Below are 72,089 nucleotides of genomic sequence, written 5' to 3' on the forward strand. Positions count from 1 at the left end.
TTCGTCAAGCTTCAGAGAGAGGACCACTTAAGGGGACGCATCACATAGAGCTTTCTGATTAGTCTGCTTAAGTGACGGGCTTGGGTTTTACCGGCCACGTAGGAGGCCAGATAGGCATTATTCACAAAAATGGTGTTCCTCAATGAGTAATATTTCGGCAACGCTAACTTACAGTCGTTTCTCTAAAAGACACGTAAGTGAGCTACAATGAATACGAAGGTAATAAATAAATGTTGCCCGCTTAATCTAACGAAGCTAAGACGGCCAGATTCCTCCTGAAACTCAAATAAGGAAGCGTAATAAAATTGACAAACTAAAGGAGCTTTCAACAGCCGGCACTTTATTATTATAGCTTCTATTTTTTAACAGATTTATGAAACGTGAAAACGAATTAGTTATTCAGTTCTTTTTTTTTTTTTTTTGACACACCTGCTGGACGCAATCTGTAGGCCAGTGAAAACATGCGTTTGTAGTAAGTGAAATTCACGTTTGGTCTCTTTTTTTTTTTAGTTTGATTGCTATAGGTTTCGTTACCCATCCACTTGCTTCTCAACTTCTGGACTTTTATCTTTTATAAGAGTGTAATATTGTCACGTGGTAGTGACGGCGAAGAAAGAAGCAGTACGGTGGAATACAAAACTAGCCTTTTATTGGGCGAACCTGTGCCCACAAAACAGGCTACACTTATAGCACAACGAAAGCGGCAAACACAGTCGGCGATCGTCGAAAATCAGCTCAGCGGGTCAAGCGCGTCGGCTTTTATAGAGCAGTCGTCGAATGTTCCAGACTAATCGTTTGGACCCGCGTGCTTTCCACAAAGTTCTACACCATTCGCGCTACGCGATGAAATCAGATAACACAAGGTTCGGCGACAACAGACAGCCGGGTAGAAGCATCGATAACTTTCCAGAAACGTCGGATGCATGCAGGCGCGTCCCGCGCTGTGCGATTGCATTTGTTAAGCGGCGAAACGTGGTCGCCCGATAAAGATAAGTACACGTATCAATACCCCCCTCTTAAAAAGCATCGACCCGATGCTGCAAACAAACGAAGGTAATAAACAAAAGCACTCGTAGCAAAGAAAAGAACAAAATGACGAAGTTCGTCAGCGTCCGTAAAAGGGTTTAAGGCGCACCACGTGGACCACTTCAGATCGTGCGCGGCGCCGCTGTGAATGCGAAATGCCGTCTGGCACGACCTCATAGTCCAGAGCGCCAATACGTCGGATGACCTTGTAGGGTCCGAAATAGCGTCGGAGTAGTTTCTCACTGAGTCCTCGTCGGCGTATCGGGGTCCATACCCAAACACGGTCGCCGGGCTGGTACTCGACGAAGCGTCGTCGGAGATTGTAGTGTCGGCTGTCGGTCCTCTGCTGGTTCTTGATTCGCAGGCGGGCGAGCTGTCGGGCTTCTTCGGCGCGCTGGAGATAGGCAGCGACGTCAAGATTCTCTTCGTCCGTTACGTGCGGCAGCATGGCGTCGAGCGTCGTCGTCGGGTCCCTGCCGTAAACCAACTTGAACGGCGTGATCTGTGTTGTTTCTTGCACCGCCGTGTTGTAAGCGAATGTTACGTACGGCAGGACGGCATCCCAGGTCTTGTGTTCGACGTCGACGTACATCGCTAGCATGTCGGCGAGGGTCTTATTCAGCCGCTCCGTAAGACCATTCGTCTGCGGGTGGTAAGCCGTTGTCCTCCTGTGCCTTGTCTGACTGTATTTCAGAATGGCTTGAGTGAGCTCCGCTGTAAAGGCCGTTCCTCGGTCGGTGATGAGGACTTCTGGAGCGCCATGTCGCAGCAGGATGTTTTCGACAAAGAATTTCGCCACTTCGGCTGCGCTACCTTTCGGCAGTGCTTTTGTTTCAGCGAAGCGGGTGAGGTAGTCCGTCGCCACGACGATCCACTTATTTCCGGTTACTGACGTCGGAAAGGGTCCCAGCAAGTCCATCCCGATCTGCTGGAATGGTCGGCAAGGAGGCTCGATTGGCTGTAGTAATCCGGCTGGCCTTGTCGGCGGTGTCTTGCGTCGCTGACAGTCTCGGCATGTTCTGACATAACGGGTGACGTCGGCGGTCAGGCGCGGCCAATAATACTTTTCTTGTATCCTCGATAGTGTCCGGGAAAATCCGAGGTGTCCAGCGGTCGGATCGTCATGTAGGGCATGCAATACTTCTGGACGAAGTCCTGACGGGACAACAAGAAGGTAATTGGCGCGGACTGGCGAGAAGTTCTTCTTCACGAGTAGACTGTCTTGAAGCGTGAAGGAAGATAATCCGCGCTTAAATGCCCTGGGGACAACGTCCGTGTGCCCTTCCAAATAATCGACGAGGCCTTTAAGTTCCGGGTCCGCTCGTTGTTGTTCAGCGAAGTCTTCCGCGCTTATTATTCCAAGGAAGGCGTCGTCATCCTCGTCATCTTGCGGCGGCGGGTCAATGGGGGCGCGTGATAGGCAATCGGCGTCTGAGTGTTTTCGTCCCGACTTGTATGTTACACTGATGTCGTATTCTTGTAGTCTGAGGCTCCACCGTGCCAGCCGTCCTGAGGGATCCTTTAAATTCGCTAGCCAACACAAGGCGTGATGGTCGCTGACGACTTTGAATGGCCTGCCATATAGGTAAGGGCGAAATTTCGCTGTAGCCCAAACGATGGCGAGGCATTCCTTTTCGGTTGTAGAATAATTGCCTTCCGCTTTTGACAGCGACCGGCTAGCGTAAGATATCACGTGTTCATGTCCATCTTTTCTCTGGACCAGGACGGCGCCGAGGCCTAGGCTACTGGCGTCAGTGTGGATTTCGGTATCGGCGTGCTCGTCGAAGTGCGCAAGTACGGGCGGCGACTGCATGCGTCGTTTGAGTTCTTGAAATGCCTCGGCCTGCGGCGTTTCCCACTTGAACTCAACATCACATTTAGTTAGACGTGTCAACGGCTCGGCGATGCGTGAAAAGTCCTTGACAAAGCGCCTGTAGTAGGCACACATGCCAAGGAATCTACGCACTGCCTTCTTGTCGGTGGGCTGCGGGAACTTTGCGATGGCAGCTGTTTTCTGGGGGTCGGGGCGTACTCCGGATTTACTGATGACGTGGCCTAGGAACAAAAGCTCGTCGTAAGCGAAGCGGCATTTTTCTGGCTTCAGAGTGAGCCCTGATGACTTGATGGCCTCTAGTACTGTGGCAAGCCGCCTAAGGTGATCGTCGAAATTTCCGGCGAATACAACGACGTCATCCAAGTATACGAGACAGGTCTGCCACTTCAATCCTGCTAAAACCGTGTCCATCACGCGCTGGAACGTTGCAGGCGCCGAGCACAGTCCGAATGGCATAACCTTGAACTCGTAGAGGCCGTCTGGGGTGATGAAGGCGGTCTTTTCGCGATCTCTTTCGTCGACTTCTATTTGCCAATAGCCAGACTTTAGGTCCATGGACGAGAAGTATTTAGCGTTGCAGAGCCGATCCAATGCGTCGTCTATCCGTGGGAGGGGGTATACGTCCTTCTTCGTGATCTTGTTCAGGCGACGATAATCGACGCAGAAACGTAGGGTTCCGTCCTTTTTCTTTACCAGAACAACAGGGGATGCCCACGGGCTTTTCGACGGCTGGATGATGTTGTCGCGCAGCATTTCGTCGACTTGTTCTCTTATAGCTTCACGTTCTCGCGCCGAAACTCGGTAAGGGCTCTGACGGAGTGGGCGAGCGCATTCCTCGGTGATTATGCGATGCTTGGCGACTGGTGTTTGTCGAAGCCTCGATGACGTCGAAAAGCAGCTTTTGTATCGTCGGAGCAGACTTCTGAGCTGCTGTTGCTTAATCATAGGGAGATTTGGATTAATGTCGTAGTCTGGTTCGGGAACCATGGTCGTCGGGGTAGATGCGGCGGAATCCGAGAGGACAAACGCATTACTTGTTTCCAGAATTTCCTCGATGTACGCGATCGTCGTGCCCTTGTTGATGTGCTTGAACTCCTGGCTGAAGTTTGTCAGCAACACTTCAGTTTTCCCTCCATGCAGTCGAGCGATCCCTCTTGCGACGCAAATTTCATGGTCTAGCAGTAGACGTTGGTCGCCTTCGATGACGCCTTCTACGTCAGCGGGTGTTTCGGTGCTGACCGAAATAACGATGCTGCAGCGAGGCGGGACGCTCACTTGATCTTCGAGCACACTCAAGGCGTGGTGACTACGAGGGTTCTCCGGCGGCATTCCTTTATCTTCCGACAGCGTTACTGACTTCGACTTCAGGTTGATGATTGCGCCGTGTTGGTCCAGGAAGTCCATACCGAGAATGACGTCTCGCGAACACTGTTGGAGGATAACGAAGGTGGCAGGGTAAGTCCGGTCATGAATGGTTATTCTTGCCGTGCAGATCCCAGTCGGCGTGATGAGGTGTCCTCCAGCGGTGCGAATCTGAGGGCCTTCCCAAGCGGTCTTAACTTTCTTCAACTGGGCGGCGATGTGTCCACTCATTACGGAGTAATCGGCCCCTGTGTCGACTAAGGCAGTGACTGCGTGGCCGTCGAGAAGCACGTCGAGGTCGGTGGTTCTTTGTCTGGCGTTGCAGTTGGGTCTTGGCGTCGGATCACGGCTGCGTCGTGTTGAACTGAAGCGGGAACGTCGCGTCGTCAAGTCGTCTTTCGTCGGTGTAGTCTTGGCTTCCCGACTTCTTCGGGACGGCGGCGTGTCGTCTTTAGGTCGTCGAGATGGTTTCTTCGTCGTCTTCGTCGGCGGCGGAGGATCTTCGTCAGTTCGACGAACAGCAACCGCACCTCCATCGGTTGCTGCTTTTAGTTTTCCGGGTATGGGCTCGCAGAGCGGCCCCGGGCTGGGCCAGTGTATGGGCGGCGCTGTGGCGACAGGTAGCGGCCTGGTGACGGCGAACGGGACGGTCGTCGAGAGTTCCACTGAGTGGCGGCTAGGTAATCGGCAATGTCACGTGGGCGCTCCCCAAGCTGTGGACGCGGCGCGTTGACGGCGAACCCTCTCAGTCCCATGTCGCGGTATGGGCATCGGCGGTACACATGGCCGGCTTCTCCGCAGTGATAGCAGAGCGGGCGGTGGTCGGGGGCTCGCCAAATGTCCGTCTTCCTCGCATAGGTGCGCTGGGCGACGGGTGGACGCGCTGGCGGCGGCGGCGGTGGACGACGGAATTGCGGTGTTGCAGGATCTTGGCGCGGTCGCGCAGGGGGGCCTTGACGGCGGGCGACGGCGGCGGCGTAGGTCATTGCTTCCGGCTGCGGTGGTTCTGGTTGCACCTCAGGAACTCCAAGGGATCGGTGCACCTCTTCCTTCACGATGTCGGCGATAGAGGCCACTTGAGGCTGCGACGAAGGCAAGACCTTGCGCAGTTCTTCGCGCACAATGGCCCTGATGGTCTCGCGCAGATCGTCCGTGGCCAGTGATTGAATTCCTGCGTAGTGGGTAGAGCTTGTGCGGCGGTTGAATTGCCGGTTCCGCATTTCGAGTGTCTTCTCAATGCCGGTGGCTTCGCGAAGGAACTCTGCTACGGTCGTCGGTGGGCTTCGTACCATTGCGCCGAAAAGTTCTTCCTTCACACCACGCATGAGTAGGCGTACTTTCTTTTCCTCGGCCATATCCGGGTCGGCGTGGCGGAACAGACGGCTCATTTCTTCCGTAAAGATGGCAACGTTCTCATTTGGTAGCTGCACTCGGGCGTCCAGCATAGCTTCGGCCCTTTCCTTGCGCACGACACTTGTAAAGGTGCGCAGGAAGCCGCTACGGAACAGGTCCCACGTTGTCAAGGTCGACTCCCTGTTCTCAAACCAAGTTCTGGCGGCGTCTTCTAAGGCGAAGTAGACATGCCGCAGCTTGTCGTCGGAGTCCCAGTTGTTGAATGTCGCGATCCGTTCGTAGGTTTCCAGCCATGATTCCGGGTCTTCGAATGTTGAACCGCGGAACGTTGGAGGCTCCCTGGGCTGCTGCAGCACGATGGGGGACGCTGGGGCTGCCATTGGGGTTTCCGTGGCCACAATCTTCTTGGTCTTCTCAGGTAGAAGTCCGTGCTCCGGGGGCAGCTGTTGAATACGGCGGCTTGCTCGATGTTCCGGGACGGCGCTGGTGTTGTCTTTGCGGTCCGGGCTTGTATTACGGCTTGTCGGGGGCGTCCGGTACATGGACGTAAAGCACCTCCACCAGATGTCACGTGGTAGTGACGGCGAAGAAAGAAGCAGTACGGTGGAATACAAAACTAGCCTTTTATTGGGCGAACCTGTGCCCACAAAACAGGCTACACTTATAGCACAACGAAAGCGGCAAACACAGTCGGCGATCGTCGAAAATCAGCTCAGCGGGTCAAGCGCGTCGGCTTTTATAGAGCAGTCGTCGAATGTTCCAGACTAATCGTTTGGACCCGCGTGCTTTCCACAAAGTTCTACACCATTCGCGCTACGCGATGAAATCAGATAACACAAGGTTCGGCGACAACAGACAGCCGGGTAGAAGCATCGATAACTTTCCAGAAACGTCGGATGCATGCAGGCGCGTCCCGCGCTGTGCGATTGCATTTGTTAAGCGGCGAAACGTGGTCGCCCGATAAAGATAAGTACACGTATCAATATTCAAAAATCTATTTGCTGACTTCACTTCCATTCTGTACTAAGTTAAGCTGTTTAATTTCTTGTGTAGGTGGGACTCCCGTTCCATGTGATTACGTGTGCAGGAGCGTTCCTCTAGAACCATTCGCAGATATTCCCGCACTTTATCTTTGGCTGTCTACTACGTTTATATCGAAGTCTACCTTTCTTCGAGAAAGTACACATCTATCTTAGCTTCCTCGTTTAAGCCACTTGCATCTTTCGAGCACCGGACTTCCTGTTTCCGCTAATGACTAACTCTGAAGTTTTCCTCGGACTGTCAACTTCACATCACTTATTTTGCACACTGGAAAAAAGGCGATGGTATTTCAGGATGAAAATATTGACACTGTTTCCTCGACAGAACTCTCCTGGAGATCATAAATCATGGTGCTCAGCTGGAAAGTGCCCAACGTCAAAACTTGATGGCCACGAAAGCTTGCCTCACAAGACTTGCCTGCAGTGAAAACCTGTTTTGCAAGAGCTGTCTTTACAGCCGGCATGCACTTTCAGCTAGCAAAGCAGTGCTCTTTTATTTTGCGTAATTTACTTTCTTGCGGGCAGTTTAGGCAGTCTGGTTCGTTGCCCTTTTTTGAAATGCACTACACTAGCAGCTCTACTTACATGTCCACAGGCGGCATCATTTATTTTCCAGATATATTGCCTCAAATGTTTTGAACAGCCTGCACCGCGACTATAAATGTCAATTTTGCTGTTTGTATACAAATTCTAATTCAGGCACTGAAAAACATTGTCCCAGAAATAGCTTTCTCGAGAAAATGTCGTTTGCAAACTCGTCTCCTGAAACATGAACACCTCTTGCAGCGTCGATGGCTTCTTCGGCGGTCTTCTAGTGAAAGGCTTTAACTTGTGCTATCTGTCACCGTTCGGGAGCAAACTTCCCTCTAAATCAAATAGCGCGAAACATCGTTTTGCTATAGTTTTGCGCTCTTCCGCTGACCGGGGTAGTTGGAGAAGTATGGGAGAGGCCTTTGCCCTGCAGTGGGCATAACCAGGCTGATGATGATGATGATGATGATGATGATGATGATGATGATGATGATGATGCACTCTTCGGGCATTTGCCAAAGGCACATAATGTATTTCTGGATGCATGCCTGTTGTACTGGGTTGGGCTGGGACCATTTTGAAAGGTCATGTGTTTTACAGCGAAGCTGGCAGCCTCTAGTTGGTCGGCATTTTTTTTTGTGTCGTAGTCCGTGGGAAGAAAGGTGGATCAGTCCCGGAGGAAGTGCAACACTGGCCCGACCTATAGCAGATGTGAAGCAAGCGTCAGGCACACAGCAAAATGAAGCGAGAAGTGCAGGCATTCTTCCGAACCACGCATACAACATACCGAACAGCACTCGCTTCAGTAAATAACAAGCGAAAAAAAAGCAGCCGAACCCCATTATTGATTACAAGGCCCTCCTGATAACAACGCGAAGCAGGTAACGCTCCCCGCACACGTTTCCCGATAAAGATTACTGCTGTGCAAGCTGCCGCGGCGACGGCAGCTTGCGACGTGGGGAGTGACGTCACTAGCCTTTCGTATATAGGAGAACGAGTCTAGTAACTGATTTCATTGTTCTTTCATCACGGTTATCGGTAGGTAACGCATAGTTAGGACTCCCGAGGAGCAGCATGCATACGAAGAACGGCAAAGGGAAAAAGAACCGGCAATACGACTAGCGGCGGGGCGCTTCCAAAAGTGCATTACTTCCATTACTACCATTACTCTGAATTGCCATTACTACTATTACTCTAAAGAAATAAAGCATCGCATATGCCCCTCAGCAGTTGTAGCGGTGGTTTCTAGCAGGTTCGCTGGACATCCACTTTAGCAGGGCCGGGATGGCGAGTCAATGTTTTTTTTCTTTCCCTGTACTGGAGGGCAGCCATTGTTCTCCTTCACCTCCAACCTACCGCTTCCCGGAACAAAGCTTTGCAGACTCTTTTCCGATGGGTGAACAAGAACACCCTATCGAGCGTGGTCCGAGCACGGACTAATTTCCTTATATGCGGTTTTCGTGCCTTACTAGATACGTGCAAGGGTATCTAGTATCTAGTGCAAGGGCATCTAGGCCTCCCATTCTCGTAATATTCATGAAGCCATTATTGAACATTATGTTGGCAAGTGTTGTGCGTAAAGGTTTCAGTAACGCACAACGCGTTACTTGTGCGAACGTAAGCTTTGACTCCGGCATCAGAGCGTTGGTTACCAAAAATAAAGTAAACGTTGAGCAAGAGACGTTATATGTATTACCGTCAACAACATCATTTCTTGGAAAGTAAATCAAATGAAGGATCCAGTGTTTTGTAAACACACAGAACAAAACGGCGCAATTACGAGCAGAAAGCCTCATTTATTCGCAGAATGGCATTAGCTTGCAATATGAAATCATAGAAAAAAGGTCCAGAGAGCCATATATAAGGACTGTGTGCATTTTCTGTAGCGGCTAAGAAAATCATTGGAATGTTATTGATGGTTAGTTTAGCTGATTAGTACTCGCAGCTTTTGTTTTGTGTCAGCAGATGTCTTACTTTAAGAAAATGGTTGTGTCAGTACCGGCTTCACAGTTAGTCCGTAATTGATTGATTGATTAGCTCAGTGAGTTACACATTAGGCATAACTCGCGAGGTAACACAGAAAATATGAGAAATGTCATGGTGGGTGGCTCGTAACTATATTTTGACCTCAGGCACTGACACTCAGACTCTTGCAATTCGGGGCATACCCTAGCCCCGTCCTCTTACACCGGATCTATCCTGAAATTCAGACGTCAAACACTTGCATCCTTAGCTCAGACATCGCCAAGTTAGATCACGTGTTCTGGCAACGCCTCGCGGTACCGGGCGACGAAGGTGTGTGGGAGGCTGCTCTACGCAGTCCCGATTTTGAAGCCCAACTATGGGAAGTCCAACGGGCCCACGACGTGGCGGAGGAGCTAGGTCGCTCTGTCCCGACGTGGGAGCAGCCCCCTACGTGCTACTGCACGTTCCGATGGACTTCGATAAAGTTTTGCCATCCATCCGACGCGGGTTTCTTTAACGTGCGTCAAGAACACAGGTACACGACAGTTCTTGCACTCATGTCAGAACACAATGCACCCGCCGCACCCTGATATCGAACCTCCGACCTTCTATTAGGCAGCACAGCACTAGGCCATTCAGCTATCGCTATTAAATCTAACGAATAACAGCACAAGCCCTGTACTGCATTTTTATTACGAGACTTCCAGGGTTTAGAGCGCTCGTGCTTTTCTACGTGCTACTGCTGGCTTTGAGTGAGACACAAACGAGCCTAGAGAAGAATGTTTAAAAAAATTTGCAAAAACGACATGACACGTCTCTTATGAAGTTGAACACGTCTTTTTGTAGTATGATGCTCTACCACGAATTACCGTGTACAGGCGGTAGACTTTAGACCATTTTAGCGGCCACTGATGTACACCCATTACCAAAAAGTACACGGACCAGGAATTGCGCGATGAAACACATTTTCTCCTCTGTCTGTGAACGGAACTGAAAATTAAAAACTGTTGTCCCAACTGTGCATTAGGAATTTTCTATTGCAGTCGTTAGTTTCCGCTTATACGTGTTAATTACGAAGACTACCTGTTTTTTAGGGCAGCCCTGTGGTCAGTAAACTTTTGCTCGCGAGGGTGTACACTGTCAAAAACGTTTACACTGTTACACCTTTATCGCACAACAAAACTAATCATTTTTCTTTCTCGCGTTTCTTTCTGCACTTGCTACATTCCTGTCAAGAATGCTATGCCACGCTGATAACGGACATGCCTTTCGTGACCAGGAAGTACCTGGTGCGCAGCGATAAAGTGAAGGTACGCAAGATTGACCACCATTATTCTTGTAAAACAGAGATACGCCCCAAAAGGTCTAAACTGTTTTAAGAGTAGCTTTCCCCTCTTCATGTTCTCGTTCCCTGTTCTCGGAAAATAAATGCGCTGGACGTCTTGCAAATATTAGTTTATTTCAAATATTCACACCCTAAATATAGAAGATTCGTTTCACCACCACGAGACAGCACCATCTTCAAAAAAATTCCTTGGAAATGCTGGAATACTGAGGGATCGCGCCGCTCTTTATAAAGCTCATAATAGTTAGAGATATTTCCTAAGCAAATCGACAGCAGACGTAATTTATACCAACTCACGGAACATGTTAACCTTAAGCATAGAGATTTAAGGTAGTTGGGCGGATAGGGCTAGTTGATGAACCATTGTCCTGGTTGTACATTACGAAGGTTAAACGAGGGCGTAGACAAGGTACATCAGTACAGGTACAACTTTACACATCAGTAGTTGATGCTAGATAGAAAGAAACGTATGCGGAATGCAGAGAAGTCGCCCAAACAAAAATATATACGGTTTGCTACCCTGCACTCATGGAAAATGAAAACGTGCTTAAAAGGAAGGGAGGAAGGGACAGAAAAGAATTAGTAAATACTAGTCTAGGCGTTCACCGAGTCTTCAAGTTCGCAAAAACCAGAAGAGCAATGCTTTAGCAGTCTTCTGATAGAGTCTAGAGCCACGTCAATGTTGAAGGACTATCCCTCGCGACATCGGGATATCATCGAACTGGTTGAGCACAGCAAAAAGTTATCGTCTGTATGCACAAGTTACAATACTGTGGACGTTGGCACAAAATAGGCCTGATGTTTTCTTCTTCAGCGCAGTGGTCACAAGCTGTGTCGTCGGCGATTCCTATGCGCCACGCTTAAGACAATTGTTGAACGCTACGCCGTATCAGTCTCCATAAAATGGCTGTGCCTCTTCGATGCAGTCCTGAAGCTACCCGAAGGACTAAGTTAGGACGCAAAGAATTTAGCTGCGTGTTGCGGAACTTGTGCCCGTTCTAATCCGATAGCGTGCATGAATGGATGATAATTGCTTATCGAAGAACGATGAAAATGAATCATGAATAAAATATAAAATTCCAAGCACTCACTTAAAATCCCAGCATGCGTATTTGTCGATGAGGCAAATTACTTCGCGTATGCACATGTCAGTTTGTTATATACTAATAAATTATGCAGTCAAAGACGCTTTTCCTCGCAGGGATACTTTGGAAGAATTTGTGTACAGGCTGTGATAAACGGAATCCCTCTAATATTACCCCTCCCCCACAATTTTTTTTTCTTCTGAAAATAAGAATGTTTTTGGGAGTAATAACCTGAAGCCACAAAGTGTAATTCTTCCTCCAGTCATACGGGCAGCGTTTTCCACACGCTTTGCGCATTTGGGACCGACAACTTACAAAAAGTGACTGTTTATCCTGATCTTTGATAATTTATTGCCTACTTGTCCTTTATTTGTGATCTTGTTTCTATGTTGGAATAGAACCTGCAGGTAATCAAGAAATGTGAGGGTTAAAATGAACGCTCACGGCACGTTTTTGTTAAAGTCCTTTAGAGCATCTCTTGACGACGGCATATTGCCTTGAACAACGAAAAGACGTCCTATGACCACACTTAGAAGTGCAAGGCCATTAGATGACTCCTAATGGAATTTTTTCCGGGAAAATTTTCGGAGCTAGCTCTCGCGACAAAAACTTGAATTCTTGAGCTCCAGGCTTCGGCATCGACTTGAATGCTTTTGCATTCACTAAATATTTGTTCGACAACCTCCCACGAGCCATAAGATCACCACACATTCTTCCCAAATATCAATTTCAATTCATTTGCCCACTGTCCTGGTTTTATTGTTCCCTACCATGCTTGTTTGCCGTTTTGCTAGGTTACTGTAGCCAATTAGTATTCAAAAAGAAACGTGAAAGATGGATCCGTACGCTTTAGCGTTTCTCGTTCAATAGACGCCATCTTCCTCTCCACTTGTAAGTGACCTGCCGCTTTTAAAGGTCTTTGACGTTCATTGTGGAAAACAATAGGAAATCACTTTTCTCACTAAAACACTTGTGTAGCGAAATCTGTAATGTTGCAATGGCTTGTGAGACGTTCGTGATGCGCGATATAATTCGGAAATTTAATATCAATAGATGAAAATATCAAAACCTAGGTGATACCTTACTTTCTGACTTCGGAAGCAACATGCGCTCCGAGAATCCGTAAGCTGTCTGTTCAAAAATACCCAAAAGCTTATTGTTTCGCAATCAGACAACTCCATTGAAGGCTTGCTTCACAAGTAAACGCAAGCAAAGGGAGTCACCGCAAAAAAAAAGTGATTTTCCTTTAAAGGACATCTGCGCGGGTCCTACGTTTGGAAGTCATAAAACATCGCTTCGCCACGAGCAGGATTTCAACCTGTTTATTGTGGCTTAAAGTGGAACCCCTGCCAGTGCGTTGTGCCGATTGAATTGAACCAGGCAGTTCTTACCGCGACTGGTTCCTCTTCAGCCACAGCAAATCCTTTAGATGCGTTGAATCCCCTCGAAGCTTCCTCGTCGCGACTCTTATCTTCTTTCGAACACTGCTGCCCTCGTTGCTGCAAGATTTGCAAGACTTGCTTTCATTGAATATTATTTATGCACCTGATGTATTTGTTATTTTGCCCTACCCTATTGCGCACAAGATATTTCACTCCTAAAGCTGATGCCTGCGCTTTCTCGTAAGTAGCGTTTGATGTAAGCTTTTCTACTCAGTATTGACGCTAAAGCTGGGGAAATGTATTTTTCCTAGGTCTTCACAAACGTAAACATGTTTGAGAGCACAATCCACACTCTTACTTACCGTGTCTAATGCTATATACCTAGCCTTCCTTGGACAAATTCTAAAATATATCATCATAAACTGTAGGAGCGGAATTGTATACATTCAGAAATATTTTTTTTCGGGGACGCGACATGGCAAAAACAATTTTGGCAGCTTATTACTTCAGTATAGTCTTGAAAGCGGTGGCTCACTGCTTGTTGGAACTTGTAAACTACGTACAGTTTGTCCGGCCCTATAAAGAATTTCTTTTTTAGAACAAGTTTTCATTACTAAGCACAAGTGTCGCCAAATCTAATTATTAGAAAGCAACGCCAGGAGTTGCACAGTTGACTGTTTTACCTATACGAAAATTTTATAAATTGCCTGAGGCAAATAGCAAAATTCTAAACCTAGAACTAAATTGCTTGATGAGGCGGCCATTACTTCTAAGAGAAATCAAATTGCCTAGTTGAATGAATACTCTAACTGTACTAATTATCCGTATACCTAATTCCTTCACGGCACATAGTTAAATAATTACTTTAATTGTAGCTGGTGAGTTTGGAAAGCAAACTGAGTTGGAACTAATTCTGAGGATGACAGCTGCTTCGAGACACGCGTCGTCAAAGTTCCGCTAAAAATGTACTGTTGATACACTTACTCTATTTAAGACAACGCTTCTTTGTGCATTGAAGGACAAAAGTAACTAAAACGTCAAAGCATTTCGTCGGAGACTCGGAGACATCTCGAAAGTGATGTACTCCTGAGATTTCGTTCCATGTGGAAAGCATTGTGTTAACTACCACAGGTGTGTCAACTGCCAATACTTATTGATCAGGTGCTGCTAAAAATATGTATGCCAAAAACAAGTATGTCCTGTGCAAAACAAGTGCTGTTTCAAAGATAAAATCAACGCCAAGAGCAGGAATCTCGACATCTCATATTCTTTTAGCGTGCATAGAGAATGCACCGAATGAATATACGTAGTGTGCGCACAATATACTTGTCGCTCTGACGCATACGCTGTACGTGGCGGGATAGACCGTATTTGTTTTATATCCGCATCGTCAGAGAATCCCTTATGAAACCAGGTACAGGGAAATATTAACGAGATTACTTTTGCTAGCAATATTTTCTTTTATTCATTTTGATCGCTCAGACTTCCCACTTGACCTCTCGGTGTATTACCTTTTTTTTTTCAGCGCCACTTAAACGTCACTTAACACATGATCTTGACGACCATGACCTCCATGTTATCATGCGTGCATATCGGTCAACTTGAAAATTAATTTTAAATCTATATTTGATTAATTGCAAGGTTAATTCGCCTGCTGGCAGAATGTACAGATGATGGCACTGAGGAAACATTGCCACGCGTATGCTTAATTAAGTCGTAGGGTTTGCACCCCCAAATTAACAGCGCAGAGGATTATGAGAGACGCTGTATAGGAGAGCTCTGAAAACCTGCCGCTGCTTAACGTGCACCTACGCTTCGCGAGCGCTTTGCACTTAGCTTCACCGAAATGCAGCCGCAGCGGCCGGTAATCGAACACGCGACCACGTGCTCAGCCTCTTAGTGGCACAGCCACTGAGCGAAACCGTAGCAGGTTGTTTTACAAATAAATTCAATGAGATATTGAACACGGCTTGGATCAATAGTGAGACGAGTTCGTGCTTGCTTTTTTCAGCCCAAATACATTTGAATTTGAAACGCAAGGGTATTAATGTCTGGGAAGTCGACGTTTTCCATCTAGAGACATCGCAATCGCGTCTCCCTTGAGAGATGTCGGAAGTTTCTCGCAAGTACTGCTAAATGTTTTTTTTCTTCTTTTGGTGAATCACGCATTTACCCCAAAGCAGCGGCGCCTGATGTGGACAGCTCGTCGAACTCACTAAGAATAACAGATGTGCGCCGCGATAACGCTCAATTCACGAACAAGAGAAGAAGGAACAACGGAAAAGTTAAGTCGTTTATAACGCAAACGCACGCGATCTAAGGCCACTTTCACAACAAACCATTCCACGCTTTATTGTTTATGCTGTCTATACTCCAGTTTCTAGCCAAGAGATGGGAAACGCACCGTGCAAGCTTCGGACTCTCACGCATAATGCTCAATTAGCTTGATAAACACTCTTTCCGCAGCCAGGTCGGTCAAAAAGTAGGAGGATGCAGCTGTCTGCTTTATCTCCAGCCGTCCATCTGTCGCGTTGGAGCCCTAACGCGGCAAAGGTACTAGCTAGAAGCTAAGCGTAGAGCCAGCACTTTAAGCCATTAGACGTGATGATCGAGATTACCCCGGTACCCCGGACTGTAAGCCCGTCCGATTTTGAGCAATGTTGGAAGTGAACCTGCCATTTATATATATATATATATTACTGCAGCTATAGTTCAACTTGGTGGCTCTGTTGGATTGAGGGCTGTTGATGTCATGCACGAAACCAGCTGGCTTGTAATAGAAGCGTATAAAGTTATTAGAAACGTTCCTTCAGTTAGTTGGGTTTACGGTTCTCTTTGTTATAGAAAATGTCCTGTGCCGACAGTCAAGCTAGTACTGTCGCATATGCTTTCTTTTAAAACGTCACACAATAAGGAAATATAGCGACTTGCTCTCCTCTTTGTCTGATGCAGGCGAAATCCACTACTGCTGCAAGACTTATTTATTCAATGAAATACACGTGCTTATGTACAGTGGCGGCGTAGGTTATCGTGACGGTTGATGATGAGTGATGCACTGGCGGTGATGCGCCATCAGAAACGAGATCGGGCTTAGTACCCGCACGTGTTATCACGCTCTCTCCCTCAATCCGGCATTTGTGCTGAGTGAAGGCGCCAGTCATTATACCAATTCATCATCTGCAGTAAATAGCAAAATAAAAATAAAGAGAAAACACTCCTGCCATTTTGAAGCTATTCCTCTTGCTTTTAATTGACTTATGAAGACAGCAGCACGCTCTGAAAGCCGACGCCGCCATTTTCTAAAGGACCAAATTATTGTGGCTCAAACAAAGTCATGTTCGCACGGTACAATACAGCACTTCTGTGGCCTCAAAGATAAATGACTGACCAATCTGGGAATTCTTGTGGGTTACAAAACGTAACACAAATTGCCAAACGCCTGTGTTGTGCGATAGTACTGTTGATAGCATAAATTGGATTATCATTGTCACAAGGGAAGTGCTTCGTGTAGAGGGTTCATGAAATGTTTTTGATCGCAATAAAGAACCGCCTAGCTTTAGAGGATATCTCTAACGGAATTATTTTTCTAACAAGCTTTTCGAGTCAGTGAGCTACGAGTAAATAAGCGTGCCCCTGCTCTCAAGCCAGCGCGATTTCTCCCCATACTTCTGTTTTCCCTATGGCGGTAGCTATGCCCCGCCTTTTTTGTGAACGCTGGCAGTGATGCGGAGTTTAGTCTAATTCGGCTTCGCTTGAACCAAGTGCGTCCCCACCTATTCTTCGAACACGAATTTCCTTGTCACTGCCGTGATGGTGGTCTCAAAATAGATTTTGCTATTTTGCTATATTGACCTGTAGTGCCATATTAAGGCAGTACAGCCCTGATAGCATTTATGTAACCACTGCCGAAGAGCCTCTCTCTGTCGCATGGTCTACTCTGGCCACTGTACTGTGCTGTTACCTTATTCCTGTCGGACTCCTGGTTTTCCTCGGTGTAGCCGGCGAAGATCTCACAAGGCCCAACTTTAGGGGGAAAAAGTCCTTTTTCTATTCCTTCCACTACAGGTGCGCTAACATATGTCTACGTACAACAGCAATATCAGATGACAAATTCTGAGGATGAAGTACTACATTTATGGGAAGAAATGCCTGCATTTATTGTATATGCACACCTTCACAGTTACAAAAACTACTGTGTTTCCATATGCTATAGAAATACGCCTGTGCAGGAGGGCAATGTTAGGTATTCCTGATGACGTGACGTGACACGGAAATGAGACCATTTGTTTAGTCAGAGTGACATTAGCAACACATTCTACCGTAGAATGTTCAAAGGTAGCACAATGTGCGAGAAACAGCATCGCCACGATCTCTAGCGAGACGTTTGTGTAAAATCAACAGTAAATTACTCGCTTTACCCAGAGCACCAAAATTTGTCACTTAGTGATTAAAAGAACCTACTCAGCGTTTCGGCGCATTCGTGCAGAACTTGTGCGGTACACGAGCGTTACCACACTGTCACATGTCACGTGTCATTCATCACACGACTACACGTGTAATTCCAAATGTGTTGTTGGTATGTTGCGGACACACATCCATGAGCCGAACAAATATTGACAGGTAATATGCTGTGACACCTTTCACTACGCAGACCGCAAGCTCGCTGGCGCTGCTGTGGCGCTAATAACGCCTTGCCCTGAAAAGCTAGTTTGCAGAGACGTGGACTGTATGCCGTGCGAGCAGTGCAGTAGCTGTGGTGGGGTATGTGCTTTCCTTTTCTTTGCGTAACGGCAAACGAGCGTAACGTAACGCAACGTAACGCAACGCGTAACGAGCCGTATGTAAAAATGCTGAAAGATATCTATAGCGGCTCGACAGCCACCGTAGTCCTCCATAAAGAAAGCAACAAAATCCCAATAAAGAAAGGCGTCAGGCAGGGAGATACGATATCTCCAATGCTATTCGCAGTGTGTTTACAGGAGGTATTCAGAGAGACCTGGATTGGGAAGAATTGGAGATAAGAGTTAATAGAGAATCCCTTAGTAACTTGCAATTCGCTGATGATATTACCTTGCTTAGTAACTCAGGGGACCAACTGCAATGCATGCTCACTGACCAGGAGAGGTAAAGCAGAAAGGTGGGTCTAAAAATTAATCTGCAGAAAACTAAAGTAATGCTGAACAGTCTCCGAAGAGAACAGCAGTTTACAATAGGTAGCGAGGCACTTGAAGTGGTAAGGGAATACATCTACTTAGGACAGGTAGTGACTGCGGATCCGGATCATGAGACTGAAATGGAGGAGGAGGAGGAGGAGGAGGAGGAGGAGGAGGAGGGAAGAGAAAAGTAGAAGGCAGGGAGGTTAACCAGAATAACGTCCGGTTGGCTATCCTACACCGGGGGAATGGGAAAGGGGAAAACAAAGATCACAGGGAGAGAGAGGAGGGAAGGAAAGAAGGAAATTGCGGCGAGTTCGCTGACGCGTGTGGTCTTACAGAAAATGCATTAAAAGTCACAGATGGTCGCACAAACCCGTCGTCCTTAAGAAACACAAAAGCGCCTACACCGCTTTATGGGCAGAAGGGCGATGGGGGCGGTGTTCCAGCAGCACTTGCACAGAAAGCGGCCGATTGTCCAGTTTTGGAAAAGCTTTCGCAAGTTCTTGTCTCTCGAAATAATCGGAAGAATAAGACTGGGCTGGGGTGTGTTTAGCAAGCTTTGTCAGATCATGAACAGCAGGTTGCCATTATCCCTCAAAAGAAAAGTGTATAACTGCCGTGTCTTACCAGTACTCACCTACGGGGTAGAAATCTGGAGGCTTACGAAAAGGGTTCTACTTAAATGGAGTACGACGCAACGAGCTATGGAAAGAAGAATCAAGGTTGCAACGTTAAGGGATAAGAAGACAGCAGATTGGGTGAGGGAACAAACTCGAGTTAATGACATCTTAGTTGAAATCAAGAAAAAGAAACGGCCATGGGCAGGGCATGTAATGAGGAGGGAAGATAACCGATGGTCATTAAGGGTTACAGACTGGATTCCAAGGGGTAGCAGGGGGCGGCAGCAAGTAAGGTGGGCGGATGAGATTAAGAAGTTTGCAGGGACAACATGGCCACAATTAGCACATGACCGGGATAGTTGGAGGAGTATGGGAGTGGCCTTTGCCCTGCAGTGGGCGTATCCAGGCTGATGATGATGAATTATCAAGCTAAGGATGAAATTGCATGACAGCTCACACATTAAGCAGAACTGAGTAGCGATGCCAACCGACCAATATAGACGCCGCCGCCATTATTGGTCAAATGAGAAAGACGGGGATACCATATACCCAGTTTCGAGTTTTAGTGGCTGTCGCCACGGTAACACTACGTCGCCCAACGTCGCCGCCAGGGCGTACAACAGCGCTGACGTACAACTCTCGGAAGTGGATGCGTAAAGCCTTGAGCAACAGTAAATAAAGCTCCCGCGTTTCACTGTTCGTTCCGGATAGATGTACAGGACCCGCCATGTATACTGGGACACCACGTGGCGTCTGTGAGTCAATTTCTGAAAAAAAAAGAAAAAAAAACATTGAGCGACGGTATTCAAGCACTATTTCTGGTGCGCGATGCAGCAGTTATTTGTGGTGAAGCATTGAAGGCAACAATGAGATTAGGTTTTCCCATCCATACTTATTATATATGCAGAGTATTCCAAAATTTACCGAGTATCCCCTATATCATAAGCCAACAGACAAAGACACCAAGAAAAACACAGGGGAAATTACTTGTACTTTTATTCCACTTTTATTTTTGCTGTATATCAGTTACATTAAGTTTTGGCGTCACCTCCTTGTTTAGACTGTTTGGTGATGAAGTTAATAAAGATGAATCTGATATACAAGCACTACAGCACGATTAGGATTTGATCGCCTCATGGTGTGCCGAGTGCAAAATGCCACTCAGTGTCAAAAATAATGTGCACGTCAAACTTATGAGGAAGCCATCACATGATAATTATTACACTATAAAGAATGTTTCTGTTGATAACGCGCGGTAGCATATATAATGTGCGGACATCTTTTTCACGTTGATTGGTTATTTATTTATTTTATTTATTTTATTTTTTTATTTATTTTATTTTTTTTATTTATTTTATACATACTGCGGGCCAACATCTTGGTTTAAGTAGGTGAGACGAAAGTGAGATGGGAGATAAGCCACATTCGATACGTAATAATCGGAATTATGGGGCGTTTCAGGACTAAACTACCTGATTAATAAGAAAGTTGAAATAACCATTATATCGCACCCATGCCCGCAATGTCTTCAATAATGGGGGCGTTTCTGGGATCCACCCAACGCAGAGCTCACAAAACAACTTTAGAAAGTGCAGTACAGGCACTTCGGTTTCTTCTTGGTAATCCTAATATGACGCTTAGTTTGACAGATAGCCAAAACGCACTAAATTAGGGAACCGCCATGGAAATCCTAATTTTTTTATGCTGTATAATGCTCTAAAACAGGGATCAATAGAGAGTTCTATTTGTAAACCACCCCCTTATGTCTCTCAAACACGGGATCACGAGTTGAAAATAAGCGAGATTGCTTTTAAGGCTGATGCCTTTCGCTATATCTTTCTTTTGTACAGTTTATTGATGTACAGTAATTGGTTAATTGGTGTAGTGACGTAACAATTTTTGTTCAACTGTGAGGCGTTTCTTTCGGTGAACCTGTATAGGTTTCCTTTGTAGCGATTTCTACGAACGAGTGTGTGATTTTCCCGGTATAAATTGGAGCATTCTGTTGCCCAATATTGCTAAAATATCTCTAACGATGATTTTCCATGCCTTGAAAAATTTATCTAGCGTATTTTTTTTTCTTAAACCACAGACTCCGGCATTTTTGCCTGCAATAGCGAAGCAGGTACCAAAAAGGTAAAAATAAAAATAAAAAAATCATTGACAACGCATACAACATCTCCTGAGAGCTGATTTCGATGTTTCATACCAAGAACAAGTGGCTTTCGTATTTCGAAAGTGACGCCTGCTTTCGGCGTTGTGCGAATGGTCCTTGCTGGGGATCACTGGCAATACAGACGTAATTTTCGTTTAGTGCGACATAAGTAGGTCCGCGCAGAATAAAATAATTGCATCACGGTTTGTCCAAATATTTCCTCTTAATTAGCACCAAGAAACTCCTCCGACATGACGTCACAAAAATGGCACGTCCTCACATCGGAGCTGAGCCTTCTGCTCGACGTACAGCTCAATTCTCTCTTCATATTGCGCACGCACCAAAGGGAAATTCTGTCGCTATGCAACTTGTGTTGCGAAATTTCCATCACACGGTAACGTTTTCTTGCATCTATATACGAGGAACAAGATCAAGCAAGAACGGGCCGCCGAAAGAAAGTTGTTGTTTGATTCGTTCCACAGGGCGGTTAATTACGAGGCTGTCTTTCTTACGCTAAGCTTCAAATAATAAAGTGAGTTAAACTGAACGCTGTATTCAACATCCCTCAACCTTTCCGTATGCTCTTAAGCAGCGCACTCACAATCTCGGACCTTACGGGAAATCAATACCGTTTTCTTTTTTCTTTAGCTGTTTTGTTCTGCCCCGAGTTTTACCGTCGGTCTGTCCTATCCCCTTCCTCGTCTTCAACCAAAACGCGGTCATAATGATGTGAAATTAGTGACGCGTCCAAATCAAAGGCACAGAATAAGAAGCCACATACGCAAGGTTAGTCCGGGCACTTGAATTATGCAAATCAAAGTGATCATCAAGCTGCGGGACGGAAACAGCTGAACATTGCTGCTCAATCAACGCCGACAGCAATGAAGCGAGGCAGCCATTAATTAGTGCACTAATTAATTAGGGTTTAGCAAGCAGTCTGTGAAACGAGCCCTCGAGGCACTCCGCGAACCCAGCCCAGCTCGATACTCAGGGGTGTCTTTTCCCTCAACGAAAGCGCTCCCGTGTTTCAAAAGAACTTTTTTTCTTTTTTAACATTTTACCCACTCTTCAATTATTGTTAATCCGACACTCCTCATCAGGGCTTCCGCAAAAGCAATGAGATAATTACGGCTGCAGAGAATGGTCCAGCTCTGCTTTCATTGGATAGCAGAATATTATAGAGAAACTATGAATTAGGTTTCAGATTTCTGAGGTTTCGAATTTCTTTCTTTGTCAGGAGCGGACGTGAACGGGCGGTGTTCTTTTTCTCGTGTCTACGAATTTTTCGTGGACTGCGCACACCAATTACATAAACTATTGGAAAACGAAAATATGTAGACGGTGCTCATCGAGGCTACGCTTCCATGACATCAGCTTTATCGCAGTTCTGAATAATGATTTTTATTGCAAGCCTAAAGATAGACTCACGTAACACACTGCATTTTCACAGTGATGCTGAAGGAGACGTGGAAAGGTGAAATATAAAGCAGGCCAGAAATTGAGAATTTTTGCTCATTTTAGGTATATATCTGTGCCCAGCAATTACGATTTTATGTGTGCAAAATATTCAATATATTGTAAAGTTACACTGAACTTTATCCGTTTTGAATAGATCGACTGTAGTTTTACAGTGTTTTCTGTGACCATATGGAACCACGTCACCTTCTCTCACGCAGAGAGTAAAGAAGACTTGATCGTTGCCCGAGTTCCTTGTAATAGAGCGCTCATCGCTGCCTGAACGGTCAAAGAAGTGCTCATTTTATTATTAATATGAATGTGAATAACAAGGTCACGTTTATCTCTCGGCATCAATTCCCTCCAAATAATATAATAATGAAAGACTCAATGCAATAAAACTTGCTCGTAACGACGATATTTTTCATACAACGGTACCAGATCCTATGCGAGGCCAGCTATTATGGACCTAATACACCCAGATTTATACCCAACGGACAAGTGCAGACATTGCAACTATAGAGCCACCCTGGAGCATATCCTATGGGAATGTACGGCTGTAATACGGGGTAACGGTGGTGCAGCCTCAAACAGCGACAGCCTCCGTGGGCGCTGGAAGTGTGCGTTGCTCAGCTCGAACCTGCAGCACCAACTCTGGGCCGTCCAGCGAGCCGAGGAAGCTGCCAAGGGCCAACAACCCTTGGCTAAAACTTAGGCGGGGTCCAGGCCCACCCCACCAAATCGCAGGGCACTGAATAAAGTTAATTGACTGAATTAGTGAATGAATGAATGAATGAATGAATGAATGAATGAATGAATGAATGAATGAATGAATGAACGGTAAAGGCCAACTACCGCGAAATTTACCTTTCGCTTAATTGCTAGTAAATGAGTAAGTAACAAACCACTGAGGTAATCATGTCAAATCTGCGCCGCTAGTTTTCGTCTAGTTTTCTTTCCACACTCTTACACGTCAGTAAGATGTTTGATTACCTTGGAGGGCCGGAACCGATCTGATCATACACACCAAAGCTATCTGGTCTTCTAAGGAAAGGACGATAGAGGTACCTTGCAACTGGTGAAACTCGAAGCTTCAGTCCGGTAAAAAAAAAAAAAAAAAGGAAGGAAGAGGTGATGTACACTTTGTTACTAACAACAACAGAAAGCAAACAGACCATGAAACCAAGGAATAGGCAAGTGAAATGAACTGCCTTTTAACTTCAAATTTGTAGATTGCAGAAAAAGAAATAAAAGTGGGCAACGTAATCCACTTCCATTTCCATTTCTTCGAGCATTTCTAAGTGATGTAAAATCAAACAACATTTGCAGTGTGTATCGTCCACAGAAGAGATTTTAGCCCTGAGAGTCCAGGATTACATCAATAATGTAAATATACTCGCATGTCCATCTCACGCTTGCCAAAACGTAGCACTGTAAATGGTCACAAAAGATACCACCGTGGCCATGCCGTTGTATATAAGTTATTGTAATAAAGTTTCAATGAGTAGACCAGAATGCAGCCGCAGCTGCCCCCTGGAGGCGCACAATCATTGTTTGCGCATACAGATGCAAATGCCAGAAAGAAAACAAATATGGCCTGGCAGTTCTGAACTCCACTCATACCTTCTTGAAGAGGTGTGAGAAAAAAAGAAAGAAACTGAACGAGAAGAACCTGAAAAAAAAAAAATATGTCGACGGCACATCAAACACATCCTAATCACATCACACACAGAGCACAGGCCTAAAGTGACAAGAATTGTAGCACCGCTTTGCGAGCCTTATTTCTGCTTGAAGCATGACATTCCGGAAAGAACAAACTATTACGCGGAATTCGTGCAGGGTTAGGTTGCTGGAACTGATTGAGCGGCATACAGCGGGAGCTTTGGAATGTTGGGCATTCCAGCAGCAAGTGCTCAAGCTTTTCGCCGTAGTTTCCACGAGCCGAGCACGAAAAGCTCTGCGCACGTCCCTGTCAGTAAAGCCATAAATCAAAAGAAAAGCACGCCGCCCCCGAAGCTGTCGTTATTGGCCGTGAGGGTACGGAAATAGAACTTCAGTTTAAAACGCACAACGTTACTCCACTCAAAAGGCCAGCGTTCAGAAACTTTAATTTCACTCTACATTATTGTCTATACATTTCAGTGAGACCTAGTTTCTCATGTGCTCTCTGGATTGTCATTTTGTACGGTGATGAACGAAAGACTAGCGCCTCAGATACCTTTATTCTTCGGGCTGATTGTACTACAAGCTCTCCTCGTGCATAACCATGCGCTGTCGCCATTTTTCTTTCTCTGATCATTTTTATTAAATCTACTCTGGGCCCTATAACCGTAAGTGCGGCAGAACCACAGTCACACAATCGGTTGCGAAAAGCCTTGGATCTGTAAATCTATATACCCAGCCCCATAATGTAAAAAAAAAATGCCGGTGATCTAGATAGGCACGCTTGTCGCACAAACGCAGAACAGTCGCGTTTATTTTGCAATTCCATTGTTGCTTAACTGCAGTCCATTGGAAGGAGTTGCATGATCGCTCGAAGGCTTCGAAATTTCGCCCTTTTCTAGCAGGTGCGTGGCTCTGCCAAGAGCGGTCATGCGCAACTGAGATTTGTAAGATCGCATTCCGCTTTGCCGTTTTCCAAGAGTGGAAGCATATGCGCTGTCTATTTCGTTGATCGTACCTTTTGGAAATACACGTTAGCCGCTATATTGGGCAAACAGGGTGCGTGAGAATGCGCATCAACTCAAACGGCAATCATCAAACCCGATCGCGTGACCACTTTTGGTCGCTGCAAGTATGAAGCTTACGACCCCAGCAAAACCGAATGAGTCTTAGGGAGCTTTGAGTGCAGCGTGCGGCGCGTGCAAAATGAACGCAGAAATGAACCTGTCCTCGTTTTTTTAGAGTAGTCAGCCTTGGATTACATCACCTGCCCTCCCCCCCAGCCAGCACTAACAACTTAAAATGACACACACAAGGCTTTCAATGTCAGCATAGCTTTCAAGCAAATTTAACCATTATGTTCTTTTCAAGGACATGCCTGCGGCGAATCAGTTATCCGTTTGATTATAAACTGTAGAAACAGTGGGACAAGAAAAAAAAAACACCGCAGAACCCGTCTCACCACGAATGTCGACGTCACTGCGATATATCAACCCAGCATATTGCAACCGACAAAACGCGCCACATAAACGACGTGTATGAGGCCGGGGTGCTCTCTCGCGTTTCTCTTACCACACCGCGCCATCTAGCGTCGCCGCAGCGAAGTTCCCGCGTTGCGCGTGTGTCACTATATATTCAAACAAGAGTGTAAGTATAATACTAACGCGGTTTCAACTCCGCCCACCACCGCAGATATATAAATTAAGTTTTATCATTGCAAAACGGCACACACGTGGTGGCGCATACACGGTGACCCAAGGCAACACCAAAGAAGTTCATTGAAGCATGAAATGTACGTATTTTTTCCTCACCCAGTGATCCATTTTGTGGTTGATAGAGGCGCATCGATAAACGGAACACAAGTAGTGGTATATACCCCTGTAAATCAATAATTAATTTATCGCCAATAAACGCGATCACTCAGACCGGACTTGAGGCAGGATGAATGGATCCTAACAAGGAGCAAGAACGAAGTAGCTCGCGATACCTTGAAACGTTTTGCATCAAGAAGAAAAGTCAAAACTGTGCGACTCATCATTAAGCTTTTTCGATACGTAAACACTTTATCTGGAAAGTGTTTGTTAGCCCTGTTAGCGCTAAGCGAGGTTCCGTCACATTAACGGTGCCCCGTACGTTGTAAAAAAGAACCTTTTATACGCTTGATGCCTGAAAAAAAAGAAAGCAAATAAAAGTATGCGCGCGTCCTGCCTTCATGCCTTCACCTCTGTGTGATTATATTTTTGGCGCGAAATTCAGTATTGTTCCACACGCACCAACCAGCTCAACAGCGAGTAGCTGCTGCTAAACCAAGTTGGCGTGAAACGGGTCAACTGGCTATAGCGTCCCATATGCAGTGTCATATACCCGTGATGCAAGTTAGTCACACGATGGGCTTCGAAGCCCGATCTCCAACTACTAGACAATGGATTACCCAGTGATTCATGTATGCGGGAAAAATGATTAGAGAGGCTGAGAGACAGACGGTGCTTGGAGAAAGTGCTTGTAGTTCTCTAATAATCATGATGCAGCGGTGCTCTGGTCGGTACGCCACTGACTGCACTTGATAGCACAGCTCAAATTTGTTCAACAGTAAGGCTGCCGGTGAGTCCCAAGCATAAATCTCTTACGCTGATGATCGTTGATGGGGGAAAAAGTTGGCTTGTTTATTCCGGCCTTGTCTGGACACTAAATATGGCTGTACCTGGCGCAGGAAATACGAAAGCCCCACGAGGTCATGTTTATTAGCTATACATATTGTCAAATTTCCGTATTACGTAGTCCGGTGCGCAAAAGGTGGTGGAAATTAGTTAATGCTGAATTTTTCCATACGGCTTCTCTCACTGCTGTAGCTTAAGAAAACTGACATGACCAACATTTCTTTTTTTACAAACCCTGCTTAGGCATGTTCAGCCAAGCGACAGAAGAGCCCCTGTAGGGGTGGGAACTTTTTGACTGCACATTTCCAGCGGTTTGTATAATGGCGGTAGATCAGAGTGTTCCTTTAAACTTCAGTTGGAGAGCCCTACGGATCAACATCATTAAGGTTTCACTATAGTGAACGCTTGTAGGAGTTTGCGGTGCATGATCTATACGTACAGTGGGGAGCAAGGAATACCGTAATCGGCGGTTAATTTTTATTTCGTATCTCGGTTAGTGTGTGTGCTAACAAAGTAACCACCCATCTGCTATCTGAAGTTTTCAAGTAGTTTCGCCTCGCGTTTAGTTTATGCTCTGGAAAAAAAGGACGCCTAGGGTAACCTATACATATGGGAATTGGTCAGAGAAACATGACAGCCCGTGCGCAGTGTCTAACTTTTGACACCACTCAGAAATCAATACGGACCGCTTAAATTGTCGAAGAACAGCTGCGGCATAAAAGTTATTTACTGGCAGTGCTCTAGGCTAGGCGATAAACATTTCATACCCCAGAGTTTTCAACGTTGCCCCCTGGGCCAACAGTCGAACTTCACCGCAGTGCACCAACTGTACTCACTGGGAGCATTCTTTAGCAAGTGACATTTCAAAAGATAGGACCAGTTTCAACAACGTCGAAAAGCAATGTCGAGAGAGGGTATGCCCTTCTTATGACATGCGTATTTAGGGCCCTAAGTCGTAACTTCCCGGCTGCGGAATAGTGGCGTTTAAATTTCTGAGCAAAAAACTATTATAACGCAGCACTAAACGCACGACAAGGTGTCACAAATGTGCGTGTTGTATGAAGGGCACACAATTCGACCTTGCTGACAGCTGTTAAGTATTTTGGAGTTACTTGTTAACGAGCGTGTACTGTGTGGTGTGTGTGTTTGTGTGTATATATATATATATATATATATATATATATATATATATATATATATATATATATATATATATATATATATATACAGTAAGAGCTCGGTAATTCGCACCACAAGGGGAAGTCGCTTCAGTTCGAACTAACGAAAGGGAAGGAGAACAACAGTGCACTGCGATTTGGAAGCAGTAGGACACGTCAGAAATTTAATGCTTGAACAAGTCCGTCATCGTAGTCGGCCTTTTCTACTTGAAGGCGACAGCTATCACTATTTACTCTAATGAGCGAATGTGGCGGAAGACCTCCTCTTCGCCTTCTTTAAAACTGAAGAGACGGGCAGCATTCAATGTAGCCATGACCTCCACAGCGGAGGGCCGCACTGGAGCTTCGTCTTCCTCCTCCTCTTCGTCACTGGCAGCGACAGGTTCAGCGCTTCTGACCTGACAAATTATGTCCTCAACTGTCAGCGCACCAGACAACACTGCACTCTCGTCCTCGTCGACATAGTCAGCAAAGGAGATGTCGTCCAAAACTTCCGCCATGGGAGTGGTGACGCCATCTTCGAGCGCAGGTGGCTAGTTTCTTCCTTGTAGAGCTTGCGCGCCGAAGAAACAGTGGCGATAGCAATTTGCTATCGTAACTGAAGTTACTTGCTCCCAAGCACGTAGAAGCATATGTAGCGCACTCAGGAGCGTCACCTGATAATTAATACACAAAATAATTTGTTCCAACAGAAGGCGCCGGTAAAATGATTATAAATTTTTAATGATACCTTGGTCCATGGGCTGTATATCGCCGCTGTAGTGTTAGGTGGAAGGAAGGTTAGCTCAATGGCCTTCATCTCAACGTCGACCTTATGAGCCCAACAATTGTCAACGAGCAGGAGGACTTTCCGTCTACAACGCTTAAACTTCTCCATCTTCCCTAGCCACTGTCCGAACAGTTCCCCCGTCATCCACGCCTTTCTCTTGGCTGCGTAGTCCACTGGGAGGGACCGGATCTGGGAGGTCAACGTAGAACTGAGAGCAGGCAGCCGCTGCTGCCTTCAGTCCGATCCCGAGCCGGTTATATTTTTCCCGATTTTGCTTTCTCTCGCCGTTCTTTCCGTTCCAGAGGCGACGCAGTCTTGTGTGTAGGCAGTAGGTGCGCTTCTCTGGCCGATTGCCAGGCGCCAAGCCGCCGGCACGGTGGCGCGTAGTTGGAATTATCCGTGGCGGAACCTTCTCGCGTTTGAACTAACGGCCTTTTTTTATACATAGACTTCTGTGGAGCTTGGCCGTACCAAATCGTACAGTTCGAATTATTGAAGTTCAAATTAACGAGCTTTCACTGTTTGTATATATATATATATATATATATATATATATATATATATATATATATATATATACATATATATGTCATATCATAAGAAGCCAACAAACACTGACACCAAGGACAACATAGGGGTAATTACTAGTGCTTAATAAATGAAATAAAGAAACGATAAATTAATGGAAATTAAAGTGGATGAACAAACAACTTGCCGCAGGTGGGGACCGAACCCACAACCTTCGCATTTCGCGTGCGATGCTCTACCAATTGAGCTACCGCGGCGCCGTTTTTCCATCCACTTTCTTGGGTATTTATGTGTCCTAGTAGAATCCTGGGAGTGTTAGCCAGCGCCACCACTCACAGACCTTGGTGGCGGACGTGGAATGTCTTTTTTGCCGCAGGCGTCACGAGAGCGTGATCTTTTAGGGTGGAGGCAACTGGTCAATAAACCGACATATGCTAGCTGAAGGCATCAATGTTGCCGGATTCGAGACCCTCGTTATGTAATGAACGAGAAGATTTATATATATATATATATATATATAGATATGAGCGTTAATTCAATGTGGCAAATTGAGAAACAGGGCCGGGTGGGCGTCGTGGATCTTTGTGGCGTATTCGTGGTGACGCAGTCCGTGACACATCCATACACATGCCGGGACATGTGCGACATGGTGGAATGAATGAATGTTTGATGTTTAGTGGCGCAAGGGCCAGGTATGACCCAAGAGCGCCATGCTAGTGTTAATGAGTTCGCAGTGCACTGATGGTATCCGTGAAGCTAAATGTGACGTGGCTGTAAAGGGCCCTAAAAGGGTTGAGGTAAATTGCATGAAATCTACGTGTAATAACATTATGGGGATGACTACTGACGTGAACAATGAACATTAAAATGCATTGAGAAAGAATGATGCAATATATAAAGTATGTGATTGTCTAGAGATTCTCTGCCGAACAAGGTTGGAGTTAGTGTGAACAGATCAGTACGCTCTTTTCTGGGTCTTCGAATCGTCGCCAAACGGTCTCGTTGCTGAAACCTCTCGCATAATACAGAATTCCTCTTCAGTGGTGAACACCTCCGAGGCTGCTTCACCTGTAGGCGTGCGAGCACCGCGTTTGAAGTCGACACCGGTCATATGCCGCTGCTTGAGCGGGTGGTCCCCATGTTTCGCAAAAACAGGAGCCTGCTGCGCTGGATAGACGACACCAGCGAGTGAGCGGCCCACTCCGTAAGATCGCCGGCCGGTCCCGGTGTACCGCACATGCGCAGTGGCGTCTCCGCTCGCCCGCTGGCCAGTAAACCCGCTCAGCTATAACGCTCTATTGCCAGCCACGTATACGGTGTGAGTGCACTGTGCGATAATACTCGCCATGTACCGCGATGCTCTAGGGGCTGTCTTGATTTCATTTTGACTCGCTTGAAAATAAAAAGAACCAGAAACAGACACATACATATCGCAGTATAAGGGGATCAAAATGGTGCACTGCAGTCAACCCGGATATACATGCCTGCCATTGGTGATGCCTGTCCGGCTCGCGCTATACATTCCGCTATGCTTGAGCCACGCGGCCCGCCGTTCGCGTTTCGTTTCACACCAATAGTACGCCTCACTGGTGCTGCCCATTCTCAGTACGTCCATAAGATCGATGATCGCAAGCTGATTTCGCAAAATAAAAACTCAAATCGTTGAGCACGCCTGGAAAAAGTGACGGTGCCTCGTGTTTCCCTGCTTCGGACAAACCGTTGCGGCCGCTCAGTGCAGCACGAGAGAAGCAGATAACGTTGGTGTCGCGTCCACCATGACACTGGCATTCTGCGGGGAAGAAAAATAATAGCTGCTGTCCACCTCGCTGTCCATTACATGCACAACCGAGACAGAAACGGCGCCGCATGGCCCAGCGGCTGCTTGGGCCGTAGGCTTGACAACTTGCGGTGTTTTTTTTTTTTTTTTTTTTGTGATGGGGCTCTGATTATTAGAAAGGAACCGAGTAAGCGAAAAGCGAATAAGCAGTCGCAGACGTACAGAACCCTTAACCATACCTACAACTGAGGACGCAAATGGGACAAAAAGGGAAATACTTTTGTGCAATTTTGTTTCCCCACTACGTTAATGAAATTGGGATAACGCTCTCCCCGAGCTTGGCGTAAACCAATTTTCCATGCCGCAAGCTCGTCTGACGCGTGTACTGCTCCTCTCTGAGCCGCCCATCTGTGTTTATTGTGGCTATGGATGAAGCCTTCACCACAGGCTAGTGCATGAAGGCTCGATAGTACTCCTCGCTCTATTACATCGAAAAGAAAATACTGTCCATTAAACCGCTACTGATTTGTCTTCCACGAACACAAGTGGCCTAGAGTGCGCTGAGATGACCAATTTAATACCATGCAGACGATACATGAACGATGTCCCTACCATTCGTCGGCTCACAGAAGAACGAAAACACTAGGGTACATTTTCAGAAGCGCTTGCCTGTGCCGAGCACACTTATGTTTGTAATTCTTTTAGGAAGCGGGCGCATGCATATCAACATCTTCTATAACTATCCTTCTAACTTTTCTACTCAGTTGATACCCCCTTCCTATGCAGCGTAAACAACCGGGCGCCCTTGCGACAAATATTTCCTTGTATTTCTTCTTTGCTTTGTGTAATTAGGCGCATAAATACTATGAGCAATACTGTGTAAAACTGTTTAGCCAACAGTATTTTTGATGTGAAGCTAACAGAACGCGCGATGTAGAGAGATACGTATTATCGTTGAAACACTGTACTCACCCTCGAATTCCTGTTTACTGCGTAAGCCCAACGGGGTAGCAGGACTAGTTCAGTTTCTTCATTGGCTTCCTCAGATGGGCAACAAAAAAATCGTCACTTTCGTTCCGCGAGCGCTATTTCCGCGGAACCCGGCTCGCACTGGCTAGCAGGCATGACGAACTTCATCCTTGGTAGTACAGGAAGCCACAAAAACGAGCACGAGGAGGAAATATGCATAGGTATACTCTGACGCTCATCCAGGCAGCACCACCTCAAGTCCACGGCGTGAAAGCACACGGCACTACCTCGTTGCCGTGCCTTCTTGCGAACAGCCTGAACACGCTAGCACACGACGCGGACAGAGAGACGTTCCGCTGACAGGCTTTCACACAGCAAGCGCATAAAACGTAGCTCGACTACAGTGGTAACGTTAAAGCATTACAAGCACGCAAACTCGGGGAAAATTTACGGAGGTTCAATGATTGCGATGCACAGAATATCGCCCGCAATGAGCACTTGCCTGACAATTGGATCCGTGGGCCTGGTCTAGCCGACGTGATGGCTCAGAGCACATCGTCTTATCAGGATAGTTTTCCATGGGGTGGCCATTGCAGCAATGCCTGCCGGTCGCACGTCGCATCGTTGACACCTGACTGTCAGGGTCGCGGACATTGTGGGCGCGGCCACATAAGGTGTCGTGGCATCTTGCTGTTTGGAAGACGAGCATGGCGCGTCCATTTCGAGCCAGAAGGGGAAGCGGGCTGAGGAATTCCGCACAGGGTGCTCTTCGTGGAATTAAAGAAGTAGACAAAAAATTATACTGAGCTCACATGGAAAAAAGACGATGGTTCCTATCAGAAGACCAGCGTGCGTTGCAGAGGGCGTAAACCGAGGCAACGTACCAAATTATCGCACGGCCACCCCATCTGATGTCAAAAAGGACACTTCAAACGCGCACTTCAAATCGGGGCAGCCGACTGGTCTTCTGACGTCATTATTCAGTTTCGCCTCTTCAGAAGCGCGATTCCTTCGCCAAACGGGCTAAACACTACTTGCGTTCAACAGTTCGTGCATGGACGGCAAGATGACCGAGTAAATAACGAAGTTTACGGTAGCTATCGAGAAGTGCCTCGTCGAGAGCAAAATTTGTAGCACAAATTTCTGTCGGAGTACGCTAATAAACTCACAAAAACTGCGATTTTTTACTCGATTTTTTACACCATTGAATGCGCAATTTCAGCGCATTCATTCATGTAGTCAATTCAAGACGAACCTCTAGATTGAATTTGACGTTAGTGTCCCCTCAGATGCACAACTAATGTCGTTCGGATATTTAAATGACCAATTACAGGATTGGCGTTCTCACCTGGAAACAAGCAATAGCCAAGGAAGCCTTACTTTTAGACGAGAAGGCTGCCTTAGGAATTTTTTCTCCTACACTTAGGTGGTCCTTTTCCATTCGCATTCCGGATTACACGCCCGTTTGTATAGGAGAAATATTAGAGTTATACTAGCGCTGCGCAAACCTTGCGAACCAATCGTCAGCTGTCGTGGCTACACATTCTCTGTCGGTATGCTCATCGATTTCCACCCCATCAAAGACAGCTATTTTAAGTTTTTTTTTTTATAATTTAGTAGCTACTACGTTACAAAATATAACTGTGGTTAGTTCCTGGCGACCGCAGTTTATACTTAAGCGAAATGGCAGATTTATTTGCCAGAATGTCTCTAATCAAACTTCTAATTCCTATCTGACTGTATACAACTTACGTCACTGCATCAAAATTCAGAACATTTGCCTGCACAGTGATTTATATAAGTTATTGCTGATAACAATTTCAGACTTTCAGCATTTCAATTTTTGGGTGGCATAAAAGTGTTTGTTTTTTCCCGGAAATTGCCAGTACAAACGCCAGATTACGCTGTCGCATTCATCAATTGCATTTTTATTGACATAGGGCTGGTCTGGCGATATGGCCTTTATGCCATAATTACAAGGAAACTGATTCAATGGACTACTACTTTTCATCATGCCGGCGATATTTAGACGTGAGAAAGATATTGCTCGAAGCTCCACTCTGCAAAATTGAGTTTGGTTTTGGTAAACCGGTAATATTATCATTTGGGGCTTCGACACTTGGCCATAATCACAGAGACCTCTGTGGCGCAGTCTTTTTTTTAACTGAAACAAATCATTAGCCTGCTAATAGTCATACCTTTATTCTACCTACCTGATCAGCATTCAGTTCACTGAAATTGGTCACTCCAGATTCTATAATACTATTGTATGTCTTCCCTCGTTGGTTACAACCTCTTTTAAGAATGGTTTTCAGTCAGTCTGACTGCTCGCTCGCGTGCTAGTCTGTAGGCATTTTCTATCTGCTTTTATTTTTTCCTTTATTTTGCATTTCTACCTTTCAAATAGGAATTTTCTTTAGCTTGTACATGAACCGCGCCGGCGACCGTCATCCATGGGACTGCGCCAAAGACTGCTTGGCGAGCTACAACGGCCCTTTGCCTGGCCCGCCGAACCTTCTCTCCGCCCGGCGACAAGATGGACAGGGCGCAGGCTACGGCACTGAGATAACTGCAGACGCTCACGTACCCCAACCCTGCAAAATACCACGGGCTCTACCCCGGTACGTACCCGACAAATATACGCAAGGTCTGCCGCACTGATATAGCCATTTTAACTCACATGCTCTGGGACTGTAACAAAAAGCCGCACGGTGCTAAATCCGGAACCCTTCCCCCGAAGAGGGCCGGTGCGTTGCGCAGCCCCAGCGTCGGCGGCCAACTTGGGGCCGTCCGGTAGGCCTGCGAGGCGGCGGCGAGGCTAAAACTCGACGTCCCCATGTGGGAGACCTAAGGCCCCGTGAGCGAAGGCTCTGCAGGACTAGAAATGAAGTTGTTACCAACCAATTACCTCCTGTCACCCAAATATTGCCCTATCCCCCTTAGTGGGTTACGATCCATAAAAGGGTCCCTCATTATCATCATCGCCATCACCTATCAGTCATAATGATTGTACCCAAGATAGCTTGTAAATAGGAAGTACATTTTCATTAATCTCTATCTTTAAACTTATCAATAAACACCACGCACAGCATAAAAGTGAACACCTTTTTATGCGCCCGACTATGAATTAGTTACCCTGCCGCCTCACTAAACACCGCTGCACAAAATTTCCTACTTGCGCCTGGAATGCGAGTATTTTTTTTCCCGCATGAATATCACTTTGCACTACTTAATATCGATGATATTGAGTTCAATTAAAAGGGAATAAATGGGAACCAACAGTGTAAAGAACGATCACTTAATTTCATTGTAGGCTGTGTTTTGTACCAATTAGCTACGTCGATACAACATAACCATCCGGAGCGAACATGGAGGTTTTGATGGACTACACTTAAGTGTAGCGCAAGGTTCACACCGTCAACTAGTATTTCACTAATACTTCGTTTTTAGCTATTAAAGAACCCTTTGCAATATGATTAACGTGGTTTAAATCATGCCTCCGGGACCTCAAAGAGGTACGACGTGATGCTCCCGCATTTCTCTCGCATTTTCCGCTGTACTGTCGGTGAGTTTTTTCGCAGAGCTCGCCCTGATTAGGGGTCCTCTTTTTATACGCCAGAGAGAAAGTAGTGTCCGGAACGTTTATGTCCATGAATCAGGAAAATGAGATTTCACATGGTGAAGTGCCGGTATCTTTAAGCCAGGGAACTCACATGGAAGCACTGTTTTAGGGTGGCGAAAACACCAAAATTTTGACCGGCATTTGCCGCCAAATTTTGTAAGTAGAATTTCTTTAATTTTGTTTACACCAATGCGCACATGAAACCTGCATGTAATTTTAATATGCTTGTTACCTTTTCCTTTTATTTTAACGCATCCAATTTTGTTTTTGTTTTTTATTGTGTGTGCTGTGACCCGTACACAGCTACAAGTTATTTGGCATAGTGGCGTGCTCGTGATAGTATTGTCTCACGCCAAGCATGGGAACTGCACTAAGCATTGTCGTTGCCTTCCCCTTGTACGTAATACATAAAGGGTATTGTTTGAACGGTGCTGTAATAACGACTGCATACTAGCCTGTTTAACTCAAGCGTAGACGTGTCGTGTACTGCGCTCAGACACGCTATAGGTCTCTGGATGCGGATGCGAAAGCTTATTTTTAAAAGTTGCTTAGTTTCACGTCGCCAAGCGTTGAGGGAAACGTGGTCTGTCATCTTGTCTTTCGCCAATCGGTGATTTGTCGGATAGCTTAAGCTCTCAATTTAGCTGGAGACAGCAAGTTTCCTTACAAAGGTTGTGAGCACTCTAAAGGACCACTTGCATCGAGGCTCTCTAACGTAAGATAGTTTGCGCAACTTCTGGTCCCCGGAACAATATGTTAAAAACATAAAACCACTTTACGGAAACGTAACCAGACGTTTATTCTTTATCAATGAGGCAAAAGGAAGCTTCACTTTGAGAGTTGATTAGACAGCAATGTTTGATCATACTTGTGTTTGTCCTGCTTCTCGGCCCTCTCATCAGGCGAATGGCAATCTGACTAAACATACGGGGTTTCGGTGATTTACAGGCCGCCTGCACGACTTCGGCATAAGGGATGGTGACATCCTACGCACACCATATCGTTACATCATTACACCCCCCAACGTTGCACGGAGTGCGTATCAACTCGACACCTGGACACAAGTCTCTCCATGCTAATGAACGCGCTAACGCGGCAGCCCGAGAGGTCGCTAACTGGGCGCCATTGGAAGAGCTGTCCAACCCAGACGGCGCACCGACAGAACCACTGAACTACGCTGAAACACTACAATAATACAGAGACAGCAGGAGACACCCCCCGCCAGCCCATAATTCGCTTACCCAAGAAGATGCCGTCGCGTGGCGACAGCTTCGAACTAATTCATTATCTTCGAACTAATGCTTTTGTCTTCACCTCTTCTACCCTACACAATATCCCTCATACTGTCCCTACTGCGGAGCAACGCCCAAATTATATAATTGCGCCTGGGTGAACCCACACCCTCCGGGTTGCTCCCCTCTTCATTCTCCTTCACCTTCCTCCTGCGAAACTGTGCTGACCCACTTAGACCCGCAAGAGCAGCGATGGCTGATTCGGCGGGCACGCCGTGTAGCGAAAGCAATGGGGCCCTGAACTATCGGCTCCACCCTACGAAGAAGTCTCCCCGCCTCATTAGAAATAAATGTTCTCTCTCTCTTTCCACCATGCCAAGACTAGAAACTACAAAAAATAACAGCGTATGCTGACGACATATCAATATTTGTGAGCAACACATCAAGGTTTTTGAGTTTTCCTTCAAATCTGAGAAATACGCTGTCCTATCTAGAGCAGTTTTGAATGCGACAAAAAGTATGGTGCCAATCGTTGGACACTTAAAAGTTCAGCTGCCCAGTGGCATGCACAGAAATCGAAGCCATACGAGTACTTGCCATTGTTTTGGAAGCAGGTGGTGCCCCCCAAAATGTGGGATCAAGCATCTGAAAAGTTGGAAGGCGATTCAACCTCCAGTCTTCCAGGGCGAGTTGTGGGTTAGAGAGGTGCGGAGCCATTGCGCTCCGCACTTCATCACATCAGTGTTCGCGCGAGGAGAGTAGGATATGTGCCAGACTCGTAAATGGTTTTTTTCTTTTACTACACAATCTTCGGGATCGGCATACACTTTGAGACTGCACTATATTCGGGATCGGTCCACATTTTAACGTTGATTGATTTTTACATAATTACCGAGATTAAACATGTCAAAACTACGATCCAATTATGAAGCCAGTCGTTATTGGGGGGGGGGGGGGGGAGGCGAAATGTCTGTCGCCCAATGATTACAGCATCAGGCTTTAGTGCTAGATGTCCTCTGTTCGAGTTCCGCAGTTGGACAATTTTATTTACAAACATCACAATTTTTGGCATAAGGCTGGAACATTGAATACAATAGAAACACTCTAGAATATTGCACGCACTTCGTGGCTTAAGTGGCAGTGCGCACTGCACTAAACACAAGCTAGCTACGTGAACACGCATGGTGTGACGTCAGCAGGCACGCATCTGACAGAAAGAACTCGATGACCGCGAGAAGCATCAGCTAGGATAACTTCAAGGTCTTGGCGGCGTTCTCGCATTGCGTGGGCCTCGCGTTCCTGCACTGCGGCCTTTACAGCGCGCACGGTGGGAGTGTCCCCTGCGCACTTTTCAACTGCAATGTTTTGAAAGTGTTGTCGCTTAGCCCAGTCGCCGTAGCGCCACGTCTGGACGCACGCAGTAACAACTCGTCGTGGCCATCAGACGCCATATACAATAAAGCTGGCGGACTGCATCACAGCGCTGGGCTGCAAGTACTTACCAGCCCACACTGCGTAATACAAGGTGACGTTCAGGCATGCCAAAAAACTGGACACGACATATGGAGAAAAATGGTCCAGATACCGTTCTCGACAAAAAGACGAGGCGATACCGGTGTGTGCACATGGTTGGCGTCTCCAGCGATACCTATGCGAAATTACAATACAATATACAATAAGCGGACCCCCTATGCATAACTTACTCATCCAGTCACCTCGACACGCCACGAGGCCTCAACAGACATTAAGACCAAACAAGCCCACACCGCATCAGACTCAGCGTGGCCTACGTGAACTACTCCAAGAGCAAGATTCTAACTGACGGAATCGCCAAGGTGCTTTGAGTGCAACGCCCCTGAAGACCTATAAAATGTTTTGTGCGACTGCTGCCACTACGCGCCAGAGAGAGAGAGAGAGCCATTGAAGGCAGCACTACACCTCCAACAGGACTTGAGCTTGGAACTTCTACACATTCTCGGCCCATCGCAAAGCAACACCTGCGCGTTGGGCACCGCGAAAGCGTGGCTGACGTTCTTGCGGGCCACGAGTGTTAACGAAACATCGTAAATATCTCTATAGTTTATGAGTGTGCGTGTGTGTGTTGGGTTAAGTGTATGTCACTGTATATATAATAATCGTCATCCGGAACCTGGAGTAGCATGTCAGGTAAACAGCCAGACTATCCTCTCCAGCATATCATTATAGCGTGCGTCTGTCTGGGTGTCCCCGGAGTTGAGCTTCAGCGTACGCCACACACACAGCCGCGCGTTGTTCATACGTCTAGATCCCGGAGTGGTCGTGGCGTGTGTGCGGGCCCTCCTTGTTTCAGCGCGCTTCCCGTTTAACAAGAGTTTCTTCGCTTGCGTCCTGAAAATTAACATGCGGAGGCGTGTTTGCGCAATGCGAGGGACGCGATGCTTCGATGCAGAAACCCCGTACTGACAGGTGCTATACCATGGCTATACTATCTGCGACAAAGTAATGGCAGAAGCTGGCAGCATCTGCATAGCTGTGATGCAATTTGTTCCAGCAAGAAAAGCTGCCTAACTCGATTAACTTGAACCTGTCTAAATTCACTAAATCGTACAGAGGGCTTTCCTGTCTGTTCGATAAGAACACGCCTAGACACATTTCGCCACCTGGCGTTCAAATTAAGACGGAAAGGCAAGGCGAACCTGTAATGTGAGCAATGTTTTTAGGAAAACATCATAAAAATAAAAGAATTTGTATTTTTATGCGCCATTATCGACGGCGGCGAAAAATCACATGGAGTGGTTATACAATTGGTATTGCAATAAAACGTGCCAAATACCTCAACGCGCTTGCTTGTATGCAGGAACGCTTAACCACAGTCGCTAGAAGATTTTTTTTTAATCTAGCGGCCGTGGCTTAAGAGGAAGCTTTAGCTCGGGCCCAACTTCGACGCGGCCTCCTCAAATACATGTAAAACGTAAAAACGTTTATCTGAGTTAACCCCTGGACCTATTTAAATGAGTTTTATTGCAGGTGAGAAAGAAAGTTAAATTCTAGTGACTGTTGGGAGCGGAATTTCGATTTAGGGTTTTAGTTTTGTTTAGAAGATTTTCAAATATTCGACCGTTTGAAAAAAATACAAGCACGAAGCTTACAAATTCATAGCTCTGAATAAAGAATAGATATCACGGTTCTGTAAAAAGCATCCATTAGATCATTCAGAGCGGACAAATTCGATATGTCATTTTAGATCTTACGTTAATTTGTTACGTTGTTTACAAGGGTTCTGCAAAAGCTGTATTTCCATATTACCAAATTTTTTGACATTCATGTGTAATATATAAATTTTGTCCGCTTTAGGTGCACTATTACATGCATTTACCGGAACTGTATTATCACTTTTTGTTGCTGAGTTACAGAGTTGTAAACTTGATAGGCTCGTTTTTTGTAAATTATTCATTTCGCCAATTTTTAATAAAGAATTAACTAATTAACGAATTAGCCTAAATCAAAAATCCGAAACCAACAGTCACTAGATTTTAATTTTTCTTTTAAATGCAACAAACCTTGTAAAATTTGGTGCAGTCCCATACAAAAATGCTTCCTTACTTTCTTTAGAACTTTTATCAACATCCTATCAACTTTAGTAACATCCTATTGACTTTTACTTTTTAGTAACGTTTGTCAAAAGAAAGTTGGTTACTTCTTTTCTAACTTCAGTATGTAAAAAGAAAGTTACTAGAAAGTTAAGACACACTATTTTAACTTTTTAGAGACACGATTCAATAGGAAGTCAATAAAAATAATTATGTTCTTAAAGTACATAACCCAAGTTACAAAACATGCATGAATATTATTCAATAAGGTTATAATTATTCATTGAACATGGCTGGTGCAAGACAGTCTTGTTTCATGGACAGGTGTAAATTTCCACAATTTTCAATCAACTTTCTAGTAACACTGGTTACTAGAAAGTTGTTAAAAATGATTTAGTGAGAAATGAACATATAACAGCATCTGAACTATAAATGAATATGCAAAGACTGGCTGCTTTAAAAAAAATGTTTTTTTTTGCACAGTAACTGTTTTCCTAATTCTTAATCAACTTCCTAGTAACAGATGATAGTAGAATGTTCATAGAAAAAAATTGCTTCTAATACCGGACGCTAAGAGGAAATATGGTCTCACCAATTCAAGATGAGGGCACGTATTCTCGAAAACACGACAGCTAGTGCCATGGGAAGCGTGTATATGAGCGGTGATCATGAATTTGTGCTCAGTAGGTGTCAAAGAAGCCCGTAGGCCATGCACCATCGCACTAGACGGAGCTGCACGGACGGCGCGCTGATCGGCTCGTGTTCGCCAACCAAAGCGGGAGACACACGGTCCGATTCGGTGTCCGATCCAGCGTCCGACGCGCCGAAACTCAGCCCGAATCGAGGTGTTTTGCCGTGCCGAAGCGCCGGATCGGACGTCCGGCGTGCGACAAACCGGGCAGATTTTCATCGTCCGACGTGTCCGACAACTGCACCGTCGTCTGGCCGCATCCAATGGCAGCGCGGTTGGCATGTGACGTTCTCTGACGTTCCCTCCACGGAGGCGGTGCTGGCTGGCCGGTTTCTCGCAGTTATTCTTTTTCGTTGCCTGCTGCAGTTTGTTTTTGACATGAAATAGTTACCAGTTCAGTAAAATTATCTCGAACGTGTGCCTGTTATGCAAACCAGCGCCTTGTACACTAGCACTAAGCTACTGGTGAGATCGGGAGCCGCGACGCGAGGGCATTTCGCGAACAGACATCACACACCGACCGTCTGAGCGAGGCCGCTCGCTTCGTTTGCACGTTTGCCCTTCGCAACGAGTGCGTCGAGTAAACCAATTGTATTTAATTACGGTCGACCTAAGTGTACAGTGTTAATTGTTTTGGCACAAATAAGCACTCTTCGACGAGCTCGGGCTGGATCGCAAGCTCCGTCGGCTACAGCGTCCGCCTAGCTAGGCCTACCGGCCCTATCGCTGGCTTTAGCGGAGCCGTCAGTGGACAACGCGCCGTCGTGAAGTGTTCTGTCACTCACAGGGGCATAATTTTATCGACAGCGTTCGCGTAAAGCGAAGCAGTGTTGTGCAGAGTTGTTTTTATATCGTTTCTCGACGTGGATATGAACACAAGCTGGGGAGCTGGATGTGGGCGGAGCTTATGCGCCGCTCATGCCGTAGCATGCAGCGCCGCACGTCGGATCGGACACTGAATCGTACCGCGTGTGTCTGTATAGCTCGCTCATGGTTCGGCTGAAGTCCCCGTATATTCTTTATAAATAAGGAAGCCTACCTAGGCACTGTAAACCCAACGATTGGGGCCTAAATGCCTCTCCGCCTCCCGCTACGGCTTCCTTTGAGTGACAGTCTGATCTCGAAGGCCGTGCTTTTGCAACCTGCATGCACCTGAAGCAATTGCGAATCTTGAAGGCAACAGCCGCTTAGTTTTTATTATAGATACATTTCCTTAAACTTCGTATCACAAAGTACAAAGTACACACTTTTAGACCAAACAAATCTATTAAAGGACTCTATCAAATGTTATTAGGAAAAAACACGCAATTTTTTCCTTTAAGATACATGTTTCTAAAAAACCGCAGAGTGGCGCTACTGCAGTATTTGTTTGGTCGACACACCACGTTGGTTGTAGTGAATGCTCCTTGCAGTAAGGTGGTATTTGAGTTATATTTTAGAAGTGCATAGGCAAAACGTGCTGCTTGTCGTGTGCAGTGACCATCCCAAACCCTCCGGACTCGTGTAACGCCATTAGTTCGCCGTGTGTTTCGAGCGATCCACCAGTGTCGTCAGTGAGTGCCCTAGTACAGCGCCCGTCCGAGCTGCCTTTGTTCTGCCGAGCTGCCTGCCCGCGCTCTCGTGAAAAGTCTGGTACTGGGGCTTCGAATTGTAGTGTTTGGAAGACTGTTGAAGGTTGTGCTTTTGTGGAGCTGGAGTTCATCGGAAGTTCTACAGTGCTTGCGCCAGAGAAACGTCGGTGCCTCTGTACCTGTTAGACGAAGGAGCGTTTGCCAAGTCTTGAAAGGTAAGCAAGTTTGGCGCTTGCGCGCATTCTTGAAGCTTATGATTTACGTAATGAGCGTTGTGTAACTAGCTAGAGCAAAGCGCTTTCCTATCGTATGTTAGCCATGTTGCTGTGCACATTTAGCAAGCAATTTCACGAAAGCTTCCTCTGATGTTACAGCGTACTTGCATTCTGCTACCCGCCTTGATTGCTATGCCTGAATGGGCACACAATTATGAAAACACATTGAAAGTTGGTGTTCGTTCGGTAGTTGCCTGGCAAGAAGTTATTCGCCATATAGGCATTCCCGCAAGTACAGTACATGTGTAATGTATGCGTCGATGTATCATGGGCTTCGCGCGTTGTCACACGATTGCTATGTTTGACGCTTAAGCAGATAGAAGCTTGTATTTGGAGGTCCACATCGCGAGAACCTGTGTGTATTGTTTATGTTCTTGAGTGTCTTCGCGTATTTGTCTTCTATGTTAGAGCGGATATAGGCCGATATTACAATAACGAGGTGCATTTTTAATCTAGACATTTCAATCAGACGCCGGCCTTTAAGAAAGACAGACCAACCAAATCTTAATAACGAGATGTCAGCTCTTGCAATCGTAGGTTACGGCAGTGCGTAATAATTTAAAGACTGCGATTTTGTAGCGATACTTACCCCTCGATTCTATATTACTCTTCTCGCCCACCGCTAACGGCCGGCAGCTGCAGTACGTAGCACGGGCCGGGGCGTCGGTCAGCCTACTAACGAATAGCGAAAAGGAATACCATCGCTACAAAACCGCGGTCTTTAAATTATTACGCAAATTTTGTGCACAATGAGATGTTATAAACACACCTTGCATGTACATGAAAAAAAGGTTTACAACAAAGATGACATATATGCATGGGCACATATATGTGTCAATAAAATACTCGAGCCTCTTTCTGCCTACAGAAAAAGAAGTTATGTCTCCTCGAGGGCATGGCTGCTTGTATTAATAAACCTCTAAGGGAAGGTTTTCTCTAGTCCCTATTTTTGATATCTATATGCTTATGTGGCATGTACAAACTGCTTGCATCAATTTCTCATTGGGATGAGCTGTCTAAAATTTAATTTTCAGTAATAACTGCAATAATTAACTCCTTTCACTTGTCTTCTAATGACTAAAGTTCTATGCTTCTACCTTGACAAACCTTTCGTGAAATTAGTTTGATGAGGCCCAATATACAGGGCTTTCTAAATTGAAGGTATCAGTACCTATTGAAGACTATGCTAACTATGAAAATGCTGCTTGTGTATGTGGTTTATTCACTCTGTCAGACAAAATCTTTACACCCAAGTGCAGTCAGTAAATTGAAAACTGCATGTCTGCAAGGGGAAGTCAGAATTGTATTTGAAGACAATTGCATCTTGTTTGATAGTTCTCGAGCACTTGTGCGTCACTAATCGAGCACAGCTTGGCCCAATACTCGATGACGCTTGAAGCTTTCAATGTCTGCTAATCACTAAAACAGCACCAGATCTCACTCTGTGTCAAGGGGTGGCACACATTTGCTTAGTTCTAGGCAGATGCATGTCTTTCTTTCGCATTGAAGTTCCCAATACTTTCTAGTCTTACGTAAAAGTACACAGCTCAGTACAATGCATGTATGGTATACGTAAGGCTGCTTTGTTCTTTAAACCGAATCAACGAGAAGAAGCGACTTCCGTTTTTGCAAACCTTACCCTACTTCCTAACCATTCCTTGATCAAACATGTATAAAATGAATCTGTGGTTGTTGTATTCTTTCACAGGTAGACATCGGTGACGGTGTATACGTTGAAAAGGGCCTGCTGAAGAGGCTGTGCCTGGATGCTTACAACTCAGGCTTCCACTTCGCGGAGGGCCTCCTTAAAGCTCCTTTTTCAATAGAAGACGTTGAAGGGAGGTCCTTCTTTGGGCGGCTGTCAAATGCCTTCCACAGAAGGATCCGTTGGATTCCAAGAAGGTCAACACCATAGTAGGTATGTGTGTCACAAAGAAGCATCTTAATATTCTTTGTGCAGTTTTCAACAAAACTCCTTTCATGGCAATTTCAGGGCTATCTTAGGGTATACTCCTTTCTTTACTGCTAAAATAGCTATTAACCTGATTATAATAGCATATTATAATGCAAGCTTTGCCACCATAACTAGAAAATTGTCATTACTGTTGGCATATGTATTTTTGTGATAGAGGCCCTGGTCATATGAATAGACTGATAATATAATATCCTGTCTTGTGGAAAGCTAACATGTTTAGTAACAAGCTCACTTTGACAATGTCTGCCTGTTCAACTGCTTACATGTTGCTTGTATCATTTCGTGGTTCTTAAGTGCAACACAAAAGTCAACTCTTCTATGTACCTGTGCCCAAGCAAAGCTGCAGCACAGTTATGACTGGCACTTTGCCTTTCCCAAGATAATTCACACATGAAACTTCCATGTACTGGTCACAATACGAATATCGAAGTTCATTAAACTGAAGTTGATTTACAGCTTTTGTTTGTAGATGACAATTGGTATGATAGAGTTTGTGTCGTGCATCTGTTGGCGTTACGCACATCCATCACGCTCCCAGCTTTAATGCTCTAATTCAGTCATTTCATGCATATTTAGGACATTGCACAAAACAGGTGGAGATGTTTAGAGCTCACAGGGTTGAAAGCTTGTCTCTTGTGCACTTCCTTTTTAAGAAACAGATGCATGGTGTGTTGCAATGTCACTGTAGCAAAACTAATCTGTTGCCTTTTTTCTTCTCTTTTCTAGACTACACAACGCAACATTTCAGCCTACTTCCAGGGCAGCTGGAGAACTCGTCCTCCTTACTAGCCCGGGGATATTAAATGGATGTGTTCAAGCACAAATGGAAACCTGTCTTCTTCTGTTGCATGCCACACCTAACCGCTTGGCAATCACTATTCGCCACAGACAGATAGTTGACAGGATGTTACTAGCAAGTCGTTAGGATATATAAAGGTGGTTAATAAATAGTCGCTGCACAGTTTTCAGGGAGCAAATAAAAATTTTATTCTGAGATAATCAAAGCTTATTTTTGCAATATATAATTGCAAAAGTAATTACCTCTGAATAAAATTTTTATGTACTTCCTAAAAACTGTGAAGCGACTATATATTAACCACCTTAATACATCCTAACGACTTCCTAGTAACATCCTGTCAACTATCTGTGGCGAATAGTCGACAGGATGCTACTAGCAAGTTGTTAGGATGTATAAAGGTGGTCAATAAATAGTCGCTTCACAGTTGACACTTTCTAACGACATAAGATAATAAGGAGTCGGTAAGAATTCTATCGACATTTTATATCTATACTTTCAATTCAATATCGGTGGCCAATAGTCGGTAGGAGGTTACTAGGAAGTTGTTACGGTGTCTAAAGACGGTTTATAGAATGTCGATAGGTTCTAGTAACATTTGTCTAAAGACGGTTCATAAAATGTTACTAAAAATTTGTGCAAGGGGTGGTTGCCGAGAAAAACGAATTCTCCTTGTACATGTATTTAGATAGGAGCACCTGAGCTAAAGCTTCCTCTTAAGGATGTTTTGTTCGACCAGCAGGGCCTGCGCCCGTGGTCTAAGGTTTAGAGCATCGGTTTGCTACGGCGGCGGTCATTTGTTCGATTCCCGCCATAGGGCAGTCTTATGTACGGTTAATTATAAATACAATGTAATAAATATAGAGATATATAATTATATTCGGAATATCGCGGCGACCAGTAGTCCCAGAAGCACATACCGAGTAGCAGATAGCGGCCAACATTTTAAGGCAGCGCAACCTTCAGGATCGGTTAACGGCAAGAGGCGAGAGGCATACCAGATAGGGAAATGTCGCCGTAACTCGCTAAGAAAAAGAAAGACTTTGTCTTTAAAAAGTAACAGGTCTAATTACGAAAGCATCACCCTACAAACTATGTCTAGAAGCATGCACAGTGATCGTAAAGACGCAGGTGTGTGCGGCAGTAGCGTAGTCAGAGGGTGACCCTCCAGGCACGTGCACCGATCCCCCTTGCCTCCCCCTTTTTTATTCCTAGTCTGGTTGGTGCCCTGCTCTCGAAAACAACGTCTGGCTACGCCACTGGATGCATTTTATGCGGCTTACATCGCTCTAGTTCCACGAAACAACCATCGTCCGGGAAGTTTTACGGAAACACAAACGGGGCGAAACTAAACACCAACTTTTTAGAACTCCCAGTATGTTATTGCGCCCTCAGCATGCAAAAATTAGGGATATTTTATGAAAGCATTAGCTGCACATACCTTACAGTATCTTTTCATTGACCGAAAATACCCTGGGAAAAGGGTGTTCTTTTATTGGTCGAGCATCCTCAGGATTGCTCTTCTAAAGGCTCATTCACAGTAGGCCAACAAGACACCGATTTCGGTCTGCCGACTGTCGGCGACAGCGTTTTTTTTCGTGGTGTCCGCGCCTCTCTCACACTGTACCGACGCCGACAATCGGCCGACAGTTGGCGGTGAGCTCGGCGTCGGTAAAGTGTGACAGAGGTGCCGACACGAAGCTAAAGAACGCTGTCGCCGACAGTCGGTAGACCGAAATCGGTGTCTTGTTGGCCTGAGCGCTGAGTGCGTGTGGGAGGATGCACAGTGACACTATAAACGGTCTCCTAAGCCGGTGTTCTTCAAGTACTGTCAACAACACGGCACAAAAACCAGGCGCCTGGCAACAGTAGAGAATTGCACTGGCCTGCGCAGCTGAGACGTGCTACCCATCCAACCTGCGGCTAGTGCGCCACAAGGTGGTCCCGAATCGTCAGTGCTCAAATTAAGGGAAATGTAAAACTATACAAAAGGCACTGCTATAGTACATAGCCACTAGAGGTGTCTAGATGGCGGTACAACGTGCCTGCCGTGTTCCAGCAAACGCTCGCTCTCGAAGTCATCAGAGCCATTTTGTGCAGTTAATTTGGACTACGGCGCCTGGTGGAAAGTGCAGTATTAACGGCAGCGACTTGCTTTCCCAGAAATATAAAAAGCGCGGTTAATAACGAAGAAATGCTTGCCTGAACATTTATATGCCGATGGAGAGAAGGAAATTCTGGGGCATTGTCACACACGCGTTTTTCTAAGTGAGGGAAGAAAAATTAGACTTCCCCTTGCTACCACATTATTGTCGCTGTCAAGTACAGGGCAAGGGCAAATTATCGCTCAGCGCCAGATGCGCCTGTGTGATTTGGAACTTCCTCCACTGTTACACCGAATTATATCTGTTTTCTATGTTCCCGCCGAATACAATGTGTAATGAGATTGTATGCGCGACTGGAATCGTTTAGTACATTTCGGAAGGCACGCACGCGATAGAGATTGCCCTGTAGCCTTCGACAATGAGGTATAAAAGCTGACGCGCTTGACTCGCAGATAGATTTCTCGACGATTGCCAACTCTGCTCGCCGATATCATTGTGCTTGACTGTAGCTTGTTTTATTATTATTATTATTATTATTATTATTATTATTATTATTATTATTATTATTATTATTAATGGGCACAGCTTCACCCCTTAAAGAAATACATTTCTAATTCACGCTATTCGCTACTGTGTTCTTCACTGTCACTTCAACGTGAAAATATCGATGCGGACTCGCAGCTAAAGCGCGGATGGTTAGGCCTTCCGGGACGAGGCCACATGACAAACCCAAGTGGACGCACCGTCACAAGACGCTAATTGCGCTCTTCTGGAACAAGGACATGGGCCTAGCTTCAGAGGCATTGTTTCAATGAGAACTTGCGAACGTATTCGAGTACATGATACGTGATAGTGACAAGCGCTGAAGCGCACGTCATTTCAGCGTCTCGATCCGTCGTCCGTATAATAGACGGCTAAGTGCTTAAGGCGAGGGACCTAGTAAGTACGTCTGGCGTTACGACGCGCCTCTGTATATCAATGCAGAGGTCTAAAATGCTGAACGCTTTGCACCCACTCACATCAGCACAATGTGCACCTTAGAAGAGCTTCCATAGGCACTACGTCGAATTAAAAAAAATATCATTGCCACAGGAGATCTCCTCTCAAATAGCGGTCACCGTCTGCATTCATTCAATCGACGTCATCGCGAGCGGAAAGTCAGCTGGAAAGGAAAGTACGCCGAGCTTCTCAAGAAGGAGGCCGCGAGGACCGAACAAGCGAGGTGGCACATATACAAAGAATGCAAATAAATTCGGGGGGGGGGATGCTAAGGATAGCTCAATGTATGAATAGTTTCTGTTGAAACAAAACAATGCAGCTGTTCCCATTTTTCGTATGGACCAGCTCATTGTCACGTGTCTCCTTCCCACAAATTTCTTTTTTCTTTCGCTACGACAAAGAACTCCAAAAATGTTACTTGTATGCACACAGTCAGCGACGAGCATTCCGGGGAGTTTTTTCTGGCGATGGCGTGACCCGTGGTCGTTTTGCGCCGCCTGCGGCAAATGGCATTCTTGCGTAGGGAAAATAACGGCTTTCACCAGAGCGAAAGAGCAGGCATTTTGCCGAGTCTGCTCCTATTTGGTTGTACCAGTTTTTTTTTTTTTTCTTGTGGCTTCACCCTAACCCTACGAGCTTGTTTAAGTTCTGGAAAATTCTGATTTTGCATGTATGTTGAACGATACGCTGAGCAATAGCAAAGAAAAATCTACACAGGCACTCCGTAGTTTCTCTGCGGACAATGGCCTTCGCTAACTCTAACTTCCAACTGTCTATATGTGAACTGAGGAAATAATTTTTGTTGCCCTAGTGATCGCGCCTTGTCTACTAAGTTGTTTCTCTACAATTCGGTGCGCATCAAATCGAGCGCACAGCTAAAGAAAGAGATGTATGTTCGAAAGAAAGGAAGAAGAAAGGACACAAAGAGTGAAGTCAAATAACGTATTGACACTTCATGCGGGCTCTGCTATTTTAGACTATAGGCACACAGGACTGATTTTACTTAGAAATATGACGTAGGCAACTCATATTGTGAAGACGCTAGCTGTAAATGGCTTCTGAGCACTCGGGTACATAACTCTTGCTACGCTTCCGTAAAAAACAACAACAACAACAACAAGGTGGACAGATATAGGGCTACAAGCAAGATTACGCAGTCACTCCCACAAGTCGCTGCTGTGCAATTAGAAAGAACGCGAAACTCAGTAAGAATACATTTGTGTTCAGTGTATAGGTGAGGCTACTTAATCTGACCGACGAAGCGTATGATATCATTTATTTGAGCTATTCCTAGAGGTATCCGCTTTGTCCGCGAAACTTCGGGTTCGTACGTTGCATGGAATCCAGAGGGTACGCCTGATATATAGCGGTATTTTGGAACGCGGCCCTAATGAAGGTTCCGCAAAGGGGAGGAGAGTTGTCGTTGCATAACCAGAGAATCCTACTCACCTCAAAATTATACCGTGTGCTTCAAGGTAGATTTTCGCACCTGTCTTATAATTGCTAAATATTTAGGCATTTCTTGGAAACAGCGTGGTGAGAATGTTATTTCGCGAAAGATCATTTCTAGCGGCGCCCGTCTGAAACTGCGCAATAACGATGATTCACACCTGCATTACTTAATAATTTACTAGCTGGCTTTTAGGTACCTTGGCGAAGATGGTTCGACAACTCAATGAACGCCCCTTGTGCGATGAGGACATGCTACTTGAAAATTCAGTTTAATAAAGATTCCATGCGTAATTATGCTCAATTATTTAGGCCTACCGCACTGTTTATTTGACGATATACAATTTTTATGTTCCATAATGTCCCCAATACGCCATGTAGAGCTCAATATTGTTAAGTATGCGTGTGTCTGGTAATCCGGCTATACATTCTGTAAGTAGCACTTCGGGCGAAATACTGCCTTCAACTGCACCAGATGTTGAAGCAGAATACATAATTTTTTTATATATTATACCTACCATCGTGGCCAAGCAGCTATGGCACTGCGCTGCTAAGCGCGAGATCCCTACCAGGGCGGCCGCATTTCTACGGGGGTGAAATGCGAAAACGCCCGTATACGTGTACTGTGCGTTGTGTGCGCGTTAAAAAAATCCAAGCCGGTAAGAAAATTATTCTGGAGCTCCTCACTATGACGTGTCTCACAATCAGATTGTGGTTTTTGTCATGTAAAACCCCAGAATTTGCAGTTTTTCGATAAAATCCAGAAATTCATCGGATGGCCGTTCGCGTGTGTATTAAATAACTAGAGGCGTTTGTTAAATACCTATGTCACTGCGACTCCATACTGTATAGAATAACACGAGAACGTAGCATTTATAGAACAACGTGTGGGCTGCTTAGTGCATGACGCGCGTTTAGCAAACGGGTTGCCATAGCAAATTATGAAGATAATAGTGGAGAGTAGTTGCAGAGAGACATAATTGTTTTTGACGCTACAGTGTTTGACTACGTCCAAAATTGTGCACACAATGCCCAAAATTTCATCCTGGCACAACTGACACTTTGCAAACCATCGATCATCGTATCCCTGTAGCATTGCGTCTAAAAATTACTTGCTCAAACAAGCGCGCTTCAAGAAGCCTTTGCTCGAACACGTAATCTCATCCTCTCTTTTTCGTTCTCTAAAATTTGAACTCTTCTTTGGCGCGTATAGTACCGGTGCAGGCACGGTGTGCGTACAACCATCCCTGCATTCGGCAAACGCCACATCGATTTTGCACCTTGTTTCAGTTTTTGTTGATCCAAACGCCGAACCAGGTTTCGGCCACAACGGAAGCGAGCGTGCCGAATGGTGCACCCGCAAATCTCGGCCCTCCCTGTGGCCTGGCTAGCCGCTTCATTTCCTTTTCTTTGAAGTTTGCCGTTCTTTTCACAGAGCTGGTGGAAGTTCTCCCCATTATTTACGCCTACGTGTACGATCTATAAGTATAGAGTTTGCGGGCCATCTCTTGGCGCGATGTGTGCTTCTTTGTTTTCTGCGCTATCTAGACGTCTGAAGGCAACCACTGTTCTCAGAGGCCTGCAAACCCCGTAAAATGGGTGGGTGCGGTAGAGGTACAAAAAGATCGGTACAAAAGGCGAAACCAGGCTTCTGCCGACCGTATGTCACGTCAAAAAGGAAACTGGCTGTCATGACTGACTGGATTCGCGGCCCGGTGCGTTGATTGCAAAAAACTGCACCATTGCTGTTCCCCCTTTCACTTGCTCGCATGAAAGGCCTGACGTAAACTTTGAGGGAGAAATGAGAGTCCAGGAAGGAGGTGCCACATTCGTCGCAAGGCGACGTTCCAAAGGGGAAGGGAGGGGGGGGGGGGCTAACCCGGTGTGCATTAGCAATTCAAATAGGCGGGGATGAGTTCCCGAACTTATACCACGTGCGCACGTGGCTAGCGAAGGTGAATTGTGAGTTGGCGGGCGCATTTGCACCAGACGCGAAAAGTCCTGACAGTGCGGATACTGACGAGACGCAACCGAGTTATCACCGACGTCTCTGTAATAATTCAAAACACCATCCTTTACCTGTTCTTTTTCTTTTCCCTGTTCGATGGAATAAAGTAGAAGCATTCGGGTTGACAACTGAAATCCCCCAAATAAATTTTTGAATCAGCAAAACAATATGCAGCGAAAAAAAGGAAGTTGATATTTCTAGCTAAGAAAAAAATTGACCTCTTTTCAATCAGAATCGCTATTGAATGTCGAGAGCTTTATAGTGAGGAATAGAGAAATATTCGACAAAAATATCTATGATGCCCTAAAGCACAAGTGTTCATCTAAATGTTCACAAAAAACGAGTACGGAATAGGCTCACTTCCTCACGCAAGACACTAGGAAGAGAAAATCAAAATGAAATTTGCAAAGAACATAACGTTATAAGCTTCTTGTCCCTTGATAAGAAATAAGTGTAGTGTAAAGACAACAAAATATTCGTGCACCTGTAATATACCTCACATTATAACATGGAAGTGCAGACGCGTATGCAAGCTTTAATACATACATACATACATACATAAATACATACATACATACATACATACATACATACATACATACATACATACATACATACATACATACATACATACATACATACATACATACATACACACACACACATACATACATACATACATACATACATACATACATACATACATACATACATACATACAAGTGCACATATATGCGTACATACATAAATATATGCATACACTTAGAAGCCAGCGCATTTAATACTAATTTCAGCGAATTCAAGCTAGTAGCAATACTATTTCTTAATTAGGATAACCAACGTAAATTACAAAGGTGTCCTTTGGCTTGCATCTAGTTTCCTATATTGGCAAATTTCAATTTTATATTCTAGATCTTACAGTTAATCCGGACTCCTTCTTTTTTCGCGAAATTTTATCGTTTCTTTTAGTTTTCACGCACCCTGCAAATTCCTGTTACGTGTCTCCTTCTTGAAGAATATTACTTTCTGTAAATAAAACCAGCCTACCGCACACAATGCATTGGATTCTGGGAGCAAAATTTGTTTCGCTTACAACAAACAGCACCTTCGAACGCTGTCCGTGGAAGTCAGCCGGGGATATCTATGGGTTGGTCTCGTTCAATTGTAGTTTCTTACATGGATCGGTGCTTCCGCTGAAAGACACTTATGGGGTGAACGCATCTGGAAGAAAGCCTTCGTAGGATCTGCACGAAAAGGAAAGTTGAAAAGCACGGCAGGCTTTGAACACATTACGGCAGATTGTAGGAACAACCTTGATGGTCGCTTGCTGTGAGACACGTACCATTCCTCCGTCTTTCTTTTTTCGTGTTGTAAGGGAAGTAAATGGTCAGAAACGGTCTTCGGCACTATCAACGTAAACCCTCAGAAAAGCGATAAAAGTGTGTTCAAAGCTTGTGCGCGCCATTTTTCGGAAAATGGACGGCAACGTTACTAGCACACAAATACAACTCAGATCGTTATCATCGCCAGGAAAGCGCACTGTTGTTTTTGTCAAACGAAATGGCTGGTGCTGACGAGAAGATACAACTTTACCTTTTGTGCTGATGGGACCATTGTGCTCACAAGAATAAGGAAACAGCTGTGTTTGATGTTGCATTTGATGCTGCAAACAGCTGCTTGGGAAAGCTTGATTAAAAAGAAAGTTATGTGTTCTTCAGAACTTGAGCAAAGAAGTAAGGTTATTTGGTCATTCTTTACTCGTTGGAGCAGCAGTGCTCTTAACTATACGAGTTTGAACGTAAAGCCGGCAGCGTAGCAATGACAGTGTCGTGAAGTCATACTGTCATACTGTCGTGAAGCCACGACACTGCAGCTGTGATGCCACGCTCACTTTTCATGCTTGCGCAGGTGTTGATGGCGATGCTCGGTTCACCGCCTGCCGTCGCACTGCATCGCCTGGGTTATCCATCGGAAAATACCGGACCTAATGAAGACACCGAGCTGAAAGGTTTACGTTGGATGCGCAGTCAATCGTCGAGTCCGTCACCGGATCATCCACCACTTCTGGATACGACTGCATTGCTCGGCTGGCAACATGGAACCTTATCTACGACAAGCACAGTACTAAAGCACACCCATTTCGACAGCACTTCGGGCCACGACACTGCAGCTGTGATGCCACGCTCACTTTTCATGCTTGCGCAGGTGTTGATGGCGATGCTCGGTTCACCGCCTGCCGTCGCACTGCATCGCCTGGGTTATCCATCGGAAAATACCGGACCTAATGAAGACACCGAGCTGAAAGGTTTACGTTGGATGCGCAGTCAATCGTCGAGTCCGTCACCGGATCATCCACCACTTCTGGATACGACTGCATTGCTCGGCTGGCAACATGGAACCTTATCTACGACAAGCACAGTACTAAAGCACACCCATTTCGACAGCACTTCGGGCCACGACACTGCAGCTGTGATGCCACGCTCACTTTTCATGCTTGCGCAGGTGAGCCTAAATGGTGCTTTTTCTTTTCGTAACAACGATGTGTTCTTATTAGCGGTGTCGTGGCCACCCGATTCAATGAAGTGTTTTTGTGATTGTGTCTTGCATCTATGGCGCCTTTGGCTGCTTGGGGGCGACGTAGAGGCAAACCCGGGTCCCATGACTAAACCACAAGAAGAAAAGCTTGATTTTGTATTCAGCACTGTTCAGAGACTGGATTCTAATAGTATAGGTATTTTAGAATCTGTTAATAAGGTACTGCAAATCCATATCGGCATAAAAAGTGACCTAGACCAACTAAGTCGACGTGTTTCTGAACTTGAAACTAAAATTCTGTCTAATGTATCTGAGAAAGTAGCACTTAACTGCGAAGAACGCTTTTCTAAAATGCAGAATCAACTTGATGATTTCGAGCGAAAGATAACTTCAGGGCTTATGTCAGGGGAGGCTAATGCGCACTCTTTTCCAACCCACGAAGTGAGCATCTCCAAAATAGAAGACAAAGTCGACGATTTAGAAAACCGCTCCCGCAGGTGCAATTTACTATTTTACAGGCTTTCTGACTCTGAACAGAACGAACGATGGGAAACTTCTGAGCGCCTGGTTCAGGAATGTTGCGACAACCATCTTGGTATGAAAGTTTCCTCAATAGCAAGAGCACACAGATTAGGTCGTTTCTCTAACGATAAAAAGCGACCGATTATTGTCAAGTTTTCCAATGACAAAGAAATTGATGCACTACTTGGCTGTGGTTACAAACTAAAAGATAAACCTTTTAGAATTTCCCGTGACTACTCTGAAACAGTGCGAAATAAACGCCGCAACCTTCTGCTGTTTTCTAAAACAATACGAAAGGAAGGCGATAGTGTGCGACTCGTGTTCAACAAGTTGTTTATTAATAATGACGTTTATCTCTGGGATAGCGACCAGAAACGCGCGAAGCGAGTGTCTGAAACAGCTACAGAATGACGAGTGTCATGTGATCACACTAACCATGAATCCACTGGACCGATATCGAGGAAGAATGACGCCCAAGACCGCATTCCTTTCCTTTACACGAACATAAGAAGTGTCATTTCTAAAACAGTACAACTATCATCCATCATAGACTCATGTTCAGCATCGATAGTGATACTAACTGAAACATAGCTTACCGATACTGTCCCCGATACCTGCATTCTGGAAAGCTGGACTTCATTTAACTACTTTCGATGTGACAGGAAAAATCGTATAGGTGGTGGCGTTTTGGTGGCAGTGCAAAAAAATCTTTTCGCCACACGTATTCACCTGGACACTTTTTTAGAGTGTGTGTGGGTTTCCATAAAACATAAAGCAGGCCTTATAATCATTGGTGCTTTTTATCGACCTCCTGACATGGGCAATACGTTTTCTCGTGAATTCCAACGGCTCCTTGAAATCATTACTGTTCGTTTTCCTAAATCTCTAGTACTAATTTTCGGTGATTTTAATTTCCCCGAAGTTGATTGGGCTAACCTTTCAACAGCAACCTACCTATCTGAGACCCACAGTTTCCTGCAGTCATGTCTCGACTTTTCTTTAACACAGCTTATCACCCGTCCTACGCGATCTTCGGCTACATCCGCTAATATTTTAGATCTAGTATTAACCAGTGATCCTGACGTGTGCTTCGACTTAACTCATCAAGATGGGCTATCTGATCATGATATCATAACAGGTAGTCTTGCAGTTTCCCTTCCAAGACGTCCGTGCCCTGATAAGTACATCCGATGTTACAATAGAGCGGATTTTGACAGCATAAACTCCGCACTATCTGACTTCTCTTTACATTTCCTGAATAGATGCCAATTTCAAACCATCGAACATAATTGGGCTGAACTTAAAACCATTCTTACTGAACTAATTAATCGATTCGTCCCTCTAACAAAAATAGCCTGCACCCCGACAGCGCCGTGGTTTACCGTAAAGCTTCGGCGCCTTAATAATAAGAAAAAGCGTTTATATCGTAAAACCGATAAAGCCCGCGACTCAGATTCCTGGCACCGTTATAAGACCTGCGATAAGCAATATCAATCACTGCTAAAATCATCTAAACGACATTTCTTTGCCCATGACCTATATTCTATGCTCACTAACAATCCTCAACGTTTTTGGCGCGTAATAAACCCGAAGAGCTATTCCGATTTAACACTAGTTGATGAGCACGGTGATATGGTCCACCACTCGGAATGTGCTGATTTATTGAATAGCGCATTTTCATCTGTATTTACACAGGAAGACACCATATCTTCACCAACCCTTGAAAATCTCATTAACATATCAATGCCAGAAATAATTGTTAGCGAAGCAGGCATTTCTTCTTTACTAAATAAAGTTAAAGTTTCTTCCGCCTCTGATCACACTGGCATTAATAATAAAGTTTTAAAACATTTGTCACCTAGTTTATCGCCTATATTGTGTGCGCTCTTCTCGCAGTCTTTATCAACTAACACTATTCCGCACGATTGGAAGGTGGCAAAAGTAATACCCATTTTTAAGTCCGGAGACCGAACTCACCCATTAAATTACCGCCCCATTTCCTTAACCAGTACTATTTGTAAATTACTTGAACACATCTTGTATACTGAAATCATTAACTACTTAGAAGAGCACAAAATTATTGTTGATTACCAACATGGCTTTCGTCGTGGTTATTCATGCGAAACACAGTTAGCCGGCTTTTTACAGGACATACATTCATACCTAGACCTAGGGTTTCAAGTTGATGCTATCTTCCTGGATTTTTCGAAAGCTTTCGATCGCGTTGCTCACCATAGACTAGTACTGAAGCTAATGAACCTTAACATACATCCAACCGTTAATGGATGGATTAAGGATTTCCTCTCATCCAGAGTTCAATATACGTCTGTTAACAACAGTAATTCCTCTTCTACCAAAGTAACCTCCGGTGTTCCGCAGGGCAGCGTTCTTGGCCCTTTACTTTTCTTAATCTATATTAATGACCTGCCTAACTGTGTGTCTTCCCACATCAGACTTTTTGCCGATGACTGCGTAATATATCGATTAATTTCATGCGACAATGACAAAGTTATTCTTCAAACCGATCTTAACGCTATTAACACATGGTGTTCAACATGGCTGATGACTCTTAATACAGCTAAAACGAAGTTATTATCATTTACTAGGCGCAACCACCCTATTCCAACTTCGTACGTAATATCTAACAACATAATTGATCTTACAACTTCATATAAGTACCTTGGTGTTCACTTACAGTCTGATCTAACATGGCATCATCACATCCGCCTGACGTTGGCATCAGCTAACCGCTCTTTAGGCCTCCTCAAACGCAACCTTAAGCATGCTCCAGCTAAACTACGCAGACTAGCATACATCACATTAATACGCCCCAAGATCGAGTATGCATCAGCTATCTGGGATCCTTTTCAAACATATATCACCCAAGAAATCGAATCATTGCAAAACCGCGCGGCTCGTTTCATTTTTTTATTATTCGCTAGCATTTCAGCACTAAAAGCTCGTGCTCAGCTTGACGACTTATCCCATCGCCGCAGAATTGCCCGCCTGTCGCTGCTGCACAAACTTTATCATCATCCGCACCTACACCGTATCTTCGAACCAGCGACAGCCTTCTTTCCACGCACAGACCATATCTTCAAGATAAAACGCATCAGTTGTCGCTCAGCTAACTATGCTAACTCCTTCGTTCCCCGAACAATTGTTGCATGGAATAACCTACCATCACACATTGCTACTCAAACCGATTTCGCCACCTTTCAGGAACTTTTACGCAATAGTGACTTGTAAATATTCATCATGTACTGTTTCTTCATACGTCGTTCAGTGTATATATTGTTTTGATCATTTGTCTTACTGTTTTGCGTGCACATTGTACAATTGTATTTCATGTCTCATTAATTTGTTAAGGTGACAACTGACGCAGCTTCGAGTAACACCTCGTTTTACTTCTTTTACATTGTGCCTATTTAATTCCCTTAATTGTTTTCTCAGGCAGTTTTGTATTTTCTATTCAAGTTTAACTTGACTAATGTATTTCGTATATTGTTTTAGTTGTGTATTTTCCTAGGTATCGTACTTTTGTATAACGTTTGTGTTTTCTTTTGTAAAAATTTTGTATAACTTTTGTGTACTTTAGTTGTTTTTTTTCCGTAACGCGCAAAGCTCGCATTTCTTCATGTATCGGTTCCCCCTATGTAATACCCCTTCGGGGTCCTTTAGGGGTATTATGAAATAAATAAAATAGTCACAGGGGCGTTTCAATGGAACCAAAATTCAAGAACGCCCGTATACCGTGCATTGGGTACACGTTACAGAACACCACGTGGTCAAGACTACTCAAGAACGGCCCGCTACGGCGTGCCTTATAATAATATCTTGGGTTTCTTACGCAAAGCCCCCAGAATTATTTTTTGTTGGTTTTGATCAATGTGACTAGTTCAATTTGCGCTGCAACGCTTTACTAACCTTCTCTAAGCAAAGGGATCTTGCGTCTAAATGTATGTAATACTCATATCATGCCCTTGTATGTTTATTTATTTGTTTCGTAATATTTTAAAGAGCTCATTGATTGACTTGTGTTTAATTGCCGGAAGGATAGAATGTGCCTTTTGTTACTGTTTTCTTATCTTTTTTTATTCACTATTTGAGTGCGTTCGCGAAATGTGCTTTATTTCCGAAACGTTTTTTGATCCCGTCATGTTAGCGCATTTTCATTATTGAACTACTTCTTGTTTGTGGAGATGCCGGTGAACCAGCAGTTGCCAAGACTTCAAGTTTCATCCAAAGAAATAGGAATCATATGGTACACACGGCTACTCTAGTAAGCTAACTGCCACGTTTGACGAGAGGTTCACTTTACCTACTGGAGACATCACTGCTGAAGAGAGAATTGTTTCTCCTTGGCAATTTTTACAGTCAATGGACCATTGCGTGCGGTTCGACATGATTCCAACCACTGTATGAGAAATTTTCATGTTGCTGGCTGCACAATAAATTAAAATTTAATTATTCTGTAGCTAGGAGAACTTGAGAAACGTGTCGAGTTCCCCTACAACCTTAACATTATTAGAATAGAGCCAGAAGTATACTATAAATAAAATTATGTAACATTTGAGACAATGATTGACATTACGTCTTACGTTGTGTTTGAAACGGTTAACCATTCGATAATTTTGTTTTTGTAGATGAAGTGTTGTTCACGCGTCGCCGTCAGTACTTCATTTTTGTTCTTCTCGTTAGGTAGAACACAGATTTCGATTGTTTCCGCTTAAATATCACCATTCGTAGACAGCAGTACACAATACACAAGAAATTTTGCTGACAGTGAATACGAGACAAAAGGTGTGTCTGTGACACCTGAGTAGGTAGGCGTGGTAATCATACAGTACAGGCAGCAATGGAGACAGTTTGCAGTTGAATTTTATTTGAAATAGTTTCTCGTGTTTCAACTGCCAAAACCAAGACATAAGTATGAGGCACGGCGTAGTGGTAGATTCCAAGTTAGTTTTGACCACGCGGCTTTTTTTAACGCGCATTCAATGCACGGTTCACGGGCCCTTTTCGAATTTCAGCCCCAGGCGAAATGTAGCCGCCATGACCGGAGCTTTATGCCTCACTCTCGCGTTTAGCAGCGCAACGCCAAAGCCAATACGCAACTACGGTGGATACAGTTCAATCTGAAACATTCCCTTTAATGTATACGTAGTTAGCATAACATAGAGCGGAAACAGGGCACAGTAAATTGCAATCAGTCTACGAGGAATACGAATAAACGGTAATAAAATTGAACTTACTGGACGTGTTCGAAGGATACAAAACGCATTAAATGTAAAAATAAGGCATCTAATACAGAAAATTCGCAACACGTGTTAGTTTTTTCACGCTTTACTCTCCCAGAGAAGACTTTTACCTTCGATTATGAATGACCACAATGACTTACATCTTACTGCTATGTTGACTAATTGAGGGTATACATTTAAAAAATTAGACGACTTCTAATTACCGGATTGCCATCCCTATCATTGATGACGCGTGCCCTGCTTGCGGGGATAGAGCAACATTTTCGCACATTCTCTGGGGATGTATCTCTATAGCAAGCCCCGACCTCAGCTCAGCTAGGTGGGAGGCGGCCCTCCGCAACCCACTCCTGGCTGAGCAACGTTGGGCCGTCCAGCAGGCCCACGATGCGGCTGGCAGGCTAGGCCTCTCGGTCCCGACGTGGGAGCGGCCCGCGACGTGCTAATACGCGTTCTACAGGACTGTGAAATAAAAGTTACTCAATCAATCAGTCAATCAATCAATCAATCAATCACTCAATCCCTATCATTTTAAGACCATATCCCTAACATCTCTGCAACACATAGTCTGGAGGGCTAAAGGACGCAAGAAATGCTGTTTCATTTGAATTAATACGATTGTATACGGATTTGTAAGATATTGGTTAAATATGCTGGCAATCGATAGGATGCCAAGTTTTTGGAAGATAGGTGGTGTCTGTAGGTAAGCAGGGAGACTTCCGGGTATCCCATTCTTCTTCAGTACTTGGAGCCTGTTTGAATTGGCGTTGCTTATAACACCCCAAGCTACAAAGTAAGAGTGAAGCTTAGAGAAGATAATTGAATATTATAATTGACGCTTGAACTAGGTTGGTAAAACATATTTTAATTTCTTTAGCATCCCAACTGCTTTTTGAAACTTCTGAATACAAACCTGATACACTCTCTGTTCCGCACAATTTTTCACGAAAGCAAATGCACAAGAATATTTTCGAAACAACGCGGTTGATTCTTTCCTCGCGAAAGGCTAATTGGAGGTCAGTGTTAAGTGCGTTATTTATTCATGAAATAACAACGCCCTTTGTTTCATATATATTGGGCTTTAAATGGTTCGAAAATGACGTTAGCTTGACACATCAGGCTATTGATGTCACCAGAGTTCAAAAACTTATTCCCGTTGTCGGCATACAAAATGATAGCTTTCTCGCAATTAGAACTACGTCCTTTGTATATGGTATGAGTACTAAAGGTGATCTTTGAGGCACGCCACATTTTATTGTTTCTAGGCTTCAATGTGTTTTTTCTATGCTCGATAACTGAAAACAATTAATTAAATAGCGCCTCATTATTTCACGCGCATTTCCACGGACGCCGCATCTTTACAACTTATCGAGCAGAACGTCATCGTTTATAGAGTCAAATGCTTTCTTAACATGTAAAAGTATTCCAAAAATGTAGAGCTTATTCGTAATGTTTCCAAATATTTTGTTTCTTCATTGTGTAATGAAAACACTGTCTACCAATTTTTTCGGCATTGGCTTTTCTGCTGATTAAGCAGGATCTGGCTTTTTAGAAAAAGAAAAAAACTGGGTCACTTTCGTACTTATGATGTTCTCAGCTACCTTAGAGAACACGGGTAAAATTGGGATAGGCAAATAGTTCCCAAGAATATCTTTTGCTGCCAATCTTGATTTTGCAGCGAAGCTGTTAGGTCGGGATTTCTCATGGCGCGTCCTCATGAAAAAAGAAAGCCATTCAGCGATTAAAAAAAAGAAACCTTCAATGGTTGAAGCGAAAAGCACATATATTATTTTGTATCACGCAGCAACATACAGCAGAGCACTCGTTTCAATAAATAACAAGCACAAATCAAGAATCCGAACCAAATAACTGATGATAAGATGCTTGTGATAACAATGCGAAGCACGTAACGCTACCCGGATACGTTTCGCGGGATAGATTAGTGTTAACGGCCGACACTCTTGGGCCAAGGTTGTTTTTGCTTACCCCTTCTCGAGAATAAACCCCTTCACAATTAAGATATTTCACAGCTTCAGCGTATCACCAACGTGCCTGCAAGAACAGACCCAGCCAGGATTATTATTAGGCTAAATCTGCCTTTCCATTTACATCACACAACAAACACGTGAATGCCATTCTTGTACATGCATAATGCGGGCCACCGTCTGCCATTCTAGAGATATTAGTTAGCACGTGGAGTCGGAATTACTTCCGCGTAATGAAAGGCGTGATAGCTGCGACAAAAAAATGCGATACAGAAGAGAAAAGCAAGGAGTAGAAAATGATGGCGGCAGTGTCTGTAAGGCACCCACGACGCGCTCAATGATGCATAAAAAAAAAGGAAGCCCGGCAAGCACTTGCCCGAGTCAGCTACATTCTTCCTCAGTTCTCGTGCCTTTGTGGCTCGCCCCCACCTCTCTGGCTTTGGCGTTAGAAGCTTGCATCAGCGGCCACCTTGACGTTCGTGGAAGTGCTGTCGTGCCTAAGGACCAGGGTGTTTTGTCGTGCCATCGAGCTCACGACGTGTCATCACCTTTTTGAATGGACGCTTTTGAGGAAAAGTAAACGGAGAGGGGACCGCAGCTCGGCGTAGTGCGGATTTCTAACACCCCTAATGGCCACCTGAGAAAGTTGCCACGAGGGCTTCCTGGATATAGCGCTGGTTTGCAGCGCGTGAGGTAAAAGTTTTCTCTCGAGGAGCGACAAGCTTGTTAAGGAGAAGCTCGAGGCACAGCCCCACGACAACAACAGGTGACGCCCGGGGCCAAATGCACGTAATAGACTCGCTGAAAATGCAAGCGAGAATGCTTTAAACGCGAACAGAAAAGCAGAATACGCCGGCTTTCGCACTGATGGCACCAAAGAATTTTTCAATATTTGTTGTTGTTTTTCAAAGGCGGAAAGCTGCCAAAGTACTGTGACTGCAGTTTTGATGCTACGCGTTAGCGCGTAAATAAAATTTTGTCACACTGCGGTTCAGCCGCATAATGAGTATGAGTAGAAAGTTTAGCTGCCTTCCACTTTCGATAGCTCAATGATGAATGGGGATGGGTCCGGAAGGGTAAGCGTACACTATACAAGGCTGCAGCAATATGAGGACTGCCATTAATTTTTGCACCGTCTTTTGCGTGTTTGTTATAACTTTCCTTTTTCGCATAGCACTAAAGGGCAGAACACGCATTTTTTTCTCAAAATTCATTTGAGGAAGCACGCCTGAACTCTTGAAACTACGTATTCGTGATACGTGACCCGCTTTTTGCACGCTTTTTGCACGCTTGCACGCTTTTGGCATTTCGTTATTACTACTAGAAGTTAAATTCTACCTGTATTGAACACCAACCATTTATTTTGTTTTATTTTCGGCACCTTCTCTTGAGCGCCAATCCACACAATTTTTTATTTGAAAAACTTAATAATAATAAGTTTTTTCCGCTGGCATGGGCAATCAAGTCATCCAGGGCCCGTTCGTTCACTCGTCCCATCGTTGTACGGTGAAAAAAAAATTAATTAGGGATTTATGTGCAAAAACAACATTCTCATTATGAGGCACGTCGCAGTGGAGGACTCCGGAAATTTCCACCACCTGGGATTCATTAACGTGCACCTAAATCTAAGCACACATGTGTTCTCGGATTTGGCCGCGATCGAAATGCGGTCGTTGCTGCCGGGATTCTATCCCGCGACCTCGTGCTCAGCAGCCCAGCACCATAGCCACTGAGCAACCACGGTGGGTGTTGTACGGTGAAAAACATTCCAATTGTTATTAACAGTATTATGAGCATTAACTTGTATTTTCTTATCCATCTTCCCGCCAACAAACATCCGTTGAGCAAACCCCAATTTTATTGAACACGCGACAAGATTTTAGGTAGCAGAAATGTTTGCAAAAAAATAAGGGGGGGGGGGAACCTTAGTTGGTATAAGGCGTAGCACCTTCTTCATACGGCCTTCGGGGCTAAAATCTGCGTCAAACGAGGCTGTTAGCGCTGGACACCTGCAAAGTGACGGAAAACAATATGACGCTTACTACATAATTTTGGTCCTTTCACATATCTGTCTTGAAGTTACCCTGTACATAAGGGTAGAGCCCCTTCAATGCTCGAGTTGATTGCATTTGCTTAGCGGCACTGAGAGCGACTGCAGTGCCCGTTGTTATAGCTTACATATATAAAGTGCGCCGATATAGGGACTTCCGCCATTCCTTTCTGCATTGAGAGCAAGCAATATATCAAACTTAGCTACGTCCAAGCATATTCACGTTTGCTACTTCACGGTATTTTAAGCCTTCTGTTTAGGATTGTTTTAAACACTTGTATTTCGTAGAAAAAGGCGGGGCACTTGTTCTTGTGGTGTATTCCCCTACAGAAATTTTCTTTTTTTTTCAAGGGTGCTATAGAACGTTCCTAAAAAAATTATTATAAAGAAAACGCCAGCCCAATATGATATTTGGCACATTTTAATGCAAAATGAATCGATTACGAACTAAACACTACTGAGGTACGCCAGTTGTTCGATTACTTCCAAACGCGGAGAAACATCCTGCAGCATCTGCTAAGACGTCCCCTAGTGCCGGATAGTTCGATGCGCGCAGCGCGATCAAGCTCTCTAGCGTACATCGCCAATTACCAATCCTGAATAAGCACAACGTAAAAAAAAACGTACTCCATGTGTTTTCGCATTTGCAGAAATAAATGTAAGAGATGCTAAATTCGGTAGCAATCATCTGGACCTGGTCGTCAAAGAAGGCGCAAAACTTGTTATGCGGTTCCCGGCACTGCCATCTCCGGCATGTTTAGCTGAACCTCATTGACGGCTTCTCCACGTTGCACGGTTGTATTTTCGTGACTGCGATTGGTGAATTGAAGTGAAAGCGGCAAATAGAAAACCTCTGCGCGTCCCTACTTCCTGCTAGAGCACATATAGTATCTGTAGTTTGGCCTAAGTACAATGAAGCAATTATTAAGAATTAATTGAGGATTGTTCATTACCACATATCTATAGAAATGTGTGACCAGTCACTCAGTCGTAATAAGTAGAATGTTGTATGCGCAGCGGTAGGTGCATGGACGACCTTAGGTTACGATCATTTTATGATATTCCCCTTTTCTGGCTTACTATAAACAGTAGACCCTCTTTAAAATATTATGGGGTTTTACGTGCCAAAACCACTTTCTGATTATGAGGCATGCCATAGTGAAGGACTCCGGAAATTTCGACCACCTGGGGTTCTTTAACGTGCACCTAAATCTAAGTGCACGGGTGTTTTCGCATTTCGCCCCCATCGAAATGCGGCCGCCGTGGCCGGGATTCAATCCCGCGACCTTGTGCTCAGCAGCCTAACACCATAGCCACTGAGCAACCACGGCGGCTGGAGACCCTCTTTCATACTCATGTAATGCAAAACGGGCTGCTGAACCCACATTTGTTTGTTTATTTTTTTTTGAGCCTGGCCTGATATAATGTCGGTAATATGCGAATACGTCGTATATGGATACATTGTATGCCAATGACGGGCACGTGACATGGACAGCCATAGAAGTTCTAGCCAGAGAAGTGCGCTATATACGTACTACGTTACAAACGTGTGCGTGCAAATTGATTTATTGAGTGTTAAGCACTTAGCACAAGGAGCAGAAATTAAAGGCAACTAAAGCTCCTCTTTCGACGCCTTATTGAAATGCGCCCACAAGAACCACCCATTGCGCATGGTTACCAACAGGTGCGTAGCTACTTTTCTCTTAGCACAACAATGCACGAAACAAAGTATCCTTTACAGGGTATTAAAGACAACGCTTGGGTTTCTTCGTGCAATAATCTCCGGTTTGACTTTTGAGTGAGTATATTGCGGTAAAAAACAGTGAGAAGCAACAACTGCTTGTGAGGAAGTTCCATACTTCTTAAAAAATTTGGTTGCATGTTGTTAAGCAGTGTTTTTCCTTCACGGTGTGTGGTGTGCACATTTGTGCTACCTCAATTTTGTGAAACTTATTGAGGAGCTGTAGATACTAGTCTTCTAGAGCACCACTGTTCTACAAATTCTAGTTTTTTTCTCTAATAAAAATGAAAGAGAACATTACAAATATCTTTCGATCTGTTTTTTCACCAAAATTGGTGAGTTCTTGGTGGATGTCCCGCCTCCCTCACCACCTCCCCCCCCCCCCCTTTCTTTCGTCGATGCACATGTCTTGAGACCCGCGCTGGTTAGTTAGCGCTAAGTAATAAGGTTAGAGCTGATATTTATTCTCAATCATTCTCGATCTCATGGCCGTAACGCAACATTGTAATGAGGGAGTGGAACTGCTGGATTAAGTAGAGGAATACCTCCTAGAAGTTCGAAAATACAGTTATCGCTCACTGGTTGTGTCTTCCTTGGTCTTTGTACAAGGCATACCACGTAGTCGTAATCCTAATGCTACATGAAATAGCCCAGAAACAAAATGTTATTAAAAATTTACAATTTTAACCCTTTTGCATCGTGAAGTAAGTAGAGCACTGCACGGGTCCGCGCTGGCCCAGAAGGCCTGGCCTGTCCCGGCCCAAGGCACGGGCCAGGCTCCAAGCAATTTTCGGCGGGTCCAGGAAGGACCAGGGTCTCAAACCTTCGGGCCTTGGCCAAGATCTGGCTTGGAGCCGCGGATCAGAGCCGGCAGTGGACGCGTTCACTGATGAGCTTGTAGGTCGCACATTTGCACACATGCAGGTGCTATGATCACATCCGGGATATCTCGGGCAAAGCTAAAGTTACAATTAGGAAAGCGAACCCGTTATATACGTTACCAAACAAAACAAAACAAAAAAAGATTTCCAATTCTTGTTTGAATACGTTGCGTAAGAAAAGTTTTGCGGTTATTTTTGTGGCTTTGTTGGTAGAAAGCAAACTTTGTTTTTGCGTTACCGCTTTTAGCGAATACATTTTTTCATCTTTCTCGATACGATTGTTATATTGCAAATGCAATATTTTTGAGACTGTTTTGTGTATTGAAACACATTGACGAATGATTTGTGGTCGCTGCATTACGCAGAGCTAGTTTCCTACTTAACTGTATTTGTAGCGTTCTTCGCGCGCCCTAAATTTATGCATGGGGATTGTTTTGACGCAAGTGGGCTCAGACTGGACAGTGTGTCCGTGTGTTTCCAACCTTAATTTCTTTTCCTGTCCAAGTTATATTATACGCGTTCGAGCATTCAGCTTCTTTTGCACCAATGTCTTTTTAGCTGTCTCACGCTGTCAGAAATATTTACAACCGCCGTTTTTCCGCGATAGCAAGTAACACCGAAGGGGCAGTGGTGCCACCGCCATCGGGCTATCATGGCATTTACGCGCATGCGCAGCCTGAGCATGGACGCTTGCGTTAAGCTGCAAAAGCGTCGAAGCCAAGTCACCTGTAAGCCGGGTATATGAAATTGGGATAGCTAGTACCCCATCGCGTTCCACGCTGAGAAACAAACTGAATCACCCTGGGGTTCTACCTAATCAGTTCAGCCGTTGTCAGGGCAGTGTTTTCACTTCTGCAGCTGTCGTACACTTTGTGCGCTCACCCGTTAACGTTCCTACTGAGCTGTTGTCTGCATACCACACCGTGGTGCTTGCACTGGTCTGGGCGGAAAGAACAGTAAGCGTCGAGCTAAATCTAGCGGTGCCAAACGCCCAAAAATTTCCCCAAGTTTACAATGTGTCTCATTTTGTGAACCACCGACGTACGACACCAGTAACGTCGTTAGCAACTTTCCTTACGCTACAGCGTAGTAACACGGCTGGCATTTGCCAAGAGGCTGCTCTTGCTGCGCAACTAGGCTCGCCTTCTGTATAGTGCCACGTCACCTCCGCATTTTGTTGGTACAGCGTGCGACCGGCAAGCGCACAACACTAAACTTCTTTGTCGCTGCTAATGATACGCCTTCTGGCGAAACTGAGATATTTTACAAGTACGAATAATTCTTGGGGTTTTAGAGCACGAAGTGTGTACCAGGGTAGCGTCCACTGGCGTATACAGGAAAATGAACGGCCGTAAATTTAAAGCTCACGGGTGCCCTAAGGTAAAGGTGTTCCAAACTGTTACAGCGAAGCTTTTAAGCGCTACTTTCTCCACTATCGTGTCCCCGCGTAGAAAAAAGCTATCACCATCAGCAATGGCTAGAGCGTCGGCTTCTTCTTCCACAGCTGGCTCTGTTGCCGCTCGTCATTGCAGCATAGAATTTCACTTCTGTCGTCGTAATGGGGGAGGCCTCGTTTACGGCGGTATAAGCCACTGCTTAAGAGGGTATGACCTATTTATTGTCTTACGTGAGGGAGATTTACTTTTGAAGCAATTTAATTTTGAAGAATCGCAAGCCTCAAGCTCGGGCGGATCCTGCTAACCACCCCACGGAGCAAACTCGAGACATTGAACGCAAGCGACAACGGGGGACTGCGGGCATACCGTCACTGACTTCGTTCTCCCCGTCGCACCCGAACGTGTGTGTAACCTCATTAGGAAACACAAAGACGTAACCGATTAGTCAGAAAGACTTTAATAAACTGTCGGGATTTATCCAGTGATAAACACCGAAGCCGCACGGTTCAGCTATGCTGGTTAACCCTCTGCACAGAGTGCTTGGCTGATAGTTTTTTTCTATTCAAATTGTGCAATCAGCCCTTCACGATTGGTGACACATTTTTGGGAGATCCCCCGCTTCGCCTGTCTGTCAAGCGACGGTGAAAGAACCGCTAAAACTTGTCCGACATGACGCCTGCAGATTGATTATGCATGATTAAACTCAACTAAATGAAAATAATTATTTCTGACTCGTCGCTTTCTTTCAGCCATTAACTGGCCGCTATTAGTCAAAAGTTCTCGTCCGCGCCTAATTCGCCTCTCCGTAATGCGACGCCACAAAATCGCGAAGACTGACCGCGTAAAACTGACGTGTACGCGTTCAAGATGCGCTAATGTGTCGAACAAAGCAGCATTTTTGTCCTGAATCGCCCGAGACTGCCTTGTTGCAAAAGGAACAGACGGTGGCTGCCCGCCAATTGCTCAAGCACTCGCTACTCGCAGCCACTGAGGAGCACGGATATATTACCGTAGAATAATACTTTTTGCATGGCGGTATAACGTTATCGAGCCCTTTCGGCACTCATACGACATCACTTTGCCATTTTCTTCTTGAGAATAAGTTCCCGCAGAATTTTTACCCTGCGGTGCATGTCGCAGCGATTTTGGACCAGCTACAGCAGCCTAGGTAAGAGGAAGCGAACCAATCGCAGAAGTCGGCACCACCCTCCTCATCCGGTCATCTATATTTTCACGGCGCTGGTCCCGTCCCACCGAAACCATCTGTACACCAGCCTGCTCCTCGCCTCTTGTCAGCCAAATTATATAAGAAAATGCGCACAACGTAGGTAATGCTATCAGTTTTTAAAGCAAACGAAAGTGACCTCCGATAAAAGAGGAGAGCGTTTGAATAGGTTCTTCAGATGACACTGCGGGTTACCGCCCGATGTTGGCGTCAGTGGATACGTAAATTTGACGTCAGGAGATCGAAATAGCTTTACTTTATTGGGCCCTCAGGTTTTGCGTCTGTCGGCCTTTTCAGGTTAACTGTACACGCGCTTTGTAGGAAAGAGTTGTTCGCAGAGTTTTATTGTCAGTGCATGTAATTTATTGCAGTGTCTTAGAAGACACCCGCGAGGTTATGACAGATCTAGGACATGTGTAGACTAGGTTCTCCGGCGGGACAGAGCGGGGCCCCTTATATAGGCATTGGCCGGGGCCACGAATTGTCATGCAGGCACGGGCCAGGCTCGACCCATATTCCGAGCGACAGGCCCAGATTGAGCCCAGGCCAAAACACACTGGGCGCGCAGTGCATTGTCCTGAAGTTTCAAAAGAACATTTAGTTCATGAATTACTGCGCCCAAGCCTTCCGCTGCATGTTGCACAATGGATGAATTTATTTTTTCCGTGTTAACTTGTTCTTTCTATTTAAGCGATTACATTGAGAGAACATCATTTTTGAAAGGAAGAAGTAAAAGAGCGTAGACGAGGGCACGTAGTTTTCTAACCATTAGCCATCTTTCATCCTCCCGTTTGGTGGCCCATTGCATACAATGTGGCTGATGAATCATGCACATCTCATCAAGGCACTTACAAAACAGTCATGCAATAAGAAGAACGCTAGCAGAATACACCTGCAATAAACGGAACCTTTACGCCCTCGTTCTTCCCCCTTTCAGTTCGAGAACAGCTTCATCTAGACACCTTTATTACCAACGGAGATTAACGATCAGGCGTCACTACCAAAACAGATCGCATATTAGCACATATATAATGTATTTATGGTAATTACATACAAATATCAATGTTAGCATACAGCTTCCAAGACTGTACCCGAATGTTTACGTAATTATTAAGTTTTTCTCGGGCTGTGGGAAAATTATGTTCACGCCGCACATACTGACATTCTCTACGCATTCAATTAGATATTTTTATGGTATTTATGTGTTTTCTCGGGAGTTCGTTTGCGCTTTATCTTACCAGTGTGGTGTCTTAAAGCTGCTATGGGCTTTCTTTGCGCGCTTCCCACGAAGCTACCACTTCACTAGCCCCCATTAGACGACGATGGCGCCCGGCGCTGATAACTGACGAGTCAACAAAGAAGCTCCCAACAACCCCTACATTCTGTGGAAGCGGTAACGACCGCCCAGGTCAGGCTTCTCAACGCTCTACAAGTTGGCCGTCACACAGAGCCCGCTAATTGATGCAAGGGTCCAACGTGGACGACTTCCTTGGGGGCAGCGTCGACCTTAGATTCATAGTTGCCTCGTGGTTGCGTCGCACGGGGAATTAACTGCGGAACATCACAGACGAACCCAGCAAGTTGGTGCGACAAATGGGCGGAGTGCTGCGATCGCTTCCACCCTTTTGATTGGTCGGCACAGAGTAATCAAATTCCCTCCTCTAGTGACCTGAAGAAAGCGACTGCTTAAGAGAGCGGATTCTTTAGTTACAGTGCACAGTGTGCCGACGTGGGTATCTGTGGCTCAGACATTTAGTTTTGTTACATATTGTGTGGTCAGCCATGAATGGGATTCGACATGGAGTGTACCCTATAATTACGAAGTGTTGCGAGCTGTAAATCTGCAAAATAAACCTGTTTCTTGTTTTCTTCAACCCCCCGCTTTCACCTCCTCAGGAAGAAGAAACTCTCGGCGATAGAGACGAACGGCGGCATGGGTCCGTTTAGTCAGCTTAGTACGACATCGTGGTATAGCGCCGGCCAGCAACCACGCCGTATGCGCCACCGTGGCTTTCACAAGCTTCCCTCTGTGCGACGGCCGAGTATAACCTAGGAACCCCCGAACCGGATCGCAACACCAGTTAGTGTTGACATGTATGAAATGGAGATGGTGTCTTTAAAGTACTAATTTTTTGCACACATTTGCCCCACCTTGAAGACATATTTGCTGCATCCTGGCCCAACTTTTTTTAGAGACCCCTTGCAGTGTATACACAGTACAATATCAATGAACGGAACCTCAAGAGATCGCAGAAATACGTCGGGATTACCAGGAGTGCCCCTTACTGAATGATGTGAAGAGGTATTGAACCATATAATGGATCATCTTTACACTGTTATAAATGTTCAGCATA

At 45.1% G+C, this 72,089-nt stretch overlaps 2 long non-coding RNA genes across 2 annotated transcripts; one reads left to right on the forward strand and one right to left on the reverse strand.

The window, feature by feature from the left end:
• Positions 1–7,612: 7,612 nt before the first annotated feature.
• LOC129382011 (uncharacterized) lies at positions 7,613–32,790 on the reverse strand. The gene is made up of 3 exons (XR_008610098.2): positions 31,853–32,790; positions 12,933–13,040; positions 7,613–7,846 (listed from the first exon to the last, which is right to left on the reverse strand). It is a non-coding gene; the product is annotated as an uncharacterized lncRNA (long non-coding RNA).
• A 9,605-nt stretch (positions 32,791–42,395) lies between these two features.
• LOC126539372 (uncharacterized) lies at positions 42,396–45,608 on the forward strand. The gene is made up of 3 exons (XR_007601285.3): positions 42,396–42,749; positions 44,518–44,727; positions 45,511–45,608. It is a non-coding gene; the product is annotated as an uncharacterized lncRNA (long non-coding RNA).
• The last annotated feature ends 26,481 nt before the right edge of the window (positions 45,609–72,089 follow it).

This window comes from Dermacentor andersoni, chromosome 10 (genome assembly GCF_023375885.2).
Source record: "Dermacentor andersoni chromosome 10, qqDerAnde1_hic_scaffold, whole genome shotgun sequence".
NCBI lineage: Eukaryota > Metazoa > Arthropoda > Arachnida > Ixodida > Ixodidae > Dermacentor > Dermacentor andersoni.